The sequence below is a fragment of the Carassius carassius genome, chromosome 41 (assembly GCF_963082965.1).
Source record: "Carassius carassius chromosome 41, fCarCar2.1, whole genome shotgun sequence".
Taxonomy (NCBI): Eukaryota; Metazoa; Chordata; class Actinopteri; order Cypriniformes; family Cyprinidae; genus Carassius; species Carassius carassius.
Window position 1 is genome coordinate 3450126 of NC_081795.1, and position 72089 is coordinate 3522214.

At 36.6% G+C, this 72089-nt stretch overlaps 5 protein-coding genes and 1 long non-coding RNA gene across 7 annotated transcripts; 4 read left to right on the plus strand and 2 right to left on the minus strand.

The window, feature by feature from the left end:
• The first annotated feature begins 460 nt into the window (after window positions 1-460).
• Window positions 461-7673, plus strand: LOC132123160 (lysophosphatidic acid receptor 6-like). Of its 2 annotated transcripts, none has more exons than XM_059533720.1 (2): window positions 461-708; window positions 6174-7673. In XM_059533720.1, coding segments are annotated over exons 1-2 (1005 nt in total). In that variant the 5' UTR covers window positions 461-706; the 3' UTR covers window positions 7177-7673. The 2 variants fall into 2 exon arrangements, with proteins under 2 accessions (XP_059389703.1, XP_059389702.1); XM_059533719.1 differs by having other exon boundaries at window positions 6179-7673.
• A 1293-nt stretch (window positions 7674-8966) lies between these two features.
• Window positions 8967-10246, plus strand: LOC132123161 (lysophosphatidic acid receptor 5-like). Its single transcript, XM_059533721.1, has one exon. It carries the CDS (start codon window positions 9063-9065, stop codon window positions 9981-9983), a length of 921 nt encoding a protein of 306 aa, XP_059389704.1. The 5' UTR covers window positions 8967-9062; the 3' UTR covers window positions 9984-10246.
• Window positions 10247-12888: 2642 nt separating this feature from the next.
• LOC132123459 (integral membrane protein 2C-like) lies at window positions 12889-18704 on the minus strand. The gene is made up of 6 exons (XM_059534078.1): window positions 18415-18704; window positions 16334-16477; window positions 15338-15526; window positions 15144-15254; window positions 14911-15061; window positions 12889-14051 (listed from the first exon to the last, which is right to left on the minus strand). Exons 1-6 carry the CDS (start codon window positions 18508-18510, stop codon window positions 13960-13962), a joined length of 783 nt encoding a protein of 260 aa, XP_059390061.1. The 5' UTR covers window positions 18511-18704; the 3' UTR covers window positions 12889-13959.
• Window positions 18705-20879: 2175 nt separating this feature from the next.
• Window positions 20880-32731, minus strand: LOC132123460 (calcium-binding protein 39-like). Its single transcript, XM_059534079.1, has 9 exons — window positions 32591-32731; window positions 29164-29318; window positions 28912-29076; window positions 25807-25925; window positions 22851-23019; window positions 22673-22732; window positions 22213-22278; window positions 21428-21571; window positions 20880-21339 (listed from the first exon to the last, which is right to left on the minus strand). The coding sequence occupies exons 2-9, from the start codon at window positions 29275-29277 to the stop codon at window positions 21151-21153; spliced, it is 1026 nt and encodes a 341-aa protein (XP_059390062.1). The 5' UTR covers window positions 29278-29318; window positions 32591-32731; the 3' UTR covers window positions 20880-21150.
• A 2513-nt stretch (window positions 32732-35244) lies between these two features.
• Window positions 35245-37929, plus strand: LOC132123162 (small ribosomal subunit protein uS7). The gene is made up of 6 exons (XM_059533723.1): window positions 35245-35380; window positions 35979-36086; window positions 36808-37017; window positions 37151-37279; window positions 37577-37675; window positions 37812-37929. Exons 2-6 carry the CDS (start codon window positions 35979-35981, stop codon window positions 37878-37880), a joined length of 615 nt encoding a protein of 204 aa, XP_059389706.1. The 5' UTR covers window positions 35245-35380; the 3' UTR covers window positions 37881-37929.
• Window positions 37930-39892: 1963 nt separating this feature from the next.
• On the plus strand, window positions 39893-41274 carry LOC132123275 (uncharacterized). Its single transcript, XR_009426482.1, has 3 exons — window positions 39893-40009; window positions 40876-41063; window positions 41147-41274. It is a non-coding gene; the product is annotated as an uncharacterized LOC132123275 (long non-coding RNA).
• The last annotated feature ends 30815 nt before the right edge of the window (window positions 41275-72089 follow it).

Here is a 72089-nt window from a genome sequence, read left to right on the forward strand (position 1 = left end):
TCTGTTTGTTCCTTTGGTGCTATTGTGAATGTATGTTACGGTTCTGGTTATGCAATAAAAACGAACACACACACATATTTAGAGATTTTACACTCATAGCGATTGTTGTAGCGGCCAAATTTACATATAGCCTATAGCCTAGTGGTCATTGTCTATCCATGTTTTCTGCGCGCCACTCCACCTGTACGACGGCTAAACAAGTCAACACAGTAAAACCCACACTAAAGAAGATTATTTATCATATTTGTTGATCAAAGGTTGATACTTTTAACTGTTATGAGTTTCATAATTTTTATTGTTTAATTTTTGCTAAAAAGCCTGTCTATTAAGAAGTCTTCTAACCCATATAGTGTAACAAGGTGTCTCATAATCAGTCACACAATGCGTCTGCAGTTTAAAGTGTAATAATTATTTAGCTTCTCGCGTGATCGAGCGCACCGCACGCGCTGCAGAGGCGGACTCTTGTGCGCGTGCTAGTGTCTGTCAGAAAACCCTCACTAGTTTCTGTCTGATTGCAGAGTTCAGCTTGTCTGCAGCGGAAACAGAAAAAACAGAACCCAACCGCCTAACAGTTCAGACGGCACGCGATGCTTAAGCGACATTTTTCACTACACATCCCGTGAGGACCTACAACTCACCTTAAAGTGTGGATAACGACAGTGGGGAATATTCATCCACCGGCTGTGGGAATGAACTCCAGCACACAATGTGAGTAATCCGCGTCTGTTCAGCACAACCACAGTTTCCGACAAAGATACAGCGATATCTACAGTTACGATCTAGACTTCAGACTGTCGGACATGGGTCTTTTGTTTTATTTATTGAAGTTAATATCTAGATGTATCGTTGTAGATATGTGGATTACAGATGTGTTCAGTTCAGCTTAATTCAGTTCAGAAAATATTAACTGAAAATGTTGTCATTTTTACTTCTTGATTTCCAAATTGAATTTCTTCATAACTACACACATTCAAAGTGAACTCTAAAAAATGCTGGGTTAAATACAAATACATACATTATGGACAAACCCTGCAATTGGGTCATTTTGACCCAGCGCTGAGTTATTACCCAGAAGGATGAGTTTAAACCACATAACCCAAATGCTGGGTCGAAACTAGTTGCAGGGTTTGTCCATATATCACCCAGCACTGGGTTGTATTTAACCTAGCATTTTATAAAACAAATTAGGCAGCAATTAAAATGTTAACATTTTAGTGTGGGTACAATAAAATGAAAAAGACAAAAGCAAAGAAAAAAGCCCCTGGGCGACCACATTTCCATTTGCCACCTTCACCCATGATATCATCAGAGAATTTCCAGTGACTGCCATTTGATCTCAGGTCTGACCATACAGATTTAATCTAGGGGTACATTTGACCTCATTATAGCACGGAAAAGCCACCCTCTTGATACTTATATAAAATATCTTATCAATTTGTCTCATTTATAAAGAGAATTTTAAATAGCAAACATGTTTCTCAGTGCTAAAGTAATATTAATAATGATACACGGATGTGGTCAGCTCCAGGCAGCTGTTATTTACATGTATTTTCATATTGCCTATTGTTTGTTTTAGATGACATGATAATATGATAATATGATAAAAGTCTAATCTCTACAAGGGTTGGTATTCAGAACGTAAAGACATTTCACAATAACAATGATAACTATAAAGATAAATTACTTCTACACCAAAAACGATAAAGTTCTGTTTATTATAAGCATGTGCTGCTTGTGTCCTCTGCCACTTTAAAGGGTTAGTTCACTCAAAAATGAAAGTTTGTCAATATTTTACTCATCCTTGAAGCATCCTATTGTTACCACACAAACACGCACACAAAACTGTTAAAATTAATATCAGCGTGATAAATGTGTTAAATATGAGGCAGCACATTTCATCAAGCAGGATGTTCTTTCAACATGAAGCTAGACAAACCTCAAGCATAGTGTGGGTAGACGATCCTCAGAAGTTGGTCAGGGCAGTGACAACAGTTTCGGCAAACCTGAGTAAACTAGAACCATGATGTCACTAGTGTACATAGTGTATACGTTGTTCTTTATGTCAAACAAAAAACTGGTTTCCACATATCTAAATATTTAAGACAGACACTTGTGTTTCCGTGTTTCAGCATTTATAGAAGTCAAACACAAAGTAGTTTCCATATTCTGAAACATAAAAGATCATCCCACAGCCACCTTTGTTCATGAAAACCATTATAATGCTAACTGTAAAATGTGGGTTTATAATGAGTACAATGTGGGTCTATAATTAATTCATAAGGTAAGCTTATCTGATATACAGTCATATATATATTATGCAATATACAATTCTTGCACAAATTTAGACAGGAGGTGTTGATTTTGGATTCATTTTTAGTGCATATGTGCATTTGTATTAATGTAAATATGATCTGTAGGTCTCTGAGAGACTACACTGAATATTGTAGTTAAAAAAAGGCACACCACAAGATTATTAAAGTGAACAGCAAAACTTATATTATAGCTATAACACCTTTGTATAATCTTCCATTTATAGATTGGCAGCGGCAGTGTAAAAAGCTTGCCTTCTTTTAAATAAAAAAGCTGTCCCTTTCTTCATTGCGATCTCACAAAGTTTTTTTACGACCAATGAATCATTGGTCATACATTCAATAACATCAAAATCAGTAAGTAACAGGTTATTTTCTACCCTGGTTTTGAGGCCGGCTCAAGAAATGCTCAGTTTTTATGGGCGTGTCACATTGAAGACTTGAAAATAAAGACCCACTGATAACACTGGATAACAGTTTTGCATAATAAACTATGCATACAAATATGCCCAGCAGCCATATCACCCTGCAGCAGGGTTGAGCTGGTCAGAACCTGGATGGGAGACCACCCTGTGGTCTGTGTGGGTCCTAACTATAGACTGTAAAAACAAACGTGGACGTAGTGTCTGTGATCTCACCTGTAGTTCCTGAAGAGTGTTTTTGAAGCTCAACGTAGGCAGAACGGACTGTCGCTTCCTTGTTGGCTTCATGAGAGAGTGGGAGGTTTCTGCTTGGTCCTAAAGCCCCAGTGTAGTGATGGGACGTTAATCTGAGGTCCTCAACAGTGTTGGGAGTAACGCATTACAAAACATATTAGTTCTATTTCCTGTCAATAGCTGCTTGTGGTGTCCACTTTGGAAATAAAGACTAAAAGACAGCCTCTGATATATATATATATATATATATATATATATATATATATATATATATATATATATATATATATAGCGATTTTTATTTTTATTTTCATTAATCTCTCTCTCACTGGTGGAACTTTTTTATCAACACTTGAATGTAGGTAAGTTTTATAAAAAAAATAAAAAAGCAACATTTTGAGCAAAAAGCTGAGAAAATCTAGTTTTTATCAAATACTACATCTATATTATATTCAGTAGTATGATCAAAGTAAAGATGCTGTGAGTAGATCACATCCATCAACGTCCCTAGAGCTTGCTCGGTCCTTCGCCTTCCTGGCATTTCACTCTGTAACGTGATCGCATATGTTTTTCTTTTTTATATAAATGCATATGAGATCGCTGTTTCTGCATCTTCCTAGTGGGTGTTTTTTAAAGGCACATTCCAGATCCATTCAGTAGATGCATAATAGTGCCCCCAAGTGTATAATAGCGAGAATTGAAAATTCTCTGTTTGGCGGGGAAAGAGTTAATCTCAGTCTCTCTGCAAACCCAGCGTCTACCTGTTTCTTGTGTACAAAGTAGTCCGTGGTGAAATGAAGCAAACAAACACTCAATGTTTTACTCACGTGAACTGTAACTTCAGATTTTCCAACCAGGGCTTACTGCGCATGCGTGCATCAATGTTGCATCTTTTTTTCATGCAGAACAACCATATTTAATGTATCTGCATTACTGTAAGGGTAGGTTTAGGGTTGGGGTCGGTGTAGACTTTAAAACAACACAATCTAATAGGTAGAAAAAATTATTTATGTTGGTTTCCTGTTAATGCATCCATTATAGCTACAATGCAATTATAACACAATTACTGTATTTGCATTACTGTAAGGGTAGATTTAGGGTTGGGGTAGGTGTAGACATTAATAAAACACAATTTCAGGTCTGAAACTTACAGGATATTATTTTGGTATGATGACCTCTTATATATCAAAAGCTCAAATAAAGTTGAAATAGCTCCCTAAGGTAACATTTGATGGTTTGCACTTATTAAAGAGCAGGTCATATGGGTTTTCGAAAAATATATATTTTTTGCAGTTTGTAACATAGCTATCCTTCAACGTAAACAGTCTGAAAAGTAGTTAATCAAAAAAGTGCATGATAAATAAAGATCTCAAAAGAAAGAGTTGACTGTGAACCGTGAAACACGAACACTCTGACCTGCCCACACAGTTCCTACATGTGCACCTCAAATAAGTAACAATGACTGCAATAAAACTGCTGTCACATCATGTGAAGTACCACATAGAAAGTTTAAACTTACCACTGAGAAACGTCCTGATCGAGTCGTGCTTGCAATTGAACTTCCGGTTAAGCGACTGCATCGATGCCATTTTTGTAACCCACCTGCATCAGTTTTTACAAGTAACCCTCCGGAGCAAAAAAAAAAACGTAATTATGCTAATGGACATTTTTTTCTTACACGGATTGTCGACTTGGCCAGGCTTCTTTTGGAAGGGAGGAGTTTACAGTCCTTAAGCTCAGAACTGCTTCGAACGAATCGTTTCAAAATCATTGAAAAATGATTCTAATATTAAATGTTTATTCTGAGAAAATTACAATGTTTTTTGTCCTTAGATGTATTTAAACCTGTTGTAGGGGATTCTAGCAGAATATTAGGACACTTTAAAATATCATATGACCTGCTCTTTAATAATGTACCAAAGTTTCTACAGTGTTTTTTCCCCCTCATGCTCATTTTGCGGTCACCCTCTTTTGAGACAGACATTCCAACACGGAACACACATTCCAATGTAGAAGAACTGGCTGTAACAATGTTTTTTTGGAAAAACACCCATGTGAACTTAAAGAGTAACTAAACCCTAAACCAACTTTTTTTAGTTAATGATCTATAAGAATGGGGCTTTATTAGTGCTGTTCATTGATTCGAGAAACTTTTTTGACATTTGAGTATAAAGTGTTTTAATTCTACAATATATGGTGTAAAAACGTGTGAGTGCTGCCCTCTTCAGGTTGAACGGTGGCTACTGCAGTTGATTTTTCCTATTGGATGTTGCGGTGGCAAGTGACGTAAGCGGTGGCAGGTGACGTAAGCAGTTTCCAGCCCACCACGCCCCTTGGTACGAGCTACCACGCCCTTGGCAGTATAAAACCATCAAAATCACTGTAGTGAGTCAGGAGCTGGAATTGCGAGTATTGGTAAGGACCAGGATATACTAATAAAGCATCTATTAAGCATAGCAATTATATAGTTATTTAGATCTTCAAGTTAGCGTAGATTTATCTGTATTTAGTACAGTGGTCAGGATGGTACGGAGGTGTGTTGCTGGTTGCGACAGCACTGCTGGACTGCATAGTTTACCAGCAGACTTTAAAATTAGGCGCCAGTGGTTGCATGCACTTGGCCTGGAAGACCGCTAGTTCCCGCCTAGAGCTCGAGTGTGCAAAATGCATTTTACACGGATTGCTTCTCCAACGCAATGGAGGTGGAAATGGGCTTCTCCACACAGCTCGCGCTGAAAAGCGACGCGGTGCGGGAGTTAAGACCACAGTTTGAGCCAGCGGCTCGAATTGATATGAACAGACACCTCGACACCCTCCACTTGAGTTAAAAGTGGGGGAGAAAAGTTCTCTACTTCAAATGATCGCTCTGTTGCAAAGCTACTTGCGTCATTACAGTCACTCTCCATTTTAGCGTCTCTGACAGCAGCTGTCAATCAATCCGTCACTGCGAGTCTCAGGATCACGCCGCACTCGCTCAGCCACGCCCTAGGTTCGTCCCCTCTATCTCCGCTGTGATCTGCCCACTTTTCAGTATTTTTCAAATATTGTCAGTGGGTGGAGTCAGGCTCTGAGCAGGGGTTTAGTTACACTTTAACATGTTTCCTAAATATCAGCAAACACATCATGGTATTTTAATGTTTTAAAAATGACATACAGACATTATTAACTATTTCTTCAAATTCACCTCTTTCTTTCTTTCTCTTTCCAGGACAGACAGCTGTGATTGGGTGTGTTGGGTCCAGAGCTGTGTATATATACCCATCCTGGTTTTGGGTTTTCCTCTGATCCTGGCCGCTCTGTGGCAGTTGCTCTTCTGCGTTCGACAGTGGAGTGAATCCACGGTTTACCTCTGCAACCTGATCATCAACGACGGCATGCTGATTCTGTCCCTGCCGTTTAAAATACATGCATACAAGAGGGCCTGGACCCTAGGCAAGACTTTCTGCTCCCTGCTGGAGAGCCTGCTCTATGTCAACATCTACGGCAGCATCATGCTGAGTGTGTGCATCGCGGTCGACCGATTCGTCGCTCTACAGTTTCCATTCGCTGCACGCCGTCTGCGATCTCCGCGCAAGGCAATGGTTGTATGCCTAGCCTTGTGGATACTGATCTTTGCATGCAGCATCCCCATCTTCACACTTCACGATGTTGAACAAGATAACAAAACATTTTCCTGCTTCCAGGACTTCTCCAACGAAACTTGGACGAAAAGTTGGATTCTGGCAACTATGGAGACGGTGTTTTGCAGCAGCGCTGTGGTGATGGTGTTCTGTTCGGTGCGCGTGGTGCAAATCCTGCACAATCTGAGAAAGCGCAACCCTGGAGATTCAAAACTGCGCAATAACAAGAGCATGAAGATTGTTCTCAGCAACCTGGTGGTCTTCCTCACATGCTTCATTCCTTACCACATATCGGCGCCCGTATACTTCCATGCAAAGACAGGCATGTGGCTGAAACACATCGATAATCTACGCTACTTTATTCACATAACCATATGTATTAGCAACGTGAACATCTTAGCAGATGGCGCATGTTACTACTTCATCCTCAAAGAGAACCTGGAATCCGCAAAGCGTGAGAGGAGAATGGCTATACGCATCAGAGAGACACGAATTCGAAGCTCAAAGAGTATAACGTTTGGAGAAATGCATACTGTTATGTCCAAAGCCACTAAAACTATGGAAATATGCGTGGACACTGGTTTTACATAAAGATCTACACCAAAACTAACGGAGACAGAATGCTAGGAGGATTAATCCTGAAGGAACATAGCAAAGGAGGACAGAAGACAGTGAGACATACTCAAGTAGATGAGTATGCAGGTGGATGGGAAGTATATACACACGGGATGTGTGTTTACATGATGTGACGTATGTGAATTTTTGGGTCCCAAACAAAATCGCAGTAACTCGTATACACTGGAACTTTAAAACTGCTTTTTATAAATGTGAAACCACAAAAACCGTTAATGTGCTGGAAGTGTTGTAACAAAATACAGAGGTATTTTTATTGTGTATTTTTTATTAAATCATGTAAAAAAAGAAAATTCGGGTGGGGAGTGTCCAGGTCAGATTCTCCCCAAATATGTAACTGTCCCCATTACTGTAATCCAAAATAAAATCTCATTGTCATTATTGTAACATTAAAATTACTAGAAAAAAATATAGTAGAATAATAAATAATTATTATAGAAACGAATAATAAAAGAGAAAAATAATCAGGTTATTTATATTGATATTTTACTGCCTTTTATTTATTAAAAAATAATTTAATTTCTACAGTAATACAGATGAATAAAAATTGTATTACTGTGAAGAGAATCATCATTTAAGAATAAAAAAGAAAAGACTGATGCATTGCAAGCAGTGGTAAAATTAGCTTAATTATTAAAATAACACCAGAATGAAAAAAAAAGAAAATCCTTAAAGAGTCATAACTGTAGATTTTTTTACCTGATTTAATCAAATAGAATATTTTGAAGCCTGTTTTTGGTGTTAGGAATGAAAATGTTTTCATGATTTGTTTGGTTCCAACACCAGTATTCCTCTTCTCACCAGCAGAGGACGCACTTCCAATTTCACATTTGATTGTGGTAAAGCCTGTCAGTCAACAGGAGTTCGGTGAAAGTGCTCATGTTAAAAGAAATTAACTTTAACCATAGAATAAAGTTGAAGCTTATGTCAAAGGTTGTTGTTCTGAAGCAGATGCATCTATGTGTGAAATGTGTTATGAGAGAGTAAAGGTTAAATGCAGTTGACAGGGTGGGTCTTGTTTTATAGCAGGAAAGAGTGACGGTGTGCTCTATTTCAACTTTGTCAAATGTTGACCTTTTCTGAAACTATTTCGTTTCTGCAACAGATAAATGTTGCTCTGCTTAAGATATATTTCCATGTGTTTTAGAATTTTAAATATAATGCTGCAGTAATGTTGTTTTGAAATTTGATAAAAGTTAACTTGACTCTTATTATCTATTATAAGAGTATTTTATCTTCAGCTACAGTTTTCGAGGTTCCTCACAACGCACTCGCAGATACTTCTGATGCACTGTTGTCTCCATCTCCCTTTGTCTGTGTGATATTCCTGTTATTTATTGCAATAAATAAGACTATTAAAACATGTGTGCACCATTTGAGGCATATTCAGTTCAGCTTTCTCAAGATGATTGCCAGTGCTGCTACATGAAATCAACCTGTAAAATATAAATCACGAGAATACAAATTTTATTAAAATTTTTCTTTAAGCATATGCTATCTGTTTAATGGCAGGTTCCTATGTGACAAATTTCACGCCATAGTGTGACAGCATGTCATAAAAGGTCAAAATGGGGTCAGAGAACCATGCAATTTTCCTGGACACTGAAAGTGGACGGTTTTGTAGTCCATCAAATTTGAATTAAAAAAATCTCCCTAGTGTGAGGAACGGAACAAGATCCGCTGAAGGGGCGGAGAACCCCCTCACCTTAATCTACATCCTTCCGCTTTAGTTTTTCATTACTCGCCGGGTTCCCTCAAAACCACTTTAAAATCTACCCAGAGGTCAATCGGCCAACTTCGACCCAAGCTTTCTGATTTCATAATCAGCGGTTCTCCTCTGAAACATGAACACGTCTGGGAACTTGACTGACCCGTGCACTCCTGTCGGTCCGGACCGGCAAGTGGCGTCGGCAGTGGTGTATGGACTGGTTCTTGTCGTGGGTCTACCGCTCAACACGTTGTCCCTGTGGATCCTGCTGCGCAGTCACGGGTTCCGGTCCCCGTGCGCCGTGCTCATGGTGAACCTCGCCGTGTCCGACCTGCTCCTCGCGCTCTCCCTGCCGCTGCGCGTCTACTTTTACGCAACGCTCAAGTGGCCGTTTGGAGCGGCCACATGCACTGCTGCCATCGTTTTGTTTCGCGTGAACATCAGGACGAGCTCTATCTTCATCACTTTAATCAGCGTGGACCGGATGGTCGCCCTGGTCTTCCCTCTGCGCTCCCGCTCTCTGAGAACCTCCGCGTGCGCGCTGAAGTGCTGCGCGGTCGTGTGGATCCTCATCTCCATCCTTTGCATCCCCGAGATTATAAAACTCTACGGTTCCCTGAAGCAGTGTTCCAGCGAATCGTGTTTTGAGGTTAAAGCGCAAGAAAAAGACTCAGTATTCGCGCTCTCACAAGCGATATTTTTATTAATACTCCTGCTGGTCAATATCGTCTCCACGGTCGTGGTCATAATCACACTGAGGAAGCGTCCCAGCGCTGACGCGGCCAAGGTGAACAACAAAATGAACGTCATACTGATTTTTGTCGTCAACATGTTGGTGTTTATGATATTTTTCCTGCCGTTTACTTTACAACTCTTGTGGTTCAATGAGAAAAAAGACAGAACGAATATACCAGCAGTCGTGTGCCTGGCGAGTGTCAACTGCTGTCTGGATCCGCTCATCTACTACTTCTCTCTGGACTCGTTCTGGCAGGACAAGGGGAAAAAACAAACTGATGCAGGCACTCATTCCCTCAGCAGGACGATGGAAATGTCTTGACAAGCTGAGAACAGATAGGATAACAGATAGATCCCCAATGGGACATGGCGATGGATACAAATGTGAGATGGAAGGAAAATTATATTAGTGTTTTTCGTGTGCTTGAGAAAATTAGCGTTTGCTCGCAAAATTATTCAATTAAAGTGAAATCAGGTAAATTGGGCACTTTTGCCACAGAGATAACTTGGAAAAATGTAAAATAATACTGTATTCACCACTATAGGTTTTCCTCTGACGTTATAATATTAATTCCATCGCAAGAGGTTCTCGGGTATATAGGCAATCGTTTTTTTTTTGCACCATCATTTTTTAGCACACAATATAGTTAGTGTTCAAAACGTATCTGATCACTTTATGATTATCAAATCTTATTGGAACATGTTATTGTGGTAAACTGTTTTTAATCTTCTCGAAAACTTATTTCATGCATCCACTTAAAATGATCCTGAGCAGGTGAAACGGCAAAGTTGATTCGGCATTTTATTTTAAATGTTCCATTTAAATCTCACAATTTGCACTGTGGGTTTTTGTCCCGTTTTGTAAGAGTCACATATTGTGATTAAATTTATTAATCTGTAATGTATTTTTTAAATTACCCAACGCTGTAAAAAATTAGTATAATTTTACCTGTAAAATATTTTAAAACTGATGTTAAAAGTAAGTTCCTGTATATACAGGGGAAAACTGTAAAATATCTAACCAGACATTTAATGTAAATTTACGGTAAAATGCTGTTAATTGTAAAATACTTAGATGTAAAAATAGAACAAATCAACTTTATTTTTATTTTATTTTCTTAATTTGTTTATGTACATGTGGGGTTGTTACATCTCTGTTGTTTAATGTATTATTTAATTGTCATGCATTACCATGATGGTGTTCAGTGTTTGTGTAAATGACTCGGTCTGCCTTCTATATATTAGTAATACTTCAGCTTGTGGAAAAGCTACTTGTGATGAACGGATTCTTCATATTGCTGTCTCATTTACCTCCTGCATTATTATGGTGGTTGTCAATTATGTTAAAGAAACAAAACAGATTTTAGTAGCAGTGTACATTGTGGAATGTACTAGTTTACACTTAAAGTTTCTTGCTTGGACATTATAGTTTTAAACTCTTAAATTTACAGTTTGTTTTGTAATTTATTAATGTTTTTTCTGTATTTTTTACAAAATTATTCTGGCAACCACAGCTGGCATAATTAGTTTGTAAAAACTTTTTTACGGTGTAGGTACTTGAAATTTAATTTTAGACTTTTAGAATATCTAAGAAAAAAAAGTTATATTTTTGCTGATAATGTATAAAATATTTTTTAGTTCTACATTTGCTAATTTATTTTTGTGATTATGGCCAATAAACCAAATGCTTATGCTTTTTACCACTTCCTGTGTCACCAATGTGCAAAAACAAGTTCTCATTCAATGTGTTTTTAAAAGAAAAACAGTTTGCCCTAAAATAACACTTCAGAGGAACTTCTATGTGCATCTGTCTTCAAAGCATGTCAGTCACATCCACAGCAATGTAAATTTACAAAGAGTCTGGTTCTGTCTAACACGAGGTGTTTGATGTCATCTTTGATGATCACACTGTGCATTAAATATAAGGAATGTTGGCTTCATACAACATGAAAATATTTTAGATAAAAAACTAGCATATCCATTTTTTGTCATCATCATTGTTTACAGTTGAGGTGGTTTAGTTATATTGTTTCAGTGGTTTATCCAGTGTTGTGATACATTTTAATAAATCAATGTCAGATGACAGAAATCTGCTTATTTTGTATAGTTGATAGAGATGATTTCAAAGCACTTTTTATGTCATAAATTGACTTCTTTAACACAATAATAAATTTAATAAGTTTGTATTAATACCCTAGGTTTAGGTTTCAACAATTATGGTTAATACAGATTAGATCTGATCGGTTGCCTTGCAGGTGTTATATTTTCATGTTGAGTCAGGTCTCCTTCTTTTTCTCCCCCTGACTTCCTGTGTACTATGTGACAAATACTGTAACTAAATATAACATAGATTCCAATATGCCTTTCAAATGAAGAGCAGAGGTGAAGATTGTAAACATCCTTAATGCAAAAGAGTGTTTCTGTTGTCTAGCATCTACAAACCTAATCTAATCCTAATAAACCTCTTTGATGAAAAATGTTTAGAGTCTCAACGATGAATTAGATGTTAAGAATTCGTTCTATAAACTGTGATTATATTTTGTCAACTAACACTGCTGATGCATAAAACAGGTGCATTTTCTACTCAACAGTAGTGTTTTTCAGACTCAACCAGATTATCAGATTAGATTTTTGTCATATTTGGATCTCATTTAGTTTCATTGCACGGGAAATAAATTCTTGTTCCACAGAAGAATGGCATATGTGTTTGGAACAACAGCTGATAATGTTCTCACCTCATTTGACTAAATTGTTCTTATTCCATTTGCTGTTAGGCACCCATCTAATTATCATGACTCAGATCTTTGCGTACAATCTTACTTTTTAACCTGAAACCTCTGGTGGTGAAGGGTGAGCATAGCTAATGCAAGGGCACAAGATGGTGCAAGATAATTTCAAAGTCATGCATAACAGTTATAGTGGCAGAAAGCTTGTGCATATTTCATTTCACATTTTTTACAGTTTCAGAAAGAATACTGCAGACTTCCTTTGGGCTTTGCAGAAGTTTACTAGCTGATTTAACATCAAAATTAGCTATGATGTGTGTTCTGTTTGCTGTTTACCACCAGGATATTTTTATAGAACCTGCAGAGGGTGTGAAACAAGCAGTTAAGGAACATAAACTGCAATTTTTGTATTGTGCGACTACTTTTGTTAAAAAAAGAAAAGGGTTTGCCCATGCTGTCAATGTTTTATAACAGAAATGACAAAAAAGGATGTAGCATAGCTAGGTCTTATTGGTTTATTTATATGTTTGCTTCACCCAACTAAACAAGGTTTTTAACTTCAACAAACACATAGACACGAAGAGCTATTGAGATTGTATACATTAGTCCAGGGCATGAATCTGGCCTAAGGCTTCACTCATATGATAAGAAAATACTGAAACAATGCATGTTTTGTTTTGAAAAGCATGCAGAGAAAGAAAGAAAAAACGAGGAAGTAGCACAGGAAGAGTGTGGTAGAAGCACTGAAGTGAAACTGGATATCGAGATACATAGTAAACATACACAAGGGGTAAATGTGATGATGGCTGCCATTTTTCATCAAACGATTTAACTGGCATGGTTAGGATATCGATGAGTAGTGATGCACCGAAAGAAAACTGAATATTGTGCTCAAGACATACAAATCAGGGTAAAAAATACTTGTTTTTTTGCAACAGACGACACTTTACCATTCCAAATGTTTTGAGCAAAATAGCCTCAAAACTTTTGCACAAACAAACGTTCTTCATAATAATGTGCTTGACCAACAGTGGAAACAACACTAAAATATTAATTAAGAAAATATATTTTTTTACAGTGTACATTAACTGAACCTGAGTTCAGAGATTGGATGTAAGAGTGATGCTTTCTGATATTTGGGCCTGTTTTCACACCATTTTATGGTATTTATGGTCATAGTGTCGGTGCATCTCTATCCAAGAATAGGTCTAAAAACACACAAATATATAAGAGGGCATGAGCAGTTTGAGGGAGCACAAACAGCCAGTTACACACAGGTACGAGCATGCAAGCATTGTGCAGCTTAATGCCCATGTGATCTTCTCATTTAAAGACTTCAGATGCTACAGTTACAGTTTTAAATGCATCATTTTGAAAATGCTCATTATTGCAAATATGCAGACACAAACTGTTCAGACACCTGACAGAGAAGAGGTACAGACAGAGAAGTACAAAACAGAGAGAAATGGGGTGTAAAGGCGTGAAAAATTGTGTGATTTTCAAAGGGGTGTGGCTACTGAGAACATAGGGTGTGATCTCATCAGAAATAGGCGGGCCAAAGAGACGAACAGCCTAAGGAGACTCGCAAATCACTGTCTCCACCACAAAAGTGTTCTCAAAGTGACGGATTCGGTGACAGTTCTGCGCATCACGCTTGGTGATACCTAACAGGAAAAACACAAAAATATTTTTTATAAATTACTAGGGTTATTATACTGTAGTTAAAACTAAAACAGAAACTCAAATTAAAATCATCGTAAAAAAAATTATTGTATGAAATGAAATAAAGTACAAAGAACTTAAGCCAGTTCCCAAAGCAGCATCTTAATTTAGTTTACCTTTATGTTTTAAAATAACTAAAACTGATATATATATATATATATACTTTCACAAAGAAATTGTTTTAAATTTTACTTATTGCATTAAGTAACAAATTGAACCAAAATTTTGTAGAAAATTTTACATTCTTGGATATATAATGGAATAAAACTATATAAAATAGGAACTAACAACTCCATGCCTCCATGAAACTGTCACTGTTTCCCAAAGTTTGTAGTTGCCATGGATTTTATCATATTATATTCTCACAAAAAGATCTTCGGTAAGCAGGGAGAAGTAGATTGCTTAATACAGGAAGCCATACCGTGGGTGTTACTTAATTGTACCGCTAATTAGCTGCAATGAGCTATTTAGCTGGACTTGAATCAGATTTGTATGGCAGCTGTGAAGCCACAGAGGAAGATGCAGAATTAGTTCTGGATTAATATGGTATTGCTAAACTGGACTTGTAGCTCAGTACTGTGCACTTATTTTTGAGATGAAAGGTTCATACGTCAGTTTTTTTAAAATAGATATTTGTATTTATCTTTCATATTTGGGTGGACTATCCCATTAAATCTGATGTAATGTTCATCTAATTTCAGTCATGTGGTATGCTCTCTACTGAAAACAGCTATTATATGATCCATATTAGTTACCACTACTACTCACACGCAAAAAAAAGACAAAAATGTGTGAACTTACGACGGCGTGAGTTGCGGCGATGGAGCCTGTACGTATCTTTACCGTTACACAGACGGTAAATAAAGCGGCCAAGCTGATGCATGTTATTAACACGGCCAGTCACGACCATCTCTTCCTGAACAATGTACGTCTGGGGAAGGTAAGTCCCTCTCTACAAAAAGACAGAAAGGCAACGTCATCACATAGATATAGTTTACATTTCAACTGAATTTATATTCAAACAATACAAGTACCTTGACATTGATGAGCAGCTCCCAGAGGTTACGTGGTGGCATGACCACAGAGGTGTTGAGCTCGATGACATAACACTTGTCTAAAGCAATGTCATGGTATGCCGTCAGACCCTAAAAACCCAAACACAACACATCAAAACATATTCTGTTGATGCATTAGTATCAGTATATATAATGAGGGCTAAGAGCGCTACCCTGTTGAAATCATGAATGATATCAGCAGGGTCTGTGTTGCTGAAGTCGGGGACAGGTATGCTGATTTGCTCGTAGTTTTCCTTCAGGTAGATCCCAACGCTCTCCTCCAGCTCATGAGACCCTCGCAGAGGAGCAGCCACCGAGTCCTCGTACACGACACGGCAGTGGAACCGACTCTGATCCGGAACCTGAAACACCATCACATACAATACACTGTTTCGATGATTACCATAACCTTAGCCAAAAGAAACCCTGACAAAAAAACATTGATTTTCTAGGTATAGCATTTGAAACATTATGAATCTACATTTTTAACAGTAAAGCATGATATTTAACATATGCAGTCTGAATAAAATGTGATAAGATAAAGACTAAAAGCTAGAAAAAACATTGTTATTTTCTGTTGAGTTGTCCTCGCAGGCTGGTACACAACTGAAGTTCTATTTAGTGAATCCAAACTCTGACAAACACCTTTTGGTGTGAATTGCAAACAAAGCAAAATGACTGTAGTCTATTTTGTGAGCAAATTACCCTATTTTTATATAGCCAATCCTCATGAATCATCCAAAATAACTTGTGAACTCGGTTGCTGTATGAATCATTCTGACACATCATTTACTGACTGAATCAACATATCAGCCACGTACCTGTGTTTGCTCATTTCTGTAAAGCTGACAGATCTTTCAGTTACTCTTTTTAAAGGTTATACCGCAACACCAGTAGGTGATTTATTGAGGCATTTATTCAACTGATTTGTTAAAAAACACTGATTTATTCAGTAATCTCAAACGTCTTTATTAGTGAGTCATTGAATCATTCGCTAAAAACAATTAAAAAACGAATCACATAGCAGACGAATCACAGAAGTGAGCCATAAACAAAACATTTTAGCTCTGGCTGAGTCAAAAACAGAAAACTAGAACTAACTGAAGCTTCAGCTTTTAGCTAAATTTATCATTGTTATTGTGAGTTTTATGCCACTCGTATAACTGTACCTGAGGGATGATGTAGTAACGGTAGATATAAATCGAAGCATATATCAAACTGCAGGTGAAGACAATCAGTGCAGTTGTCAGACAGCAAAGTCCACTCAGAGAGGAACGTTTCCGTCCGACAGGTAAAACCAGCTCCTCTTCCACCTACAAATACAAACACACACACACACACACACACACACACACACACACACACACACACACACACACACACACATATTTTTATAACTTATTGGATTTTTTTAATTTTCTTAAATAAAGAATATTATATCTATTACAACACCTTATTTTGAATGAAGACATTATTTAGGCATTTTTTAAGTTGTTTTCATCATGAGATCCTCCCACAAGCCTCAACAAAGTAGGTCATTTCAGGTTGTACTTTCTGAGCAGGGACATTTGGTCCTTACCAAGATGGCAAACCCAATGCACACACACACACGCACACACACACACACACGCACACACACACACACACACACACAAGGTAGTAACGAAACCGTAATGTCCTCAATATACCATGCCACTTTTAGTATGATCACCCACACACAGGGAGACGTGCTACAATGGGCATGGCATTCACTTGTATCCCATGCAGCCAAAAATTTGATTATTCAGTGATCTCGTAATACAGTAGGAAATTATTAGATGTGAGATGCTGATAGGCGATGACTAATAACGCCCACAGTCTTGCAACCCATCTGCCAACTGCACGCACATGGCCTGATCTGGCCCACATTTGCACACATCATGCACACATTTGGTTTGATAGTATGATGGAGACTTCCTTTTGACTTGACGGCTTATTGTCTTACATCAAGATAATAATATTTAAGATATCTGAAATATGCTAATCCAACACCTACCCCATACAGGCATTCGTACGTTAAAGAAAAACATTATTTATTAAAAGGGAAAGTATTTTTCATGGCTCACACAGCTTTATGGGAAAGTGTCCACTGGCTGCTATAACAAAAATATGTTCTAAGAATAATGTTCTCATTATGTTACGAAACCAGAATGTTCTCTGATTGTCCTTTTTTTTGTTTTTATGCAAACATTATGGAATTTTTTAAAAGTCTTCCAGCAGTCTTTTTTAGAAAAAATATTCCATGAATGATGTATAAATAATGTTTTTGAGCTAACATTTTGAGAATTACCAGATAACGGTGAGTGAACCATCTTCTAGTGATTTTGGTTGAACATTTGAGAGAACCTTTCCAGAGTGTTCTTAAATTTTTTTTTACAAAAAGTTCTTAAAATATTCTGTTAGCTAATATTTCTGTTAGCATACTTATATCAATTTGACATGATTTTTGCATATTTTATAGTCAGGAAGTATGCATCTTACAAAAGTAAGTCAGTGGCCCAGAATTTACACACCTTGTTTTCATCGTTAGGAGCAATTTGGCCCCGAAAGACCGCAAACCACCCCACAAAATGTTATTAAACAGCTAAAGCTCACCGTAGCCATCTGCCATTTTGCCTCTGTTGGATTTGTTGTGTCTGTGTGTGTGTTGCTTATACACATAAACCTGTGCTGCGCCATGTCAAATTGGATCCTGTCATAAGCTCTTGAGAATCAAGGCCTTTCGCTCTGGCAATAACAATCCACGTTTTCATTACAATCAATATATGTTAAAATACAGGACAGGATGTTTTAAGCTATTTTATATTAGTTTAATCGAGGTTGTTTACCCCGTGCACTTTACTAAATTATTAAAGAAGAGCAATTTTATTAAAATATCACAAGTGTGAGTGCATGAGGAGATACAGTGCACATTTTATGGCTGATATAATCATGATGCATGTTTTATGATGTGATGTGATTGGTGCAGGTGGTGCAGCATCCATGTCATCTTGTTATGAAACCAAAGGGCAACAAAATTCCTGTACAAAACAGCTACAGATAAATAAGCACGCATTGATGGAGCATTATCAATTAGTTCGATCATATCACCTCACCAAGTGACGTGATTACATGGTTTACCACGTATGTTCTTTCCTTTCCGGATTTTGGTTCGCTTCAACCGCTGTTTTCCGTGACATTTTAGCTGAGGCACACAAAAAGCGAAACTTACGTGTGGATGCGATATGAATATTTGAGTTTTATCTCCATCACTCTCCTCTTTCTCGGCTTTTTGTCCCGTGATGGGCTGAAAGCTGATCTTCACCATGATGATGAAGGGAAAAAACGCTGTTTTGTATTTTTTTTTCTAAGCCTGGGATGCAGATCCTTTATACCCCTCTTGGCTTTCTGACACAATATTTGCCGTTTGTTGTAGTGGACCGGAAGAATCTATTATATATTTATATATTTGTATATAAAAATCGCTCTTAAAGACACAGCGCCAGCAACACTGGTGATGATGCGCGCACGTCTTGTGTGCATCATATGTGTGTGTGCGCGTGCGAATGTTGCTTTTTAAGATATTTAATTTTATTTATTAATCTGATGGTACTTTCATATGCCATATTAAATATGGCAAATGCAATAAAGCGACCAAGAATGAAAAAGCTTGCGCAAAAAAACACATGCAAGGCTATATCTATCTGCCTGTCTACATAAAATGTGCCATAATGTTGTTATAATATAAATGTAGAACCTTGTTACAAGTTCCACAAATGGTTTTACATTAGTATTTTAGTGAATAATCAAAGAAAAAAGACGGTAGACACAATTATTTTATTCCAAACTTTATTTCCAACCGTTAGTCTGGCTACTACTGACTTTTCAGATGAAACTCCATCACTTCTGTGCCCGAGTCTTATCACTCAGGCCAGATCAACATTATAGGTTAGATTGGACTGTTTAATTGAACAGACAGCAGGCCAATAGGTTTCCAGTCCGCCCATTAGACGTTCATGCTTAATCTAAAAACATGCACTGATATGCCAAGATAAGTTTGCTAATTCTCAGAATCCTTAATGCTTGGGGCCATAATGATGTCAGGCATAGAAGATGACTGTGAACGGCTGTTGTTATGTGCCAACCAATGAAAAAGTCTAGTTAGATGCAGATTAAACCACAGATTAGTCTGCCATATGCAGAGACTGAAATATGAAAAAAAAAACATCTTTACGTAAGGTTTTTTTTTTGTACATTTCACTACAATAAAATACTGTTGTAGACGATCCCTGTTATTCAGACCAGTACTGTAAACATTCGGCAGAACATGTTTTATGAGAGGTCGGGTAAAGTTCTGTATCGAAAATGAGTAAGAGTTAACATTATGAATAACACCTGCTTTCACTCTGGGAAGAAAAGAAGGGTTTTATGGCAGATGGTTGTGGCTGTCTTGTGAGTAAAAGCAGTAATGCAAACTAACACAAAAATGATCAACCAAACCCTCTAAATCACTTTCAATTTTGTGTGGTTTTTCATTATTGCACCCGATTTAACGTATTAAATGAAAACCCCCATCAAGCACTGCACTGTTCTTAAAACAAACCTACATAAAACATTCATTAAGGACGTAGCTGCTCAAATGTTCTCTAGGTGCTAATGTGAGCTTGAGCTGCTTCTCTACATCCAACCATTTCAGATTAGTCTACTGATAAAAACATCTCATACTGGACTCGTTACTTCCCCCTCCTTAAAACTTAAAACCTACAGGAAGGAAGAAGACACAGTATGTAAGCTGGTGCATTCAGTCAAATATCACAAAACCATTAATGAACCTGACCAAGTCACATTTCAACACAAAATTAAAAGATATATGAAATTATAGTTTGTGCATGGTTATATAACTTCAGATTAGTAAAATGACAATTATGCCCCAATTTCTGTAATGCATAATATACTAAAGTCTGTATACAAATATATTTCAGTAAAATATTTTTATATAATATATAATACTATTTATAATTATATTTTAAAAATCTTATATATTTATAAATGTTTTTAAATAATAAATATTAGTACTTGTACAGACTTTCTACCAATATATGTAAAAGTAAAAAAAAAAAAATTCTTTTGATTTTGGGGTGAAATGTAACCTAGCCATGTTTTTGTGAGACTCACCCATGAACATGAACTCATCCAATTATTCAAACAAGGGACAAGTTAACATATAAACTATCTAAAATGTATGAGTGGTAGGGTTAGTTATGCTGAGAACTATCACTAAAAGTAAAAACGAAAAAAAACACTGGAGCTAGGGCACAGATCTTAAAGTCACCGTCACAGAAAGTAGAGAAGTGAAGTTTCCATTACACCCACTCGACACAGTGACTAATAAGAAGAGAAGACATTAAATCAGGGTCAATAGCTCTAACAATAACTAAACCCTCCTCAGTCAACACATTTACTAATTGCGGTCTTTGAAAATGAATCTGATAGCAACCATAAAGGTGAAAAAGCCTATGTACACGTTCACTCACTCACTGTATGCAACCTCAAAATGAGCACCAATGTGCATTTGAATATCTTTCCTGGAATTCATTAATATCCAATTAGCATCAAGAGCCATTTGAGTGTATGTTTGTGCATGAGGTACAGAACCCTCTTTCTTTTATGTGCAAAGCAGCAGCATCTACATCCGCCTTTTCTGTTCATTTTGCTCGATTTTTGAAACATGAGAATAAAACATTGTAGAAGGACAGGTTGAATTTCCAGCAAAGCAAGACTACTTTTCATCCTTTTCGTCATATTTCTCACCCACCGAGCTCAAATGGCATTTAACGGTTCCTGCGAAACACAAAAACATGCCCAGTGCTGCGGCCACTCAACGTCCCAGAGAGCCAAACATCATCCAGACGTTGCCTAAAACACTGTCTAGATGTCCTCTATGCATGTGTATACAGTCGTGATCCTTTCAAGCGTCCTGCGGGGTTGGCCTCTTGAGGTCTCGGATCTGTTTGATGAGATAGGTCTTCTCATCGCCGAACTGCTCGTCCTCGCTGCGGTCATTCTGGAACTTGCCGAGGAATTCGATGAGTTTGGTCTGGTTCTTCAGCAGGATGTCGAGGATGGGCTGGGTCTTGTTCGGATTGGCCACAAACACCTGAATGCACAGAGAAATACGTCATCGCTCAGAATACTGTCCCTCGAGACAAGCTTGACGGAGGGAAGATTCAGCTGACAATTCATACCTTAAATACATGAAAGGCCTCAAACTGGATGTTGCGGCTCTTGTCTCTCAGCAGGTTCATCATGAGCTTGAGGTTCTCTGGTTTGCTTATGTACTTTGTCATTATAGTGAAGTTGTGCCGGTCCAAAAGCAGCTCTCCCAAAAGCTAAGAAGAAGAGGAAAGACATAAAACATCATAAAAATAAAGATCTAGTGGCTACAGTAAACATACACACAACTGAGTTTAAATGCATTATAGAGCTGTTTCACGGCAACTATACGCACACAAATAAATATACACTACCATTTAAAGTTAGGGGTAAATTTACATTTTTATTCATCAAAAGACATTTATAAATTTACAAAAGAGTTAAATTTTCATAAAAAAATGCTGTTCAAACTTTTTATTAATAAAAGAATTTTGAAAAAAAAAATCAATATAAGTAAAAACATCACAACTATTTTCAACAGTGATAAGATTGAGAAATAAACTAGCATTTTAGAATGATTTCTGAAGGATCATGTGACACTGAAGCCTGGAGTAATGATGCTGTAAATTCAGCATTGCATCACAAGAATAAATTACATTTTTATATATGAAAATAGGAAATAGTTATTTTAGATTGTAATAACATTTCACAATATTTACAGTTTTTAATGTATTTTTGATCAAATAATTGCAGCCTCTGTGAGCAGAGGAGACGTCTGCATTTAAAAAACACCAAAAATTTGTTGTGGTCCCAAACTGTTGAGCTTTACTTTAAATAAGCAAAACCATCACAGCACACAACTGAACCCGTTTCTTACCTTTAGAGACTGCCTTTTAGTCACATAGTTTTCTGAGTGAAGAAGTTTCTCATATTCACTAAAGAACTGAAGAACGAAAGTGGAAAAAAGAAGGGAAAAAGATAATATTAAATTAGTAAATCTTAAATTAGGCACACTTGCATTAGATAAAATACTGAACCAAGTGGCATTTATTTAAACAAAGAAAGCACTTTCTATCTAATTAAAAGTCACTGTGCTAATATGATGATGTAAAGTTAGTTTTAGAAAAGCTCTAGCATTATTTTTGGTTTATTTTTCTTATCTATTAAATTTTTAAGTCAGACATAAGTGCCCATATACTCTTTGGACCCCCTTAAAATTCAAATCACTTACAATTGTATTGACTTTCACATTAAATGCAAACAAACAGTTGTGAGAAGAACCCGCAGCAGAATGACTGACAGATCCACTCAGATCCCAAACCAACCCAATGACTCACTCTGTCATAGTGCTTCTCCAGGAACTCAGCGCTGAGCAGTTTGTGTCTCGTCAGCAGATCCTGGAAGAAAACCAAACAAATGGAATTCAGAATACACTTAATCTGAATATGAAGCAATCAAAGATGCCAGTCAGACAAAACAAACACCCAAGGCTTGTACATTTACAAAAACACTCACTTTAAAAGTGGCAAATGCATCCGAGGCGATGTCGAAGGTGGACATCTCCACGTATCTGAAGAAATCGTAGAACTGCTCGGAGCAGAGGGTGATCTTGGCCAGCGGCTCGTGCCGTATGCATTCCCTAAGCATGATCCCACAGTTCAGAGCGATGTCTGGAGACTCGTAACTACAAAAAGGACAGGAACTCAACAGCAGAAAGATTTTGCCAACATGCACGCATTCTCACGTTGATCCAAACATGTTTGACTTTCTTTCATAGACCCAAAAGGAGATGCTAATGTTCATGCCGCTTCGGTTCTTTTCCAGACAATCAAACTAAATGACCCTTGGTCACCATTCACTTCCATTGTATAGAAAAGCATCAGTGTGTCTAAACATCTGCTCTTGTGTTTTACAGAAAGTTTGAATCTACATTAGGGTGAGTAAATAATAACAAAATTAACAATTTGACAGTGAACTGCCAAAAACTGCTGATATGCACACAGCAAACGTTGACTCGAAGTTATCTTAAGAGTATATACTAATCTGTGATCAGATAGTGCCCCTAAAAACTCATATTAGTCACCAAACCAGTTTCCTGGTTGAGATTTGATCGAAACACCCGCCTAGTAGTAGTAGTAGTTTATTTCGAGCAAAATAAATAAATAAATAAATAAAACAATAATACATATTAAGACACATACATAGAAAATTAGAACAGTTTATCTCACATATATACAGTGCCTTGCGAAAGTATTCGGCCCCCTTGAACTTTGCGGCCTTTTGCCACATTTCAGGCTTCAAACATAAAGATATAAAACTGTCATTTTTTGTGAAGAATTAACAACAAGTGGGACACAATCATGAAGTGGAACAAAATTTATTGGATATTTCAAACTTTTTGCAAAATTATTCAGCCCCCTTAAGTTAATACTTTGTAGCACCACCTTTTGCTGCGATTACAGCTGTAAGTCGCTTGGGGTATGTCTCTATCAGTTTTGCACATCGACAGACTGAAATTTTTGCCCATTCGTCCTTGCAAAACAGCTCGAGCTCAGTGAGGTTGGATGGAGAGCATTTGTGAACAGCAGTTTTCAGTTCTTTCCACAGATTCTTGATTGGATTCAGGTCTGGACTTTGACTTGGCCATTCTAACACCTGGATATGTTTATTTGTGAACCACTCCATTGTAGATTTTGCTTTATGTTTTGGATCATTGTCTTTTTGGAAGACAAATCTCCGTCCCAGTCTCAGGTCTTTTGCAGACTCCATCAGGTTTTCTTCCAGAATGGTCCTGTATTTGGCTCCATCCATCTTCCCATCAATTTTAACCATCTTCCCTGTCCCTGCTGAAGAAAAGCAGGCCCAAACCATGATGCTGCCACCACCATGTTTGACAGTGGGGATGGTGTGTTCAGGGTGATGAGCTGTGTTGCTTTTACGCCAAACATAACGTTTTGCATTGTTGCCAAAAAGTTCGATTTTGGTTTCATCTGACCAGAGCACCTTCTTCCACATGTTTGGTGTGTCTCCCAGGTGGCTTGTGGCAAACTTTAAACGACACTTTTTATGGATATCTTTAAGAAATGGCTTTCTTCTTGCCACTCTTCTATAAAGGCCAGATTTGTGCAGTATACGACTGATTGTTGTCCTATGGACAGAGTCTCCCACCTCAGCTGTAGATCTCTGCAGTTCATCCACAGTGATCATGGGCCTCTTGGCTGCATCTCTGATCAGTCTTCTCCTTGTATGAGCTGAAAGTTTAGAGGGACGGCCAGGTCTTTGTAGATTTGCAGTGGTCTGATACTCCTTCCATTTCAATATTATCGCTTGCACAGTGCTCCTTGGGATGTTTAAAGCTTGGGAAATCTTTTTGTATCCAAATCCGGCTTTAAACTTCTCCACAACAGTTTCTCGGACCTGCCTGGTGTGTTCCTTGTTCTTCATGATGCTCTCTCTGCGCTTTAAACGGACCTCTGAGACTATGACAGTGCAGGTGCATTTATACGGAGACTTGATTACACACAGGTGGATTCTATTTATCATCATTAGTCATTTAGGTCAACATTGGATCATTCAGAGATCCTCACTTAACTTCTGGAGAGAGTTTGCTGCACTGAAAGTAAAGGGGCTAAATAATTTTGCCCGCCCAATTTTTCAGTTTTTTATTTGTTAAAAAAGTTTGAAATATCCAGTAAATTTCGTTCCACTTCATGATTGTGTCCCACTTGTTGTTGATTCTTCACAAAAAATTACAGTTTCATATCTTTATGGTTGCACCCCCAATTCATCCCCATATATTACACCATATGGTTACTTCCATTGTCTGTAACTAATAATTTATAACTTTTATATACAAATACCCTATTACAATAGGACCATCTCAAGAATCAAAATAATACAATATAATCTTATAATATGTCCCAGTATTTATAATACTCATGTAATATAACCATATCCTATTATATTGTTAGATCACAGTTTTAAATAACAATAGTAGTACCAATAATAACAATGATAATGATAGTAATAATAATAATGTATTCTACCATCAAAATAGCAATACATCAGTTCCAATACTAATGACTAAATTTTAGTAGTAAATTACAATATTGTGGTCATTTATTTATCTGCTCATGTCATTAGCAGTATTATTATTTTCTTAGCTATAAAACTGTATCCCATTCTATTGTACAAATATCACCATTTATAGTATCACTATTAATAGTAAGAACAATTAAGATCATCCCCACTACCATTTTTATGCAATAACAATCACCCCAAGATCCCTCCCTCAGCCTTATATTTTGTCACCATTATTTCTTTATATCTTGATTTGAACATATAAATATTTGGGCATTGCTTGGCCTCTAAATCTTAAGTCAAGAAAGCTGCAGAATTTCATGTTATATATTATATTAATGAATAAAAATCAAATAAAAGTCTCCAGAATATCTTTGTGTGCGTGTCTCACCCTTTAAGCAGCATGAAGAGTATATTTTGTTGAGTGCACAGGTATTCAACCGTAGGTGTCCGAGTGCCGATCTGACGTCTCAGGATATTGTTAAAGATCTGTGCCACATCTTTCTTGCCCTAGACACAAATAACAAAATCATATATTAAAACTGGTATTATAACTATATCTCGGCTGAACGGATCATAAGTGGCCTTTGGCATTGACATCTGATGAATGCAAACAGTATTAACGTCTCTCAGTTGCATAAGTAGCCACTTTTGATAAGATGGCATTGAGGGGAGCATCTCTTATGAGGATACATCAGGGAAGATGTTACATCTCGTGCATAAGGTTTTTCTTTTTTGTTTTCAATTGAATGGTTGTTTCTTACCTATTAAACAAAGTTGAAGTTGAAATAATTATGTTATGAGAGAGAGTTGAGAAACATTAGGGGGCTTAAGCACAGATGGCTTAAAATGATTTAAAATGAGACTAAACAAACTTTTAAATATATAGTCATGGAAAACCTTTTTTTGTGATTTTTGGACCTGGAAAAAGCATGAGAAAATTATAAATTATAAAAAAAAATTAAAAAAAAGTTTATAATTATTTCTACTTATGTTTCTTTCAAATATATTTTATCAGGTAGAAATAGCCATAAAAAAAGGATAAAAAATGACAAAAAAATAGTACCGAAATTGTGTTTATTGGTAATAAAAAGTGTAAAACCATTTAGTTGTTGAAACTTCTGCAATTACAGAATTGTATTGTAGTAATTACTTATATTTTAATTGAGCTTTATTATTATATTACAAATATAATTTATAAGATTTATAGTAGGGCTGTGCGATTAATCGAAATCGAAATAAAATCGTATTTGAGTGTGCGTGATTTCTAAATCGCTTTATAGCACGATTTTCTGCAGCCCCGACCTCCCGCAGTATGTTATCTGAACCAATCAGGATGCAGCGCGCCTAAGTGGAGCGCGAGAACAGAGCAGACTGGGCATATGCCTAACTCCAGGTTCACACACTCTGTCTGTATGATGCGTAGCCTTTTTTTCAAGCCCATGTTAACAGAACAGAACGTTCACACTGCACGTTGTAAAAAGATGAGAACAGAAAAGGTTATAAATAGAAAGGTGCGAAAAGATTTAATATCTTGCTGTGAGCACAGAGAGAGTTGTGAGTGCACAGGACACAGGTTGAGCAAGAGACACGTTGTACATTATAGTCTGTGATCTGAGCACGCGCATCTGGTTTTGTTAACAGAGCAAAGGAAATCTGCGTGCGAGTCAGTGATGCGTGGGTTGATCCAAAATGAGTGGGTGCCCACGGTCGCCCGCAGTTACCTGCGGTTATGAGTCATTCAAAAATATTTTTGATGATATTCGCGTCGCGGTCGGTCGGGTCCTAGTACTAGACACATTTTTTAAATACATAGGCCTACACTTTATTGGCTGAATAACTGGCATGAAGATGACGCACGAGCTCAGTCTGCAGGTAGAGATGGAGGCGGCAAAGAAGACTGCATGCTGTTTTTGGTAAAACATGATTTTGACGACTTCATGAAGTTTTGTTTTATAGAAAACTCTTTTTAAAGGATTTTCGTTTTGTATAAATTGTATTTTAATTTTGATCAATGTTTTATCAATCAGTTGACCATAGGCTATTTAATAAATAAGAAGCAAATATATATAGCCTAGTAGACAATGTAATAAGGCGCCGGCACGATCACTTGTATTGCATGTGAACTAAACTCAGCGTGTGCCTCACAAGAAAATATTCAAACCTAAATAAACGGGCTAGGCTACTCTGATGATGTAATCCATATGAAATGTGCATTACTCTCTGGCGTTCATGGCGAGTCTGCATCGTCAACTTCATATTTGCAGCGACACAGATAACACCAGTTTATTACTAAACAATAAAATGACTCCTTTCATATTTTCGAACCAGCAGGCAGGCCATTCTGGGTTGAGCGAGTGACCCCACGGAATGAGCGAGCGGATTCTGCTATTCAGGTCTCTGCTCACGAGCTCTGATCGGAAAACAAACCCGAGCCCCAATGTCTGCTGACCTTGCAGAAACATACAAATAGACATAGCCAGACTAGACTATTTTAGTGCAAATTATGAGCTTACTGACGATTTTTTATAATTCTTGACAAAACTATAATATATTAAGTTATGTTGTTTTTTTTGTTTTGTTTTTTTGCCTAGTTAGTTTTGCCTACGTTCCTATGGCCCAATGACGTTACAGTGAAAAATGCGGGTCAGGAAGCGGGTCGGGTACAATATTTAATTTTAATTTTTTTGCCGGCGGGTTAGTTGAAAATGTCGGGCGGGTGCGGGTTATTAATACATTGACCCGCGCATCACTGGTGCGAGTGGATAGATTCGCGCTCGCGCATGATTTTAATGTGCTTTCGCATTACAATAATGCGCTCTCGTTGCTGCTTCTGAACCACGTACACATAACTTACTGTATACGCACTGCAGATTGAGTATGTGTGACCCTTGGGCAATAAGTATATTGGGCAAAACATATAACACCTGAGGCACCGCTACAGTGAGCTCTATGACCAATGCATGGCAAAAAAAAAAAAACACGGTTTGAACACGGTTTTATTTTATTACATTTTTTTCCATATGTCTAGACATTTAGTTTGACATCTTTACTTAGTGATTATTTTGACTTATGTCTGTTCTAGAGACATTTGATAAAGCTCTCATTGGTCTTCTTTTGGAAATATGTTTAAAATTTATACTGAATGCACTCATGACTGTAAAGCATGTCTGTGTGTGTCAAAATCGTGATTAAAAATCGAAATCGCAAAATTGATCAAAAAATCATGATAGTTTTTTTTTGTCCATATTGCACAGCCCTAATTTATAGACATATTTAATTAAACTCATTTAAATTGACACTCTTGGTTTCTGTTTCTGTCTTCAAAGCCTCAGAGCAAGAAAAGTGAAGAACAGCAGAACTAGATGCATATTTAATGTTGTTCGGGATTCGTGGGGTATTTTGCTCTACAAATGTGTCCCTGATGACCTTCACATCACAGTTTGATTCATGTGTCCTACGTAGGTTGTTTTGACTCATTTGACTCATTTGGCACCTCAAAGTCGATGAGCTGCAGATCTGCGACGAGGGTGCTGAGCAGGCCGCTGTTGTAGAGCTCCTGAGCGAGCTGAGCCACGGCTTCTGTCTGCGGCTCCTTCTCATTCGTGCCGTAGAGAATCTCCTTCATGGCCAGCAGAGATTTGGACACTTCTTCAGAGGCCTGAGGACACACACTCCTCTCATTAATGGCTTTTAATGGGTAATAGTCATAGTACAAGCTCAAACACACTGCATATGTCTTTATTACCTTCTCAGCCTTCTTGTCTGAAATGTCCTGCTTCTCCAGAATGGTCATGTTGTCCTTTAGATTCTTCACAATGTCCGCTGGACACTTGTGAGACTTACCGAAAGGGAACGGCATGGCAACACGTTACCAGGGCAAACCAGGTAGAAGAAAGCCAACTTGTGAAAGTGAAAAAAAAAACAGAGAGAATGTCAAAAAAACTGAGAAAGAAAGAACAAACAAACTTTTACAAACAAAAGAATAACCAAACAAATGAACAAATAACAATGTACAACCAATTTCAGGAAAAGGGAAACGTAACTCTCAATGCCGCAGAAAACAAAGCATGAACTAGGAAAATGAGAAAATAATGATCAATGGAAGAAAATGTGAAAGAACAAATTATATAAAAAAAAAGAATGAACCAAATGATGAGCACACAAAGAGAAAAAATTACTTACAAAAAACCCCCCACAAAAGATTGAACATAGGAAGGAATGAATAAATAAACAAATAAACAAAAACCACATGAAAAGATATGAAAGTACAAACCAATAAAAACAAGCAGTTGATTGCACTAAGGATCAAAAAAATGAAAGCACAAATGAATAAATAAACTAAATGAATGAATAAACAAATGGTAAACGTGAGCGAACAAATGAAAAGGAATAAAAGAAGGAACTAAAGAACAAACATGAACAATTTAACAAACAATCAGGAATTCAAATGAAAGAATGAACAAACAAATGGAAAAATAAATGAAGTCATGGACAGATCGAACAAACAAACAGAAAAAAAGAACAAATAAATGAAACAAATGAATGAACTAAAGATCAAAGTGACTTAAACTAAATTTAACGTACACTTTTAAATCAGTACTTGCTTTTTCTAAGAACTGAACCCATTAACTTGTGGTTGACAGCGCCACGCGCTACTGTTTGACTACAGGAAGGTAAATGAAGTAATAAACAGATGAATGAATTAAAGAATAAATGAATAGAAAAACAACTGAGAGAATGAACTGACTAGCAAAAACATGAATGAACAAACAAACAAGTCAACAGTAACAAAAAACTAAATAATAAGCGAAAGATGAGTAACAAACTAGATTAAGAGAAGTGTAGGAAGAAGGAAGTAGATGAGTAGATAAAGTCAAAAACTGGAATTACCACAAACACGAGACTCACACTGAACAAACCAGACCCTGAACACACGGACCAATCAATGTCAGCATCAACCACACCATATATACAACACACACACATCATGCACACTCTGTAGTAGCCATGTGCCACTTACTGAATGACTGCTGGGAGCATAAAGTTCAAACACACACACACACACACACACACACAGGTGTCTCGAACAGAACAAATGCTGCAAAGTCGCCAAAGCAAACAGGAAACGTGCAGCAAAAACATCTTCAATGAACACGGCTGCATGCTGGCTTCCTCCATAAAGATCACAGCAGTAAAACTCAAGCATGCTTTATAACGAACAGGAACTCAATAACTACTGACCTGAATACAAGCCATTCATAAGTGCTGCAGTTTTTTCATAACTCTTCCCCAAAACCAATCAATTACACTTTTATTTATAATAACTATTATTCTGCTGCATAATTAAACACTGTCTGCATGTGGCAGCTCATGGGATCCTTGCATCACAGAACCGTACGTCCAGCCGGTTAATCTCCACAAAGTTTGTGCAAGTTAGCCAAATCCTTGACCTGGTGACCACACTGACCATGTCTGCCCCAATAGATGCCACGGCTTGCTGAGACCGATAATTAGCATGATGAGTTTACATGCAAACAGATGTATCTAAACTCTCACTCCACATTAATGTAATGCCATCACAAATTATTGCTGTTGCACCTGATATGTGCATTGCCAGCAAAAATGGCTGCAAACTGTCAGAAATCCAACAAATAAGATTTAATGCCAAAATCATACCTTATAAAATCATATGCAGAGGAGACAAGGGCTAGTTGTCACATACCACAAGGGCTACATCATAGTATCTTGTTGATGTTTTTTTTTTACTGTGAATTAATTTTTTTTCACGTTTATTTCATTGTGTATCATATGTTGTAATTCTATACTATTTATTTACTACAGTTTATTAAAGTCTATTATATTATTATTAATCCATCAATAAATCTGTTTGATGAAGATCAAATATTACAGTTTTCAATTTAACAATAGCTTGGAAATTATTATAAGAAAACTGAAAAAGTTTAATTGACCAAAAGTAAAACAGACAAAATAAACAGATAAAACAAATCTTTCAAAGTTATTTTTAGATATTTATTCAGGAACTCTCACACTTTTTTTTAATCAAACAAAAACAACAAAATATAAAAGAGTAAAGTACAGAACTTACATTTATTAAGGTAGTCGGATATTGCATTGTATGTTTATTTCTATATTTATTTTAATATAAAACGTTGATTAACAGCAAGTTAACATTGTGACAACTTACCCCATATAGTATGATGTTGTGTTATTCAGTGAAATAATCTTTCATTTAATATTTTTACTTTAACAATTTGAATATATTAAACATAATTTATACACTTAATATTCATAATATCATTATGCATTCTACAATTTATAAATATATTATTATTATTTACTGGAAAAACCTTTAACAAATATTTAATCTCAAAATGACTATACAGGCTATTTCAATTATGTTTAGTATCTAGTAAAAGGTTCAGGAGAGAACTTCTAAAAATGCAGTAACATGCACACTTGTGTCCTGACTGTAAGTCTTTTTATTTAATTCATTACTTTAATTCGAGACTGATCATCATATATATTGGTGGTAATGAAGATAATAGATCAAAACCACAGCAATAGAGGTGCACAGTCAGGTTACCCATGACCAATATTTTATAGCTCTGAACACGTCCAAACTGTTCATATCAACCCACACTGGATACAGCATCAAGATCTATGCAGATCAGCAGAAGTTGTAAAGCTTATCCACCTGCAGACCATGTCTAAATGTAATATAAACCCTTAAACAAAACTCTGCTCATCAATCTGAATGACAGAGGAACTAAAACAGAGTCAGCTGTCAACTTAGAATCATTCTATAATGATGATTCACTGGTTTAAACATGTCTATGATTCCCAAAAATGCCTCCTGTGTAGGTTGATCACATGGTTTGAGACACAGCCTCAGTAATATTACACAGCCAAGGATCATGGTGATGGAAACAGGTAACTGATAAGTCCCATTACTTTTGTTTATATCTAAATGAAGGCTCTGCAAACTGCAAAAGATACGAAGCTACTTTCCTCCATTAGTATCTCACCAGAATCAGGCAATGTGCGAAATTTGTGGTTTGTGCATATGATGGCTGTAATAGGCCTCTGCGTGCTCTTTACAACACTGAGCTTCACAACAAGAACCAAGACAAGAGAAGTAAACAACATCACACCTTGTTTGGGTCTCCTTCGGCCTTCTCTAGTGAACGGCGATGTAAGTCCTGGAATATTATGTTTAGGTGTGTTGTTTCTTAGGCTGTTTTGTGCGGACAACCGTATGTGTGTGTGTGTTCAGCAGCGAGGACTTCCGCAAACCTGCAGCGAGGAGGATTTCAAAATAAAAGCCCCTGACGCTTTCAGGTTAAACGCAAAATACTGTGTACTGTGTACTGTGAGTTACTCTAAGACTTAAATATATATATATTTAATGTATTAATTCACAACGCACAGCATGTGGGCCCTATGATAATTGATTATCAAGATACCTATTTGTATCTTTTTCTTCTTTTAATATTGTTATATTTATCTCAGTATTTAAATGAATGAAGTAGTAACTATAACTTATAAATATAAAATGTGATAACACAAACAGATAAAATACAAAATGAGGTAGTCTATATTTGATGTGTTCAATATCTAAATATTTATGGGAACTTTAAATTGATATTTTATGAAATTAAAATATACCAAAAAAACACAATGACGTACAACATAATTTAAATTAATTCAACTCCATAAAGTCTTAAATGAAATGAAAATTAAATTTATCTGTAAATATTTTCAGAGAAAATCATAAGAAAAAAATCTATAAAATAATAATAATAATAACATTCCAAATAAGTAAAATAAAAGTAATTTATTTATAAAATTTATTTTATATAATTCTGTCTTATTTTAGTAGTTTCCATTTTTTATTTAAGATTATTTTAATATAACTACATTTTAATAATTTTAACCTTTATTGTGACCCCTGGAAGTATCTTGAGGCCCCCTGGAGGGCCTCTGACTGAGAACCTCTGCTCATTTCAAAACAAGGTTCTGCCGCCCTCTAATGGTTAAAATTAAGAGAGACATGCCATCTGGCTATTACATGGCTATTAAAGAGAGACATGCCATCTTAATTTGAATTGTTTCATATTCACAGAGTTGGGAAAATGACTTTCATATTGTAGTCTGTTACTGATTCCAGATGACATGACTAAAATTGTAGTATAACGGAATCCAATATCAATATCACAACAATTTAATAATCTTGTACCAGATATTGTTATAAGAGTAAGAAAATTCTGTTTATTAAATAACAACATGAAGTGTATTACACATTAGTGTAATGAACTGCATGGGTTTGTGAGTTTGATGAAAAGCTAATAATTATTTTGAAATCAATCAAAATAAAACACTTACTAAAAATGTTGTATATTGCATGTGGTTACCTGCACGACCATTAACCAGCCTCAGAGAACCATGAACATGCAAATGGAATATTTGATTATTAAAATGATTATTTTACCCTCTCAGGGAGACATCAAGTAAATATGTTAGTTGAAAAAGTTTCAGCTGACAAATGTTTAATGTCTTAATGCATCCAGTGGACATAGCCCCCTGACAAGTGACTGGTCTTTTTGTGAATCTCCACAAAACTGGAAAATTTACTGAATGTATAAGCAGTAGGGTATTTTAGAAAGGAACATTTAAAAGATGAAGAATTAGGGATAATCAATAAGTTATGAATAATTTATTGTTATTGTGTGAAAAATATGTAATGATGTAATCATTAAAAAAAGTAACTTAATGTAATTTAATTGAATTACAAGTAATTTGGAATCTGATTACGTAATCAGTTACTATTAGCTCTGCATGTTCATCACATAAAATCAGAATAAAATTTTATAAATGTATGGCATAAATGATTTGTGCGTAAACAGCAGCCCCTGTTGTGAGAAAATACTTGGTTGCAAGAAAAAATGGTTGCTTTTTTCATTTATGGGAAATGTAAGTTTAGAGTTTATTGCAAAAATTACAAAAGCACACAAATCATGATATTAAACTTTATTAGACTGCACCACTCAGCCTACATGATGTCTGTTACAGAGTTATACTTGTTAACCTACGTTACCCCTAACTCTAAAACAGCAAACCCCACACAAAATTAATTTTTAAAAGTAGATAATTTAATAATTCAATATTTTGTATAGTTTACATACTATGGCTATTCTTTAAAAAGAAAGTCTTTCATTCTGTAAAGTTTAGGTCAGATTTATTTGTACCCTTCTTCTTCTTATTCTAATGTTTATTGACGGCTGGCAGACCATCTTATTAGTGCATTAACTGTATCCTATTCATAGCAAGTGCCAGGGGGCAAAAATTCCCCGAAAGCATTGATAGGAGAATGCAGAAGAAGAGCTTGACTTGGTACAAAGACCCCACTAACTGGACAAACAGCGGCAGCTATCTATATCCATCTTTCTAAGTATAAAGATGCACAAATAATTATATATAAAATGCAAATGTGGACTTCCAGACACTGTAGAGCATTTAATAATCAATTGTATGGCATATGAAAGGGAAATAAATAAATTAAAATCTATTTAATTTCTTTTGACCTTTCGCAGAATATACGTAACAGTTCTAACAAAAGATATGAAGCTCTTTGTTTTGTCTTGTTTTTTTTTTTGAAAGCAACAACGTTATATAAGAAATATAGAAAGGTAGGGTAGGTGGTAATAAATATATATATATTTTTTTCTTTCTCTTTTGCTGTCTCTTCTGATGTCACTGCCTCGCACTCCATCCCAGTAGGTGGCGGACTATGCATCAAAGCTGGTTTGCCATCCGCCGTTAAACGTCAGAGAAGAAGAGCTGGACTCGGACGCGCATCGAGCGGAAGTGGTTTTGTTCTCGCTCCTCGTGTTGCTCCTCCTTTCCGCCTGCTCGAGTGCGCCATTCACACACACGCTGCGAAGGTAACGATGAAAAAACACGTATTAAAGCGTTTATATCCTTTCCACCCTCATCAAAGTACACACATCTGGTTGTTAACATACTTATATTGATGTTTTAGCCCATATATGTTATATATGGCTTGTCAAAATGATGGATTTGTACGCTGTCCCCGAGTCTACGGGTTCTTTAGAAGCGAGCATGAGTGAATCCACACCTCGGTTCTGTGACACTTTTGTTTCTGTTCCTCATATAATGTTTTAATTGATAGAATCGCTGTTTTTAATGTGTGAATTTTAATGTGTTTGGAGTGTATTTGGGATGTAAATAGTTCGTGGTCGTTTAATGTTTTCAACATGAGGACAGGTCGCGGTAATCCTTTTTATTAAATTGGCAATATCGTTTTCTTTATGTATTTTATTACTTTAAAAATGTTTCTTTTTCAATGATAGAATTATTTTCATATGAAAAATTATTTAGACACTCTTGTTTTTATTTAATATCAGAATTTTCACCCCTATTTGTTTAGTTATTTTGGCCACACATCTGGTTTCATTTATGTTTGTTGGACACTCAAAATTTATGTACATAAACTGATATTCTTCTCATTTGGTTTTGAAGATGGCTGAAGATTGGGAGGCAGTACCAGCTGTAGCTGAAACACCAGAGATCAAACTCTTTGGCAAGTGGAGCACAGATGATGTGCAGATCAACGACATCTCCCTGCAGGTGAGTTCCACATTCATTTACAGCTTTTCTCAAAATTGCTTTTATTTGACCATTAGCCCTGAGATATTAAAGTAAATCATTTTTCAATTATTTCCCCCCCAAATATGAGTTTTTAATCACATTTGATATATTTTAAGTTAATAGAATTAAATATACTTTATTTTTCCATCTCTTGGAGGTTAATTTAGGACAGTACACACCATTAGCACAGTTCATAACATTCAACAAAATTTTTTTATTAAAAAGCAACAGTATACCATTATAGCATTTCATTTTTGAAATTCTCTATTGAATAATTTGACAACAGTTGGCACATAGTTTATATATTATGAAATGGAACAAAAATAATATAGTATGATATGACAATATGGAGCTCATACCCAGAGGAGGAATAATCTTTGTCTCTATATCTATATATTCATGTGCCTGTGCATTTATAAATATTATATAGTTCTATCTTTTTATTGCGGTGAACTGAACTAAAAGAAATAGAATTAAGAAATGTGCAGTAACGTTCATCAAAAGTATCATATTTGATGCGTTTATTGTTTCTAAAGTTGTGAAAGTGTAAATGTTCATATTAAATATTAATAGGAAAGTTGAGTTTGCTTAAAATCAATGAAGATTTCATGCCAAGTCTTTGTAGAAGGTGTTCTTAGAATTATATTAAAAGACCTTTTGCTTACTAAAATTGGAACAACATGTGTCTCTCTTTCCTCAGGATTATATTGCCGTGAAGGAGAAATATGCCAAATACCTCCCTCATTCCAGCGGCAGATACGCAGCCAAGCGTTTCCGTAAGGCTCAGTGTCCCATTGTGGAGCGCGTCACTAACTCCATGATGATGCACGGACGCAACAACGGCAAGAAACTGCTGACCGTCCGCATCGTCAAACACGCCTTTGAGATCATCCACCTGCTCACCGGCGAGGTGAGGCGACAGTTCTCCACAGATTTGGGTCTGGCTTAAATGTATAGTAAAATGTGAATGTTGTATAATAATTTATCAAACTATTTCTAAGATGTCTTTCTAAATCGTAGACAATGTTTTTTTTTGTTTTCAGAATCCTCTGCAGATCCTAGTGAACGCCATCATCAACAGCGGCCCTCGTGAGGACTCCACTCGTATCGGACGTGCTGGAACCGTGAGGAGACAAGCTGTTGATGTGTCACCTCTGCGCAGGGTCAACCAGGTCTGCTAAAAAAAAAAGCCCACATAGTTATTTGTTTATTGGCTAACATTTTATTTTTGGGGGTAAAGAATGCAAATAAGTTCACAGTGAGACCAGAGACATGGCATTAAGAAAGTCCATGTTATAGTCTTCTATGAGGCACTTGTCTTATGTTAGCATGCTTGTAGTATCCCAGGACACTCTCTAAAGCCTCTTCAGACTTGGGTGGCCATTCACAGAAAATATAGAGCATAGACATGGCAGGTGAAGATATGGTCTTATGTGAAATTGGTCACTTACTGTGTGTGTTGATTGTAGGCCATCTGGCTGCTTTGCACTGGAGCAAGAGAAGCTGCTTTCAGGAACATCAAGACTATTGCAGAGTGTCTTGCTGATGAGCTCATCAACGCCGCCAAGGTGAGAGAAACCATCTGATGGGAGTGTTGTACTTGTACTATGTCGTCAGCACTTTCAGGGCATCTATAGTAAATAGTCTTTTATGAATTTTTGTAGTGGATTGCTATTTCAAAGTTTTTTTTTCTTTCTTTTGCAGGGTTCCTCCAACTCCTATGCCATCAAGAAGAAAGATGAGCTGGAGAGAGTGGCCAAGTCTAACCGCTAATCTCCATTTTGTTTCAATTTTGACTACAATAAAGGAAGAGTGAATCCTATTCTTGCCGTGTTAATATTCTTTTAATGATTCATTGCTGATATAACCACTGTGTTTTGCATCAGGTATTGATGGGTAAAGGTTTAAGGGTAAATTGTGGCATTTCTACAAATTAGATTTTCTTTTTGGCTAATCTTCCTCAGAAAAGACACTTTTTTTTTTTTTTTTTTGTCCTAAAGTAATGTTTATATCTAATCAATGCTCAATTTGTTATGCAGGCTATTTCAGCAGTTGTGTGGTCAAAAATGACAACTGTTTCTATGTTTCCTATTTTAAGTGTATTTCTTTGCACTGTTCAGAGAACCATTTGTGCCTTGTTTTTCTTTTAAGCTGCCTTGAGGAATCAGTTAAATCGTGATTTTTTTCTCTTTGGAACGTTTAAAATCTAATTAAGTACGTGCTGCTGGTCTGTAAGCCAGCTTTTTTTTCAGGGTGGAGAAAGCATTTTTAATGTTTTAAGGGGAGGGTTATAGGAAAACTATATAATAGATAATATACTTTTATATCTGATTTGAGGGTCAGATCAGTGATAAATCAATGATCAGTTAATGTACAAACTGGACAGTTCTGAACTGTAAATTAATTGTGCTGATTAATTACTGACTGAATTAATTAAGAAAATCTAAACATGTTTCAAACTTAAATGCATTCTCTCAGTCTGTAACAGATTAGTGTAAATTTCCCTGTGCTTGATTTAATTTCAGGCATCAAGAACTTCAAATATCATGATCATACTTGAAGAGCATAATCTTTAAACATTTATTCAAACCTGTGCGTTACTGAAATGAGCATGAAAGCTTTGTGAAGATAAAATATTGCCAGAACTGATGAATATGCAACTGCGGATACAAGTGATTATTAATGAAAATACAGGAGACTGTATTTTTTAAATTCTGACACAAGACGCTTTCCTCAAAATCAAGAATGCTTTAAGTCTAAATGTACAGTGTTTTTACACAGTGAAATATATCTGAAGACAGTATTTTACAAGAACCAGAAAGAAGAGCTGTGAGTATAAGTGAAGATAAAGAGGATGAGGGAAACCGTGAGGTAAATCAGTATCTTAGGCCTATTACTGTTTTACATCTAAAGTACCTATTGCTTTACTAACACAATAATATTGCCATTGTGTTTAATTGTAGATTGTTCTGAGTGTATTTGTTCAACAAGGACAAATTGGAATAAGTTACTATGACAGTCATGATTATTCTCTGTATTTTATGCTGGACATGATGGACAACAGCGACCTCCACCTGCTGGACAGAGGTACTACACCTCAAGTGTCTCTCAGTCTGTTCTCTAATATCAGACAGTGTACAGTGCATAATGCATTAGGGCAGATTAGGGACACTGTTCGCTCCATGCCCCAGTGCATCCACCTTCAGTGAAATCAGTCAAAACGTCACCGATGATCTTTTCTACATTGCCACGTACATCAGTAGTGGTGAGACTGAATAATCGACTAATGCATGTTTATTTATTTATTTTTTTGTTTGTTGCAATTGATGTTTGTCAAATTATTACAGAATTAATGTAATTGCCTTGGGTTTGTCATTCTCCATTGCAGGTGGAATTTGAAGGAAGCTGAAAACCGATTCACTGTTAGGCCGAATGTTGATCCTGTTATTGATGAGAGTGAGTAGTTCAGATTCATATTGGCATTATACATAAAAAACTAGAAGAATAATAAAGTGCAGTATACGGTAAAACTAAATCCTTGTTCAGACTGTCAGTCTAAATCCAATTTTGAGCATTTCTGATTGGAATCTGTTTGTTCATGATTACAATAATAAAAAAATTAAAACAAACCTTGCACTTTCAAGTTGAAAATTACCAGTAATTTTTTACTGATCAATCCTAGTCCTTTGTTGCATGTGAGTAAAAAATTATGTAATCAGAATAGGCCACAGTTTTCATTTTAATTATATGCATTTTTCGTTTTTGTTTTATTCACTTCTTTACAGAGAAAAGAAGGATGACGGGTCTCCCAGATTTCCCGACGGATGTGGCTCGTGCTGAACTGGAAAACCTGGACCCTTGTTTCTCCACCTGAGCATCATCTACATGCCTCTGGCCAGGAGGTGATTAATGCTACCCTCCATTTATTAAAGTGTGATGTGTTAACTAATTGTTGACACCGAGCTATTAACATGAAGGTTGCAGGTTCAAATCCTTGTTGGAGTGACCCAATAAATGAAGTGTCAGTGAGATGGCCATTGTGCCCCTGAGCGGGTCACTTGACCCCAGCTTGCTCCCTGCAGGATGACTGTTCCTGTAATTAATGCACTGCAGCAAGATAATGGCAAGCAGCTGTAACGACTGTACAGTAACAACTGTGACATCTGGGTTAACAGAAGCAGCAAAGAGCGGTTTCATTTAATAAAGAAAGAGCTTGCAGTTAGTCACAGAATTTCAATTTATTGTGACATTTCTGTGCCACCAAACAGAACTCGAAAAATAATGATTGATAATAAAATGATAATTTTAGTCTTATGTGTCCTTTTTTATTTTGAATTCCTGCTAACTTGTTTAAGATTATAGTTTAAAAAATCTAACCTTTATTGCATATGGATCAAAGTGCTTCCTTTCAAGAGAAAAGCATGGTCATGGTACTGTAACTAATATTAATCAAATTAAAATGTGCACATGTGGAGTACATATTTTAGGTCTCTTTGTCTTAGACTCATTAATGTTTGAGGGGTTGATAAGAGCTGATTTTTGCATTTCATTTATGGATTATTTCAGTTCCTATCAAAGGACCAACTGCTTTACTGTAGCACTCGAACCAAAGAGCTGGACAGCATGCTGTGAGACCTGCAATGTGACACCATAAGTCCTTTCTTTCTTTCTTTCTTTCTTTCTTTCTTTCTTTTGAATAATGAATTAATTGCACAGAACCCTTACCATGTCTTTTAAAACTGTCTGTAATCATGTTATTTTTTTCCAGATCTGGAGATGGCGGTAATGAGGAAGCTCCAGTCCTCAGTGCTTCAGCGAAGCGACTGTTTGTATAAGGTCATGTCTCTGTGTGCAGAGCTGGACTGTCTCATTGCTTTAGCTCAGGCTTCTCTGGATCACTGCTGCTGCTGTCCAACCCTGACACCAAAACCACTGACTGGCCCTGATTGAGTCACGGTACAAATCATCTCTTCTAATGAGATGAATTTTCTGATTTCTCTATTCTTCTGTTTATATGTTTATCTTTCTCTGTCTTTCAGACATCCGTTGCTGGAGCTGTGTACTCCAGTATTTGTGTCAAACACCTACATCAGCTCCGAAACTGATGGCAAAGTGAAAGTTATTACAGGACAAAATTCCTCCGGCAAGAGCATCTATCTAATACAGGCAAACTCAGCAATAAATATCACAGATCTTACATCCACGTAGCACTGTACATAAGCTTATTTCTTAATAAATAATAAAACATTTCATAGGAATAATAAAAAAGACACTATAAATGTACCAAGACAATGCACTTATATTACTATGAATGGGAGAAAGTGCAACATGCAATATAGTGGAATAAATCCCTTCATTAAGTTCCAGTTTCCAGTCAGTGTCCTGAGATGCATGCTTTGGACTGCACGTGCACATCTTAAATGAAATAAGATTTAAAGAAAAGAAACATCATTCATGGGTCAGTAAATGTCAGATTTTTATTGCTGAATTGAAATGTTTTTCAAATGTGAGTTTGGCAAGCTGTTTTTGAGATTTTGGTATTTTCCCGTTCAAGTTGATAGAAATTAGTCTTGTGTGCCAGAAAAAGATTCACGGAGGCATTACAACTATGTACAATGAGTGAACTGACTTTACTTGAAATGGACTTTACTTAAAATGGACTAAAGACAGGGTTCCATGACACTTGTTTGGTAATAATCCTAAATGTAGGCATTTCATCATTTTACTGGTTACTGGTGGCTTTACTGGTGCCACAAACATGCTATGACCAGAAAATAACATTTTCATCAACCATTTTCCGTCACTGTAATTTCAAGGTTTTTGAGTCTCTAGAGACAGCTATAGAGGGAGAAGAGTTGGTGTTTTTGTAACAAGTAAAAAACAGTATCTTCCAGTCGAGTTGTGCAGCTAAAATCGCGACTCTGGCTGGCATTCCTGATGACCTGGTCAAGAGAGGAGTGGAGGTATGATACAGTCATTTTATATATTGAATTCATTGATTTATATTGTTTTCTACAGAATGCCTTTTTTAGCACAAATTTTTTTTCTTTAGATTTAAAACCAGTTTTTTTTTTGTTGTCTTGTTGTGCGATTCAGTTGAGTTAAGAGTCATAATCAGTTTTTAATAATCCTTTGTTCATGATTTGAACACACTAGTCATGCTACACTAGTCATAGTTTGCTTGTTGTTGCAGCGAGTAAAGATATTTTAATAGAAAGGCATGTTCTCCGGTGCTGGGATGTGTCTCATTAATTTACTGTAAACAGGATTTGTATTTCATCACCTTTAGTTCACATGAGCACCACCACCGAATGGTAGTGCAGAAAACACAGCAATTATTAACTCTCTAGGGGGCTGACTTGATTTCAGAGGACCGTTAATGAGTTTCCTCAAGTAATCAGTTGTCAACAGCATTAGAAAGAAACAACAACTTGCTACGAGTTTATCGAATCAATTAAGTTCTCGTGCCATCTGTCGCAAGAGAACCAAAAAAAGATCTGTTCCTGTAGGATTAGCTTCTGCGTAGGAAACTGAGCAGATAGAGAACGCCCACCACAAGAACCTGAAATAACATCCACGTCATTTATTACAGAATCAAAAACACTCCGTAGAGTGAACCAGAGGTTTGTCAAAGGTCAACTATTAAGAAATAGTTGCTAGATTATTATTTATTTACTATTGTAGTATTTATTAATGTTTTTTATTATTTGGAATTTCATTTATATTTATACTTTTCTTTTAAATTTTAGCATTCAGTAATTTTGCTATCTGATTTTGTAATTTGTATTATTCTTTTTAAATATTTGAACATAAAGCTTTAATAGAGTCCATCCAATGTGAGCCAAAATTTCTTTTTAAATTGCTTTCAATTATTTTTGGTTACAACAGACCTGAGAAGTGGGAATTTAACCAATCTAACGAGTGCAAATGCCAGATTTGGCTACAAAAGAAGTGTAAGAGAGTCTACAGTGTGTTTGTGACGTACAGTCCTAGATAATTTGTACAAATGAATTCAAGCCATCTATTTAGCTTTCTGAGTGCTGTTGAGATGATCTATGTGCTGAGCTTAGTGAAATGCATCTACATCCTCAAGTAACAGTTGTTATTCTGTAATGAATGAATATATGTCCGCTTGTGTCGTTAACTGTGTTGAAGAAACAAATGTTTGCAATGGTTGTGCTCGGATAGAGGCTTCATTATAGCTGCAATAAGTTCTGTTATTTTGCCTTAATGACAAAGCATGTGCATCGGCTAAGTCAGCAAAACTGACACCATTCATTTAAATTGCTAAACAAATCTGTGATGATGTAGCACATTTTAAACAAGAGCTGATTGGGCTCTCTTAGATACTTCATTGAATTGAAAACAATACCAAAAACTAAATCTATAATGAATAACAACTTATTTGTGTTTATAGTGTAAAAATTGAGAAACACTCATCAATGCACTATGTCCACAGTGTTTTGGCATATTGATGCACTGTTAAATGGTCTGTCAGGTCTTTTGTATGCTGACATTTAATTTTTTTTTAAATTATAGTCAAAAGTATAATTTAATGTGACTGAATAACATAAGTTATACCAGCAGAAGTATTAATGGAGGTAAGATCAGGTAGAAGTATAGCATGCTAAGATATGAATGTTTTTTTCTTCTGCAGTTATTAAGAATGCAAAACTTTAAGTAGGCTATAGCTATTGCAATATATATTATAAAATGACAGACAGAGTTTAGCAACATTTCCTCCTTCCTGCAAAAAGAAAAAGGTTGTAAAAAAACAACAACAACAACATTTTTTAGCTCTGTATCATCAGCTTTTACTGGGAAAAAAGAGGCTGCCTAAAATTGTGTCTTGTCCATCACATCTTGACCCAAAAGTGCAGTTCATTTGATGTTTGGATGACGTTATAAATGCTTCTTATATTTGTGTCAGATTTGCACACAGTAAGCCTCCCCCTTTTCATTTAAAAGGTACTTTTGTTGGCATTAATGGCCCATCACATGATTACTGCTATTCTGGAACCACAATTAAGTGTTTCTGTTGTAATTTAAGGTGGATCCTTGTCAAGTCAGAGCTCTTCATTTTTGCCACCTACTGTCAGTTTGTGAAGGGAGAAAATGACATTTGACATTTGCGGAGGCAGATGATGAAAGGGTCAGTCAGTCGCTCAGGATTTAGTGTCTTGCTGAAGAACACTTGAGTGCCGGCGGTTTGACAGAATAAGATAAAGTCAGCATTTAATGTTTTTTTTATGCTTCCTGCTTTCTTAATAGATTATTTTCTCACCAAAACACATTTTAATATAATGATCAGATTTATTTGCTGGCAAAAATGAAAGCTATGAAATTGTTCATGAAAACAATCTTATGTTATTGACATAATTAGACAGTAATGCTAATTAACTTCATCCTATCCATGGTTGTGTTGTGCAGTTGCTTAAATTATTATTATGCAGTATGTGTTACATTGACGAGAGTAAATCATAATGGAAATCATTCTAAATGAGTTTTATAAGATCAGTGTCAGACACCATAATCCCTCAGATCTCTTTTTGGACTCAACAAGCAATTGTTTGGCATGCATCGCACCTTTTAATGAAGCCCCATCAGATAAGCTCTCAGTCCATCACTTTACATGCATCAATCCTGACACCATTTTGTCCATATGCATTAATCTCTCCATTACACGAGGTATAAAAACCACCGCTGTGATGTGGCAAGCAACAGGAGAGTTTGACTCTTGCAGTCAAATCTGGCCCTCACAGGGACAATCATGTCTGCTTTGGCTTCAGTATCACTACAGATCTGAACTGCTACTTCATCCTTGGACCAATGTGATGTGCTTTTTAAGGTTTTGTGATGACACTGGGTTGTGAGTGATTGAAGTTGGTTGCTGCAACCCTTTTATATGTAAAAAACCATCTCAAATTACTATCCAGCCATGTCTCCTGTTGATTTTCAACGGTGGTTTATGGCCATAGCTTGTTTTACTGCACAATTTTTAGTTTTAAACTCCTTCATTTTATCTGGTTAATGTGTAAGTGGGCTCAAGAACTTAAAGGTGTAATTTGGCCTAGTGGTTAAAGTTTTGGACTAGTCATCGAAAATATCTTCAAACAAGATGCTCTACCTCATGCTGCCCCAGAAATGTCCCTGTGCTTTGGTTACTTTGGATAAAAAGCATCTGCTAAATGACTGCTTGCTTGAAGGAAAAATGAAAATTTGCTCTTTACATGGCTTGACAGGCCACATCACAGCAGCAAGAACATGTTGCAGGTCCATAATTTTATAAATTTTGATTGCTGTCACCACAAGAAAAAAGATTTACAGGTTTACAGATTACAGGGAGTTATTGTGTAGTATTGACAACAGATTGGCTTCTTGCCTCCCTCTAGTGGTAAGTCTTTCAAAGTGTTTACATGATGTGCATTACTTGAGATTTTTGCCAATTTCATTGTTTTACATTTCTTCATTTGAATATGATATTCTGTGACAATCACGTGTCCATGTTGTTTTGAACAGAAATGCCACTTTGGGTCTGGAATGTGGTGTATGTGGAGAGAGAAAGTGAAGAAGGATGATCTTATCTTCATTTTGAATCATAATGAATCAGCTACAGTGAAATTAAATGGTGTGTTTTTATTGGGCAAAAGACCTTTCACTCTTATGCTGTGTCTAATTCAGTTTTTGTGGCTGGTTTGATCCTAATAGCATGGCTCAGGATTTGGACTCTGGTCCAAAATCAGCATGAGCAACTTTGATTGGAAGAAGAGCCAGATGATACATGCAGCCAAACGCCTCCTCCTGCATCCTCTCTATCTGTTTCACTCTCACTCTTCCTTTCTCTGAGTCACTCTGCTGTTTGTTTAAAAATACAGTGTAAAATGTGTACATTTCCTTGTTACCTTTAAAAGCTAATATATGATATAAATGATTTACATCACAGTTAAGCACAATTCTGTTACTATTATTACTGTAATGAGATGCATCCAAATCTCATTCACATTACAGTAATGCAAAACACAGACAGTGATATGCTATTGAAATGGGAAATGTCATGACAGTATTTGTTCTGTCTTTGATTTGTGCTGAAATACAGTAAATATTTTCTGTATGAGAAGCAATGAAAATCTCTATTTAAATACTCAAGTTAAACAGTGACAATTTAGGAGAACGCATTTTTAATTGTCATCAAAACAGTGTTTTAAAGTAATTATGTTTTTGCTAGGGTCTGAATTTGTTTCCATTCACATATCAACCTTGCAGATTATACCAATTTTCTCTTCATTGGAAAGATGCAAATATTCATTAGATAGAGTACATCCATATTCATTCCTTGTCTTTTGCTTTTACATTTCTCTTTCCAGCTTCTCTCTGTTTTTTCTCGGTTTAGCACATTCCCCTTGCAGTTGTCTTCTAATCGATAAGGTTTCTCTGCCTTGTATGTTCCTCTGTGTGTGTGAGAGAAGGAGAGAAAGAGCGAGTGTACATGTATGTATTGATATTTCAGGTAAATTGCATCGCTCACTTACAACCCACTGAATTTTCCAAGACAGCTTGATGCTCATTGGAGACTGTAATACATGTTCTAATTACATGAATGCAGGAGACTGTGAGCCTTGACACATCACGTCTTATAGACAGACAAAAGACGAGACAATGCAAAGTTATTTCTTCTAATCGTGGTATTTAAAACACAGACAGTGCTCTGTCGGCATGCTTGCCTATCACTATAATGTAGTCACTATCGTTTTGATGCTGTGAAAAGAGCTTTCCCAGACTGACTGTGCACTATATATAACATGCATTAGAAAACAGATTGTTTGCATGAGCTATTCAGAGCTATCTAGTTCAGAGAGTATCTACATTGCTTGGCAACCATAAACAGCCTACAGTTACACTGTATTACTGTATTAATTAGTAGAAGATTCGATAACAATGTACTTGAAGCCTTGACATTGGTATTTGTACTTGACATTGACATTGGTGGCCTATTTGAAATCTTTCTTTGTCTTTGCAGAGGCACTGAAGATCTTGAAGACTATAACGGGTGCATGACAGAGTGGACATGAGACAGAGAATGGAGTATGCAGCCCATTTTGGGTTCGGTTAATGAGAGGTAGGTGGTCTTTCAGAGAGGAGGAGGTGCCATCATGGCCTTTAGCGTCTGGCAAAAAATACTCTCATGTTTATTCATGTGGGCTTCTTGTGGAGCCCAGAGGAATAGGTGTATTGCGCCATAATGAAACCAAGCTACAGGCACGCACGATATGCTCGAGTACAACTTTAATTGCATTTGGCTTCCACTAATTTATCATTTCTAGATGAGCTTTTAGTTTTTTTTGTCCCTGTATAATCATTCTCAAGTTGACTTCTGAGATTTTTTTTTATTGTCTGATGTTTGGATCAATTAAAATGAGTCTTTTTTTGTGGTTAAATTATTGCATTGTTTCATGGCAACAAGCTACAAACATGGTACTCGCTATTCATAGCCATGATGTGAGTCAGGTTGACATCCAGAGGTAATGTAAACATTGATTCATGAGGTGAGATTTGAAATTCAGATTTTTAGACGATGAGACACAGGGCTGTAAATATACATTGGAATAACCACCTCTGCATGTGTGCGACGTCTATATAGAGTCTGTGATAATAGGATTCATGTAGATGATGGGGTTTGTATGAGCTTTGCGCTGTGGGGGTTGGTCCTCTTTGGATGAATCTGATGTCTTTGGCATCGTCTTGGAATCTCTTTGGTGCAGTGGGACAGCGGGACAGCTGTTACCAATGACCAGAGGAAAAACATTGATTCCTTTTCTTTCTGTCGGGCTTTTGTCTGAGAAGGAATGGGAGGTTGCCAAAATCACTTTTAATTGGCTGAAGGTGCATATAAAGATTTCTTTGTCTAGATTAGGACAATACTCAGTGTAATCATCTCTGATAATATCCCAAAATTAATATCTGGCTTATATATGTTATTGTATGTTTGCCATTACAAAATAAATATGAATTCTTCATTTTTATAATATAAATGTGTGTGTGTGTATATGTGTAGTAAAGTATACAGTTCCTGTGTCCCAGTATTTAATCCCTACATATTATTCCTAGTCAATAATTAATCACTAGTGGAAATAGTTTCATTTGGGGTTTTCCTTATTGTATTTAATTTAATTTAATTATTTTTTTCACTGCAAATAATATTACCAGCATAACAATTGGAGTTGAATTGAAATGTGCATGTATAATATTACATTAATAAATATAAAGGAATATATTAGATTGATTAAATGCAGTTGTAAATTAACGTTCAGGGGGAGCATGTTCATCTATTCCTGTCAATCACAATGCAATATAAACTGCAGTTTATATCATTCTTCTGCTACCCCTCCACCAACCAAAATCCACTTTTATTTCTAATCATTTCTGTTATATATTCAGTAATTATGTAGTCAGGGGGATTTGCAATGTGAATGAGCATTTGGTATAATACATACATGTTGCTTGCATATAGATGTAGTTTAGGTAAGAAAAAAAGAGAGCAGATTATTAGTGGTGATGTTTTTTAATATATGTGTTTTATTTGTGTTTTTCCTAAATTTAAGATTATATATAAATTATATTTAAGATTGTTAAATATAATATATAAGTAATACACACACACACACCGTATTTTCCGGACTATAAGTCGCACTTTTTTTTCATAGTTTGGCTGGTCCTGCGACTTATAGTCAGGTGCGACTTATCAAAATTAATTTGACATGAACCGTGAGAAATGAAACAATAGAGACATTACCGTCTACAGCCGCGAGAGGGCGCTCTATGCTGCTCAGTGCTCCTGTAGTCTACACTGAAAACATAGAGCGCCCTCTGGCGGCTGTAGACGGTAATGTTTTCTCTTGGTTCTTGGTTCTAAATAAATGCGACTTATAGTCCAGTGTGACTTATATATGTTTTTTTCCTCATCATGACGTATTTTTAACTCAGGTGCGACTTATATACCGAAAAATACGAATATATATATATTTGTTTTTTTTAATCCGTGGGAAAGGTGTAATGTTTAAGATCAGCAGCACTTCTCATCTTCTCAACAGAGTCAGGGACCCTCGTCTTTCATTAGCTAAAATCAAGCCCTCACACTCAATGCATGAGCTCATGCCTCAGAGGACTACACTCTCTATTTGTGTCAGTCACTCTTCAGAAAGGACAATTGAGAGCAGAAGACTTTTTGTGCCACTGAGTTTCTGTAGGATTACCAATCACAAGCAAATCTCACAGTGACAAGTAGAAGCCAAACGTCATCTTCAAAGTGTCTGTCTTTGCTCCAATTAGCTCTCCGTCATACTTTCCCAGCATCCACTGCATGTCCAAAAGGTTCCACTGACTGTTTTTTTTCTCTGAAAATAATTGGTACCAACAGAGATCATTTTAAATGTATTTTTAAAGAAAAGAGACTCACAGAAGAACACTCGCAAATTTGAGGTCTGTCCCACAAGCTGTCATGTTACCAGTCACATTTTCCTTTTTAAGTTACAATTTTCAGTAAGTCTGCAAGAACAATTCATCTTGCTGGAATTATCAAGCCAGAACTGGTGGAAGGCTACATTTGCATTCCTTCCAACAATTATTTCACTGTTGTTTTGCTCCTAAAACTCCTGCACCAGTGAGAAATATCAGTTTGCCACGGGTCTGTCACGGCGGTTTAGGCGGCCAGTGTTGCATCATGGGATAAACTAATGAAGTGACCATCTGGTTCGAGGAGGTTCTGGAACACCAGCAGTCATGAACTGGAAGAAAAGCTTGTTTCAACAAACACATTTTAGTTTCAGTTAAGCCACCCAGATTATACTGAAACACTTTATGATCAGACAGCATAAAGAAACTATCTTTAAATACGTTACCAGATTGTCTCTGTCCATCTCCAGCTGGTGACCTTTAACACTTATTAAAATGCATAGTCAGTTGTGTACATTCGTTTCTTAAAAAGGCGTTTGGTTTCATGATGGATTGCTCACTTCAACATCAACTGCTGACAAAAAGGTCAGTGGAATCCAATGTTACAGCAAATTTTTAAAGAAATAAACAATTTACGTCTAAAGCTTTTTGATTTGATTAAGAATTGAAGATAAAACAATCACTTTTTACATGTCCAGGTGACAGCTTCCATTACCTAACTTGTAGACTAAAGATTACTAGTAATTAAAAACATGTATGTAAAGCTATTAATGCAGTGAATATTTCATGACTTACTTTCAGTTTAAATCCTGGAGCCTGTAGCCTCTAGAGACCAGAGTCCTTGTCGAGTAATTGAACCATTTCTTTGCTCTACAATGTAAAAGCCGTTTGAATCTCATCATGATGTCACGTTTCTTTGAATTTACGAGCGGTTGTGATAATTGAATGCAGATTTTAATAATAGTGTTATGACTGGCATTGTATAACATTCTGATGAATTAAATTAAATAGACCTTTTGTATATGCTAAAAACAATGCAAATTCTAGATTTTTTTTTTTACTGACTCTTTATTTATTTTTATAGATATGTGAGATGAAAGGAACCAAAGATGACTTCTTAGTACAGAAATGCATTTGACATGGATTCAAAAATGGATCTGAGCCACTGACTAATGATTAGCATTTCCACCTCGGGATTACAGGACACTCCTGCATAGCATTATAGGTAAATTATTTGATTAGATTACAGTTAAATTTATCTGAAGTGATTGTTCTCCTTATACAATCTGCAGTTAAAGATGTGCACTGTTTACATTGTGTATACATTTTTCTAAGTTCATTGGTCAATCATTAATTATTCCTTATATAAAGGGAAGTAATGCAGCATTAAAACATTTTCTACGCAGACCATCTAATCTGAGCAAGATTATCTTCAAACAGGTTTTTCTGCAATAACACGGCATTATAAAACCCATGAAGGATATCACACAGTGATTTTGAGCTGAATGGAGAAGCGTTAGAAGTGCCACCTGTGCCCAGTTCCAAAGGTCAATGCAGGGGGACAACCTTGTCAATCAAACCCCAGGACCACCCCTATTAAACATGTATATTTTAACATGCGCATTAAGGATGTGACATGTGACATGATCACAGTTTTTTTGGGATCCAAAGACTGATGTGTGCTTATCAGGCCTGAGATCATATTTAGCTACCCGACGTTTAGATATCAGGGACAACATTATTAAAATGCTAATAGAGATCTCTGGTATTTGACATGCCATTAATAACAGGCATGGTGTGACCTTTTCAAATTCGGCTCGTTCCTACTGCGTCATATGCACCGACTTGGACCACTGGAGCATTTAAAAGCAGCAGTGTTGTTATAGATGTGTGAATAACAATATATGAGGTCTCAAAATTGTTTTTAGATGTCCAACTGAGCAAAGTGAGAAAATTGCCTTACTCTTTAGTTACCAGCTGACCACTCCTGCTGTTTTAAAGTTGGGCAAAATTCAGAAAATTCTCTCTGTTTCAATTTATGAGATCCATCCATTAATACATCATTCTAATGTTCTATTGTCCATCTATGCATCCATCAGGCCTTCAAACCATTTTCTAAAGGCATCACACCCATATTTGTACGTTGTATCTGTATATTTTCAGTACCGGCCTTTGTACAGACCAGTAAATTACTTCTACACCAGACTCAGTAAATATTTTCTTTGCAGACATACCTTTGTGTATAGGAATAGAACAAGACCCTCCCCAGACACTGGCAACAGAGATAAATTCACACTATTTTCTAGTAGCATTACAATTTGTCTTCACTGGTTTATTAGATTAATATGTCCACATATTTTTAGTCATGTGATGTTATATGGGGGAATGTTTAATATTTATGTTATTAATGTTATTCCTGTTGTTTTGGCCCCATGAATAGATGATAAACTCTGCAGTGGAATATGGTTAATCAGGCAAAAGATATGTTGTGGAGGGGCGCTAAAAAGTGAGTTTCACAAAGTCATTTATTTCAAAATCATTTATTTTTTTCATTCAAAACATATTTTGTAAATTTCCACATCAAAGATGCCTGAAAGTATCTGTATACTCTCAAAAGACAGTATTAATGAAATGTAGTGCCTGGAAGTCAGAAGCATCAGATTTATCAGATCAGATGCAACTCTTGCAAATAATTGTTTTTTGATAATTGTTATTGTGTCAGAATTAAAATGCCTTTTTATATATATAAAAATGCATGTTGATCACTGACTGCTGTTAGTTGCAGTTTTTTAATTTATTTTAAAAACAATACATATTGGGTTGGGTTTTTAATTTGGGTGCCTTTGCATGATTAATACTTTAGTAATGTATGTCATGTCTTATCTCATCTAGGGCATCAGATGTGCCAGGATTGCCATGGATGCCCACCTGAAAAAAGAAGGTAAATAACAATGATATCCAAGTGCTAGTTGAATACTAAAGACACTCAAAATACCAGTGGATCTCTATGGCAATGCAGCACTTAGCTATGGAAATTGCATGATACTTTCTCATTAAATACCGCTTCATTCATTACTTGAATATGACTAGGAAATAATCATATATTGGGAATAAATAAAATGACAATTAGGCTGCAATAGACCTCTCCCCCCAAATTAAGGATTTATAGCCTATTGAACTAGAAGACATTTGATGGAGTCTGGTGTGATGGCTCAGTGTTGCCCTAAACAAGGTCAGTTAGCTGTACTGAAAATGCAAGGGATCATTAAGTTTTAACAAGTGGCTATCATCATTAAACCCATGAAATTCATTAAAGAGAGCGAAGCTTCGATCTGGCCTCCCCTAGTCCGGCACAACAACATCAGAGCCATTTTCAGGGAGAGCATGGTGGTTGCCATGCATCCTTGAATCTTATGCCCCTTTTAAGGCCATTTTCTCAATTAACTTTAATGGTCAATTATGTCTGTTCGTGCTTGTCTCCCCCACAATCCATCTCGCACATTGTCTTTGCTCACTTTCTCCCACATCTCAAGCGTCAGATGTTTAAACGGATTGCCCATCCAGCCAGTTAACCGTCCTCGGCGATGAAAGCTATAATTGGTTTACTATAGAAATGGAAAGGGATAATCCTTCTGTTTGATTAATGCCTGTCTAATAAATTGGTGTCTAGCAAAACTGCCCCTCTGGTCAAATTTAGGAACAGCTTGATTTTCAAAAAGTCAGACTGATGCAGGGCAGAATGTATCACCCAGAATGATAGATGGAGCAGCAGAGGTCAAACCACTCTGATTTGTAAGAGGATTTTGGCACATTTGCTGTTTTTGACCCCTTTCACATTTCTGGGTGGGTTTTTTGCCACCCAATATTAAGCAGTATTCATAACAAGCACTCCTGCCATACATGGTGCAATTCAAATAATTTTCTTAATACTTTAGTATTTGAAGGTATTTATATAGGTTTTCTACAACCACGCCACCGGTTCCTTTTGTGCATTTTCCAAGACTTATAAGACCAACGGGCAATGGAATTTGTGTCATGCGACCAATTGTCTGCTTGTATGCTAATGATCATTGATGTAACCCCTTCCTTGCCCTGACCTTTGTCCAGTGGTGTATCCCACATATTGACTTGCAGTCTCATAAATTTGTCTTTGTTTTAAAAGCAAACGAGCAGTTTCTTTCAGATTCATATCTCAGGCATTTATCTCTTTCATTTTTTACTCTTAAAGAAAGAGTGGCCCTCAAGCACAAATCACCCACCATTTTTCAAGTCTTTTCATCTATCTTTCTAGAGCTTCTTATTGTTGGTGTGTAAATCAAAAGGGGCATCCATTTAAGAAATACGACCACAGTCATTCTTCTTACACAATGCGAGAACAAACATGAAATATATCGTCCGTTTTTATAGATCTTGGAGAAAATCCTCAGCGAACCGTTCCTCATTTCACCCTTGGGTGATCAGCCGTGATGTGAAACATTACATTTTTTTATTGATTGTTTATTGATTACGATCCTTTAAACCTAGTGCAGTGCTGCAGATGCTAAAGTTCTTTTAAATCCTGGATTAGTCTTAGCCTGTGTTATATGAGCTGGCTTTTGATATTACCCAGAGGATATTGACAACCTACTTACAGCTACAAATAATCAACCATTGAGCACCCAAACAATGCTAAGCGTAGCTCATTATTAAAATACAAGCATTCAGCTTCAGATGTGAATTCACCCTACACAATTCCCCAACAATAGCTCTCTATCCTCTTACTATCCATACTGGATTAATATCAGATTCAGGAAAAGGCTACAGTGTGATCTGTTCAGTTTCTATCCTAACACAACATTGCTCGTATCTTGGTGCTCTGCATTGAACCTCAGTCTGTTTTCCAGCAGGAGAAGGGCTTAGACTTCAGGAATTAAAGCAATTTTTTTTTTACTGTTGTACAAAAACCATAAATAACTCATACTTTCTGACCAAAGACTATATCTACAGTTGTATTATTTTTTAATAATTCCATACGTCATTCACAGCTACCTATTTCACACCCAGCACTTTTAATTCTGTTCATAAATTGATTCACTGGATCAAAAGCCGCTGTGAATCTTTCAGTTATTTGGATTGAAACGCTACAGTAAAGCAGCTACAGGTTGGTAAATGCAGCTTGGCAGCTTTATTCTGCACAATCAATTTTCTCTTGACCAGGCATGAGGAATATATGACTTTTCAATAATTCATTATGTTATGCAGCTTGAAAGCAGGAGAGCAAAGATTCGGCCAAGTGTGTATACAGAACAAGATGTGAGGCAAGCAATTAATATCAATTACAGTAAGCAAGGTCACTAGAATGAACAGTTAATGTGAAATAAACTCACTTCACACTTCAGTGAGACTTACCGGCTCTAATGATAGAAATTAATGAATACATTTGACGTGTCCGGTGCGGTAAAGGGATATTTCACCCCAAAACGAAAATTTTACTCATTTGTGTTATTTTAAAACTGGTACACCTTGAGCAAAATCAATCAAAAGACATATAGCCTACATACATTATGGACAATTTTTATTACACTTTAATGGAATCATTCACCCAAAAATGAAATTTTCAGAAATTTTACTCTTCCCCCAGGCCATCCCAGATGTACAGTAGATTTGTAGAAACCGAATTGAAGACATTCAGCATTACATCACTTGCTCATCAATGGATCCTCTGCTGTGAATGGGTGCCGTCAGAATGAGAGTCCCAACAGCTGATATAAACACCACAATCCACCTTATTTTTCCTGTAAGAATGGGTGCAGCCATTTGTAAATGTAATGGGTCTGTCTTCCGATGTCATTCACGTATTTTAGCCAGAAGCAATGGTTTAAGTTAAGATGCCATAATGATAAATTTGTTTCTTGCAAACATGCAGTTTTTCCGCTTCACTAGATGTTAATAGATGGACAGGAGTGTGTGTGGATTACTTATGGATTATTGTAATGTTTTTATCAGTTGTTTGGACTCTTATTCTGACGGCACCCATTCACATGTGAGCAAGTAATGTAGTGCTAAATTTCTCAAGATCTGTTCTGATGAAGAAAAACAATATAAGGGTCAGTAAATAAAATTTCATTTTAAATATATATTTTATTTCAAATAAACAAGGTGACACTACATATCTTATGAATGAAACCTCATTTAGTCAGATATGCACCAAGGAAAAAAACTTTATTCTTAGATTCCTTGGGAATAATTGGCTTATATATATATTGAATTGGGCTCCAAATACAAAGATATTTTTAAATTTAATAGAAAGAACCAAAGAAGCCTCATGTCACTGAGTTTTTTCAAACGTGGACTCCACCTTCTCAGGGACAGTAAACAGTAAATGAATCTGCTTTGTGCACCTCGTTTGATAAGCGTGTACAATAGAAGGGCAGTGGAGTGGACCACGCAGTGTTATGTAATCAATATCATTGGTCATTTGGAACTAAATGGGCTGCCAAGCTGCTGACTGAAGCACTGTTTACACTTTTCCTTCCCCCCTACCTCAGGATGCCGCCACCAGAGAAGAAAGAAATGACGGAACAAATAAAGGACTAATCTTTGTGGGCCAATGGTGCGGTTTAATCCAAGCCAGTCTGAGTTGATTGAGGATGCTTGCAAAAGCACGTAAGCCTGTGACCCATGTCACAGCCAGCCAAGGTCACGGCAAAGTTGCTTATCTCTGTAAATCAAAACTGTCGGCGTGAACAATAGGGGACAATTTCAATTAAAGCGTGTTCAGGGACCACAGAAACACTGGAGAACAAACTAAACGACTTTGAGCTCAGAGTATTGCAGTTCAGGAGTCCAGACCAGGCCAATTAAAGATTCAAGTGAAGTTTTGATTCACAAATGTGGCACTGGAAGACAAAACCTATAAGCCAGGGTTGGTGATTTGGTTTAAAAAGATTTTTTGTTATACTGGATGAAAGTCTCTTCACATTCCAATAGCAATCTATTTGCTAGGCTCTCCAAAATTGATTACCATCCATTTAATTGATACACTACTGATACTTCAAGTGTACACTGTAATGTGTATGTATGTATGTATTTATTTTTGAAGTTGTAAATTACACAATGATTATTTGTTCAGTACATTTTTCAATTTTATTGGAGCATGTTTATTGGATTAATGTGCGATTTGCCATTTCTTTGTAACTATATGTTAATGTACTATATCGGTTTCTAAGTATAAATTGCTAGTATTAAAAAATATGACAAAGAAACAGCAGGTAACACATTTAATTAAATGTTACATTTATAAGTAGAAAGCCTGAAAAAAAATCTATTTTGATTCAAAACATTTTTTTTTTACAGTTCATGTTTAAAATGGTAAAGTCATTTCTCAAGTCCAGATTTTATTCCTTCTCATAGTGTTATCAGTTTGCCACACCACGTATCCAAATGCCCACGCCAGGATGGCATTCTAATAATGCCAATGTATCTGGCAACATCGCAAATCATTAGCATCATGGCTGTGGGTTTTACACCAGAAAATTAAAAAAATGTAGATAATTATCAGCTGTCACTATAACTTGCCAGATTTGTGTTTTGTGAAACTAGCAATTATTTACGACTAGCATGTTCTACTGGCAAAATGAACATTCATTTTGATATTTCGAGCAAGAAAACATTCCTTATGTTCAAATTATTTGGCTCAGAGGATTCAAACCTTTGTTGTTTGTTCAAAGGTTTCACCTCAGGCGGAGTGATGCGTTCCAGTTTACTAGAGGGGAACGTCAGCGTTTTCGCACTTATCTTTTAATCATGTTTGCCTTAAACCTAATTGGAAAAATTATAGGGTCTCAATTTATTTAATGTAGATCTCAGCATAACTTGCAGAGGTAACAATCTGTATTTGACCCATATTGTGGAACTGATTCAAATGAGAATGGTATGCAAATTAGATTTGCCTCCAAATGATCAAATTGTGCATGCTAAAATACAGAAATAATTCATTTTAATTTCGAATAGAACTTGAAAAAGACAAGAAAACAAGACACCTGTTGTGTGACTCGCACTTAAATGTTTTGCTGGTCACCTCCTGTGTCACAGGATTTTTGTGTTGAGAATTTGCTTGATCTAAATGGCAAGTGCTTGTATTTAATTTGATTTCTTTGCAAATGCGTGAATTATCTCTGTTTGAGCTCTGTTGAATGCCTGCCTGGAGACGGATGGAAAGAACAATTTGAAAGCTCAAAGAAACAGAATAATTAGTGTTTGCAAGCCAATAGAGCATTGATTTTTCTCAAACATTTTAGTTTGGGTTTGTTATAAACATCCAGCTGCAAATATTACAATTCATAGACCCATGGACTGCTTTCATAGTACTTTTATTACCTTTTTAGAGCTTAACAAATCGATCTAATGTCATAGTTTTTAACTCTATAGATTAACTTCCACAGAAAATGAAGAGAATGGCATGAAGGTGAATAAATAATGACAGGATTTTTATTGTTAGGTGTGAGTATTCATTTAATGTTTTAAAATTCCAACTGACTTTTATTTAATAGAATGTTCAGCATTCAAAAAGTACCTGAAAGAAATTACATGTCTGTAATATTTGCATATTTATTCTGATTGGCCTTTTTGGATTATTGGTTTAGGTTTTGCTCGTTATGCATTGATTCCCATGCATTCAACAAAACAACAAAAACAAGAAAATGTGTGCTGATTGTCATGACAAAAGCAAATTGTTTTATGCATTTCCTTTACACCGAATAAAAGCCTAAAATCTTAGCTTAGGTAAAATCGTAACAGTATATCTTTGGTATTGGTATTTCCTTTAGGCAGTGAAAATCTTATTTCCTCTAGAAAGTTGTATTATTAAACAAAGTTTCTGCATCTTAAAAAGTTGTCTATACATTTTCAATTTCAAAGCTATTGGAACATTTATTAATAATGAAAGGTGCATTTAGTGTTTATAAATTTTTTTCAATTATTGAGCACTTTACCTTGAGTTAGTCCTTGTGACATCCGATCCTGATACTTTTAGTCAAGTTAAATCATTCTACTCGTCTGTGTTCTGAAAAGTACATTAAATCTCACACCTATTGAAGTGTATTAAACAATGGATTTCATCACCCACCAGCCACTTTTTTACTTAAGTTCTTTCTTTTTCTCGAATGGGTTCTTGCGATCGGAAACCCAGACTCAGGGGTGTCAAGCAAGCCTCTGAACCTCAGTTGGTGAGAGCAGTGGATGGGTCATGGGACGAAGGATTAAAAGACTCTTCCTGACTAGAGGAACTCTCACGTAGACCGGCACACGACAAGTCAGTCGTAGCCTCAGGCAGCTGCTCGTTTGTGGTTTGGCTGATTGAAGAGGAAAGACACAAACTAATAACTGATCTGAAATCCATCAGTAGTTCCAACCGCATCTTTCCAAAGTTTAGATGGGTCTTGATGGTGAAGTTTCTGACCTTCACATGACAGCTGCGTAATGCACTGTCTACAGTCATAGCCAAAAGTTTGAGAATTACATAAATATTGGAAATTGGAAAAGTTGCTGCTTAAGTTTTTATAATAGCAATTTGCATATACTCCAGAATGTTATGAAGAGTGATCAGATGAATTGCATAGTCCTTCTTTGCCATGAAAATTAACTTAATCCCAAAAAAACCTTTCCACTGCATTTCATTGCTGTCATTAAAGGACCTGCTGAGATCATTTCAGTAATCGTCTTGTTAACTCAGGTGAGAATGTTGACAAGCACAAGGCTGGAGATCATTATGTCAGGCTGATTGGGTTAGAATGGCAGACTTGACATGTTAAAAGGAGGGTGATGCTTGAAATCATTGTTCTTCCATTGTTAACCATGGTGACCTGCAAAGAAACGCGTGCAGCCATCATTGCGTTGCATAAAAATGGCTTCACAGGCAAGGATATTGTGGCTACTAAGATTGCACCTAAATCAACAATTTATAGGATCATCAAGAACTTCAAGGAAAGAGGTTAAATTCTTGTAAAGAAGGCTTCAGGGCGTCCAAGAAAGTCCAGCAAGCGCCAGGATCGTCTCCTAAAGAGGATTCAGCTGCGGGATCGGAGTGCCACCAGTGCAGAGCTTGCTCAGGAATGGCAGCAGGCAGGTGTGAGCGCATCTGCACGCACAGTGAGGCCAAGACTTTTGGAAGATGGCCTGGTGTCAAGAAGGGCAGCAAAGAAGCCACTTCTCTCCAAAAAAAACATAAGGGACAGATTGATCTTCTGCAGAAAGTATAGTGAATGGACTGCTGAGGACTGGGGCAAAGTCATATTCTCCGATGAAGCCCCTTTCCGATTGTTTGGGGCATCTGGAAAAAGGCTTGTCCGGAGAAGAAAAGGTGAGCGCTACCATCAGTCCTGTGTCATGCCAACAGTAAAGCATCCTGACACCATTCATGTGTGGGGTTGCTTCTCATCCAAGCGAGTGGGCTCACTCACAATTCTGCCCAAAAACACAGCCATGAATAAAGAATGGTACCAAAACACCCTCCAACATCAACTTCTTCCAACAATCCAACAACAGTTTGGTGAAGAACAATGCATTTTCCAGCACGATGGAGCACCGTACCATAAGGCAAAAGTGAGAACTAAGTGGCTCAGGGACCAGAATGTTGAAATTTTGGGTCCATGGATTTGAAACTCCCCAGATCTTAATGCCATTGAGAACTTGTGGTCAATCCTCAAGAGGCGGGTGGACAAACAAAAACCCACTAATTCTGACAAACTCCAAGAAGTGATTATGAAAGAATGGGTTGCTATCAGTCAGGATTTGGCCCAGAAGTTGATTGAGAGCATGCCCAGTCGAATTGCAGAGGTCCTGAAAAAGAAGGGCCAACACTGCAAATACTGACTCTTGATTGATTGCATAAATGTCATGTAATTGTCGATAAAAGCCTTTGAAACGTATGAAGTGCTTGTAATTATATTTCAGTACATCACAGAAACAACTGAAATGAAGATCTAAAAGCAGTTTAGCAGCAAACCTTTTGAAAACTAATATTTATGTAATTCTCAAAACTTTTGGCCATGACTGTAGACTTAAAGTAAACTTACATTTGAGTCCTTAGCAATAAAGATTCAAAATTTTAATGTGCAATTAATAATTTCTAAAATTTAATTTAATTTTACAAATTAAAATCTATTTACTATGATGTACTGTTTTTCTTTTCCCATTGACCACAAAAGTGAAGGACTACATGGGTAATCTAGCTAAAATGCTAAAAAGAACTAGTTTGTATGGAAACCTGTTTCTGCCACAGTATTAAAACATTTAATGAAACAATAATAATAAAAGTACTTGTGACTTTATCTCACAATTCAGACTTTTTACTCTTAATTATAATATGGAAGCTTGTTTTTTTTAAAGATTTTTATTTAAGATTTTTATCACACCATTTTTTATCACAAAAAAAAATGTATCAAACAATTCTGACTTTTTTTAAATTGCGAGATTTAAATTTGCAATTCCGAGTTATACATTTGGAATTGCAGGATATAATCTCGTAATTGTGAGGGGAAAAAAGAATCAGATAAATTCAGATAAAACTCTAACTCTAATTCTAACTTTTATCTCACAGTTCTAAATTTTTCTCAACATTCTGACATTATATTTCATAAATTTATTTTTTCTCCATCTTGGAATTAAATTTTTTCTCACAGTTGATAGATTATTTCTCACATTTCTGACTTTTCTTCTTATAGTTTATAACCCACAATTATGAGTATATGTTATGAGTTTTTATCTTGCAAGTCTGACTTTTTTTCCCCTCCAGTTTCTATAGTTTCTATTTCAAATTTCTTATTTTAAATAATAAAATAGATATAAACTGGAAACTTGTGAGATATGAAAACAGGATTCCATACTGTACATATAACTCATGTGCTATTTGTTTTGGTAATCTTAATTTGATTAATTTATTTTTTGAAAATCATCAATTCTGCTATTGATTTAATTTGCACTTCAGTTTGTCACTCTGTGGTCATTTATGAAATACGGTTTTCAGTCTGTATATTTTGATATAATATAATCATTTTTTTTTCAAGAACTGTACGATTTTGTAGAATATTTGTCAAAATAAACAATTATATTGAATAGAAACCACCAGAAGGCCATTCACACTTTGTGAAATCAATGCTGCAACACAATAAATGTATTGTGGTGACTAATTCCTTTGATTTGTGTTTGGCTAACAGGTTTTTTAGCCCGTGGGGACAGACGTCTTAATTGGAGAGGATATGGAATTGTAGAGCTGTGAAGATGATGACATGGGCCTCTTCCTCTCCGGTTTGCCTGCAGGGGTCTAGATGATTTAATTCATTTGCAAGTTGGCTGCTGCATTCATGCAGTCCTCCTGTGATGTTTCATTATGTTTTCAAACAGAAGAGCTCTTTGGTATGGAAATAACTTTTCATGGGAAAAATCTCTCTCTTTATGCCTTCAACACACACTATGGAAATGAAACATGAAACCTAAAAAGCAACATTTTAGTTATATTTTTAGAGAAGCTTTCAGAAGCCATGCTCAGGTGAAAGTAAGACGCAGGAGACTCTCTCTCAAGCTGCAACTCTGAAGGATTTTCCCAAGAAAACTAATTAAAGGTATCAGGTCAGCAAGACACATCTGACCCGCAGTTTGAAGACACAATTAAAAAAATAAAAATTATATATATATATATATTCAGGAGTTTGTATTAAGTAAACCATACCATACTGTTTTTCATGAGCATAACACATTGTGTGGCTTAAATTCTTAAATTAATCAAATAATAACAATTTAAAACTAGTACTGTAAAGTAACCGCATAGAACACCAAATTGAAAAAATATAAAAATACAAAAATATTTAATTCATTTTAATTTCCAATTTTAATTTAATTCTGACAGTTTTGCCCTGAGACGTATCTATTAAAATTAAAATAACTTGTTTAATCTTTTATGGACACATTTCAATAATGAATTGGGTTTTCGATTTCATTTGTATCTTTTGATTATTGTATTTACAATTGGAAATATATGGAAACATATTTTTCACATGTCAAGTGCTTGCTCTGTGATATAATTCCACGTTTGATGAACGAAGATGAAACGGTGCCGTTTATCATTACAGTTTCTTTCCCAGCATGCCTTCAAATCTCACACTTTCAGCGTACATTACAGACAGAGCCCATCTGCTGAGGTCAAACCTAGAGTCACAGAGCAGAAAGCTGATGAGAGAATAAATTTATCCCAGTGGGAAAAAGCAGAACTGCATGTGTGTGTGTGTGTGTGTGTGTGTGCATGAGTATATACAGACCCTGAGGTGGGAATGCAGGTACACGATACTGCCGAGAGTCAGGACACCCAGGAGTGAACCCAGCTCCAAAGCGGTCTTATTGATGCTGTTGCCACAGAAACCAGGGTCGAAGGGCTCAAGTACACACACACAAAAGCACATCTGTGTTCACCTGTGCACACACACACACACGGTAATTGTTATTCTCAGGCACTCTCAAATGTCTGCAAATGGGTTAGTGCTTTTAAACAAGAAGCAGGTTTTTGAAGAATCCATTTAGATTTTAAAAGAAGAAGCCACTGTTTGCAACAAAAACCTGAAAGTGACCTGAAATGAGGGGTCAGCTTTTTGTGCCCAGCGAATACGTTTATAGTACTTGTGATTGTGAGATTGAGATATCTCCCCGCAGTCTAAACAGAGGGCTGTATGTAACGCCGGGCTGAACATGAAAGTCCTGGTGGAGAGCTCTGTAGGACTCATCCCGCCCGAAGCTGAAACCTGTCTCAGATATTTCAGCTTTGAGTCCCCCATGAGCCCCTTTTCATGTTGGTGCAGTTAAGAGCCTCATAACCCACAGAAGAAAGCATTAAGCTTCCAGCGCGAGAGAGGCTGGGAAAGAAACACCTTATCAATCACGTCACCGCTCTACCGGCTCTGGGTGTAATTCTCTATCAGGGGTTTAAAACTTTACAGGTCGTCCAGAAACTAGAATCACTGGCTGGAAGCTTGAGGATTGTTTGGTGTTATATTGGGCAGGATTTTTCTCCCAGTGTCCTTGGTTCATATAAAAGAACTCCCAAATGCAAAATAAAATAATTCGATTTTTACAGATTTTTATTTTAATCTTAGCAGTCTTTCCCTGAGACGAGAGAACATGAAATATAAAAAAAATCTGCTGCATTTTATTTTTCGCTGTACACAATGTTTTGAAAATCAAATTATTTAATTTTAATTTTAATTTTGACGTACTTTGTGGTCCTTTTCAGTAATCAAATAATCAGGTTTTAATTTTTAGCATGTAATTATTTTATTTTACAGTTGGCAGAAATACTAAATTAAAGCTCTAAGGTATGAGGGCTGTTTCTTCTCTAGCTAATTAGAAATATTCCCTTAAATCTTAGCTTTACACTTAGGCTTTTGATACATAAGTATTAAAATGAGCTAAAAAAAAATAAATAAAATGAATAAATATATTGAGTGAGGTCTGATTTGTGACCTAGAAATTATTATTAATTGTATGCAATTTTTGCCCCCTAATAAAATAATAAAATAATGTAAGTGAGGGTCTGAAATTTGATTTGATCTGAAAATCCAAAATTGTGCAGAATATCTTAATAATTTTATGAAATAGCTCCCCCTCCCCCAAATCAATTTGACTTATATTTAAAACAAAACAAAATAAATGTATTTATTTATTTACTATTATTATTTATTTATTATGTATGAAGGTCTAAGATAAAACTGAGACAAGGTCTGAGAATTTTTTTTTTTTTTTTACAAATCGTTGTTTATTTACAGTTAAAATATAAAGACAAAAATCCTGGAGGTCTCTGACTTTTAGACGGCACTACTTGTGCTTCGTCACACACTCCTCCTCATATGAAGTGCAAAATGTTGGAGGTTATATTAGCATGCAAAAAAAAGCATGGGTGTGCAGGAAAATCCTTGGCATACTATATTCACCATGGTATGATTTGGGACGCTCTATTTCTATCCTTTTCAAGCATGAAGGATGAATTAGTATGCAGCGCCAATCCAGATATCTTTTACTGTTTAATAATACACCAATAATGATTGTGAATGTGTTCTATTGTGTCCAGGTGCGGTCCTTTGGCCAGGTGGCGGGATGCGTATCTCATGCATATGAATGAGTCTGTTAAAATGGATTTAATATTTTTACCACGTCATTGCGGGCCTTACGGCATGCAGCTTGGATTTATTGTGACGGAATTCTGTCTCCCCGAAAAAAAACAACCAACAACAATGCCAGAGAAAAGATGCCAGTCACAGGTCTATTCGAGTCCAACTTTTCGGCGCAAGGATAAAATTGGATCTTATTTGAATACGGTCACTGGGAAGCACAAGCCGACGTTTGCTCAGGTGTTTCATGAATTTAATTTAGTGTTTTAGTAAACATCCAACTGTGCGGAGGAGATGGCAGCCCCAGCTTAGCATGCTGGCGCTGAGGAACTGGCACCACGTCTAAATGACACGGAAGTCTTGAATGATAAACAGGAGGCGAGCTTTGTATCACTGCAAAACTCTAGTGTTTGGCAGCTCGGATCTGGCAGAGCCAAATTCCAATATGTTTCTCATCTGTCTCATCTCATCTGAGTGGAGAGAAAAAGGGGACGGGCTGGGAGAGGGAGAGATGAGGTGCAGGTGTTACGGAATAAGATCTGAGATGAAATTCTCAAAGGTCACAACCTGTATATCAACTCCACTCGCAGAAACATTGAGACACCAAGCTAAGACTCTCACCTCAACTGCCCTTCTCTATCCGCTGGAATCCACCACTCAGAGCGAGCGAAATGAGAATGGGAGAGTGAAATCGAGTGTGTGTGTGTGTTTGTGTGTGTTTGTGTGTGTGTGTGTGTGTGTGTGGCAAGCAGTGGTCTTCTGAAATGAGAAGGCAAAATCCCCTCTCTTTAGTCCAATGGAAATTCATTTTTCATTTCATTTTTACACAGTTTACACAAAAGCACACAAAGCATTATTTTACATTGCACATGAGACTCAGCGAGCAACCAGTGCCATATTTATTATTTAATAAATTATATTATGAAAATATTATTTATTAAAACCAGTTTACCAGTCTTAAATATTGCTTGAAAAAATATTAGTTACTAGAATACAGTGCCAACAACCAGCAAACCACAGGTTTTTATGTACGTATTATTTATATTCAACTTCTTTTTGCATCATTAGTCATCAAATCCTCTGTAAACACCACAAGGGTAAAGAGGGTCACGGCTATGGACATGTAGCTTTAATTTAGCTGAGAACCTTTTAAAATCAGTCACAGTTCATTTTGATTCAAAAGCAACCAAAAGTGGTTTATTTTAACCAGTTTCAACCAATCTGGGACTGACCAGTTGCAAATGTGGTTGATAGGAATTTTAGGCTAAATTGTAATTTTTTTTAGACTGTGATTGTGTGTCATGCAGAATTAATATCGGATTCGGAATATCGGAATATCAGATATTTATATGACTGTTGAATTATTATGTTCAATGAAAAATAATATTTATTTATAATGGAAATCATTATAATTTATATTGTAAATATTTATGATGAAAATAATAATTAAATCAGGAAAAATGCACTTTATAATAGAAGTTTGACATAAATAAAATTAAAATGTTTTTCTTTACAGGGTTATTGCAGTTATGTAAAAGCAAACCAAAAAAAAAAAAAAAGTGTTACTTAAGATAAAAATGAAATATAGAAAAACTAAATCATATTTTATTAAATTGAACATTTATTCAATCATTATTTTGATGTAATGATATAACTAAAACTGAAACAGAAATAAATGTTAATAAAACAATGTACAGATAAATTTCTGTTTTATTCCATAAAAATTTATTTCACCTAATTAGTCAGAATGATTGATGTAATTATTTACGATTGCATTGGCATATGAATGTCTTTAAACTGCAATTCACTTTTCAGTGTTTTTTGCAGTTCTTTCCTCTTCCTGTGGCCAGTCTGTCAGCTCATTGAGATCACAGCCACATCTCATATTCAGAATGTTCCTCAAGCCTGCGATGTGCCTCTGCCTTGTGTGTACATGCTAAGAGTTCATGTCAACATCAATACTACATACATATATCATGAGTTGACATTTACACAGCATACGTGAGTAGGCAGAATCATCAGTGTTTCATGGCTGGGGGAAATATGAGGCATCAGACTGCTTTGTACCGCTTATTATGACCTTTGGAGGCTGGGTTCAGACTTCTATTGCTCCAGACGACAGGTTTAGACCTGACCTTTAACCAACTGCTGCCTCCCATCACAAATATCGTCTGGAGCATCATCTGTTTGTTGTCCACTGGTTGTCATGATGTGCCGTTATCATGTTGTTGTAAAGAATGTTCCATTGATATTTCTGAGTAATTTACATTTATGCATTTGATCCAAAGCAACATAAACTGCATTCAAGATTTATATTTTTATTAAATTCATGCATTCCCTGGAAATCCAACTTGCTATTTTTGGTTAAATGAAACAGGTAAGATTTCTGTAATAGTACTAAACTGAATGTTTTGATGTATTTATTTATTTATTTATTTTGTAAAATACAATAGGCAGGTTTATACATTTATCATCAATAAATACAACTTGATTCAATCTCTATATATCACTTGTTTCACAGATAGCCATATTAAATCATATTCTTACTTTTTTTTCTGCTTGTCATGATCTATCATTTTGCAGTTTCTTTGGCTTCTGGATATGATTTTGGTTAGCATTTTGAATAGCATCTGTAGAAGGACACTTTTCGACTAGATGGTGTAGTTCTGCCTCAGCGGGGGATAAACAGGGCTTTGACCCCTTGCTTGTGTCCTTGTATTGTTATCCTCCCTAGTTGTGCCTCTAGTTCTGTTTTGTTCATCTGTTAGTGGGTTTATAAGTGTTATAAGTGTCAAAACAGATAAATACAGTATTTTTACAGCAGGATGCTAAAATGTTGTCACATGACCTGCTACTGTATGTGGAATTCTACGAGTTGCATCCAATTATGAAAAATAAAAATAGCTTTTCATTTTAATCAAATTTTGTGTTAAAAACTCTTCAGTTTTGGTAGCTCAACTGAATGAGTTATCCACATTACATTGTGTGTAATTCATATACAATGTTACTCAGACCTCAAACTATAGTGTATAACCTGCTTAAACTGTATGGAAAAGTTGGCTGGCCAGAATGGTCTTTCTGATGAAGTTTGCTGAGCAGAATCTTGCTGCCTAAGCTAATGAAGCAGCAGGATGGGGTCCCGAACACAACATATGCTGATCTTATCAGCAGGGAGAACCTCGAAATTAGCTTGATTACACACGACTACACCTGCACAACAAAGAACAGTGCTGGTATGGATCTCACAAGTCTTTTAACAAAGACTGTGTTGTGGTGGCACAGGGGTTTGTTTTATTTTCACTCACACACACACACATATAATGGGAAAGAGACTCGTGCTTACTCTGAGACTCTGACCTTGACAAAGAAAAAGAGCTCACTTCAGCAGTTCTCTCCCCGAGTCTCTCATGATCATCTCTACAGCTCTGCTCTCTTTCTCTCCCTCCCTCCACATCTGTCTGTTGTTCTCCTCATCCTCCTGATGCACCAGCACAAAAGCTCTGCCGTGCCCGTGTGTATTTACTCTCTGCACTGCATTTTGCATCTCTGTGTAAATATGTGATTTGCCTTTACACCACTGCATTATGAAACACCACGTTACCATGCTTGGCATGTTTCCATGAGCATCACTATATGGAATAATTACTAACCATTGTTTGTTCAGTACTAAAATAATTATTAAAGAACCTTCAAGCTGCATTTTTACATAGGAAAACAAACAAAACTTGTGCACAATATTGCCTTTATTCTTCACTGGAAATCTGCCTCTGTGCTATAGCTCTCAAATCCAAATATGGCATCAGGTGTTATGGCATTATTATTATTTTATTATACTAAATTTATATTGTTTTATTATTATTTTACAATTCTGTTTTATTTTGCCATTCTATGTCATATTTTAAGTCATATTTTATTTTATTACAATTATTCTATTATGTCATATATATATATATATTTTTTATTTTTTATTTTATTATATTACATTGTATGTTATTTTGCCATTCTATGATGTCACATTTTAATGGAATATTTATTTTATTAAAAATGTTATTTAATATTAGCCTATATTAAATTTATATTTTACGGATTTTTTATTTAAAACATGTTTTTATTTAATTTATTTTAATTTATTGGTCTATTCAAAAAAAAAAAAAGTGACTTCCATAGACTTAAATAGAGCATATTTGTGGAGACTACTTCTACTTTTTTGTTTTTGAAGCTTGCAATGAACACCGCAATGGTCACTAACTATGAACTGTCATTGTATGAAAAAAGAGCAGCTGAAAATACATCAAATTCTTTAAAAAGTGTAGCATCCGGGTTAAAAACAATGTGAAGGTGTGTTCATTTTGACAGAAGTTTTATCTTCTGTGAGAACACATCTATTAAACTATTAAAAGTAGCTCAAGCCTTGAGCACTTGCGTGAACGAGAACACATACAAATCAACAAAAACGCCCTCGCACCCACACTCACTCACCCAAAAGCACTTCCGGGAGACCAAAGTAATATTTCACTTCCTAAAAAGACTAAAATGAGCAACAAATACTGCATGCCGCCATGAGCACTTCTAGAGAACGCAGTCAAGGGTTCGCCGGCAGTGGATTATGAACGGTGGAAAGGTTTAGTGAGTTGTAATTAAGAGCAGTCTAGGTGGTGACTTGCAGAGCTGAGATAAGAGGGTTTCTGAAGCGCACCGGGTGTAATTAAGTCTATTTGCTGCAGCAGTTAAAGCCTCCAGCCTGTAAACACAACGAATTACACACTCAACTTCCCCTGTGCTACTAGAATGTGGAACCAACACGACCAAACTTAAGATTAGCAATAATCAACAAATATTTGGATTTCATATCAGAGAGATATCTTAGAGTAGCCTACTATGTAAATATCAATCTGCATTAATGCTATAATGATTCAACATCAAAGTGTACCTGACATTTTCAGACCCTGTTTCCAACTGCTGTTTTTCATAACAAATACTGTAATTTAATTTAGTTAGATTTGATCTAATCATGGTAAATAACTATTTATGCTTTTACCTGTGATATTACTGTGGAAAAAACTTCCATAAAGGCAATCTGTATGTGAAATCTGAGTGATGTGGCATTGATTCATTTCTACTTTATACTGACACTACTTTATATTGAAACACCTGACATGCAGGAGCTCTTGTGATTGTCAGGCAGACTTTTAATGAAAATGATCGGTATTCACATAAACACAAATGCACAAATCACCAGTCGAGGCAGACAGCCTTTAAACTCATGCCAATTTGCCTTTTACACACCAGAGATTTATTGAATCTGCAAGACTGGGGGAAAAAAACACCCAGGAAGAAAAGACCCAGCAGGGGTTAAAATCAATCCGCAGATTAGAGTGAGCCGTAAACAGAAAGTGCGAGTGGGAAAAAAGTTTTCCTCAAGTAAGTTTAACTCCATATAATATAACTGGAAAGTCTCCAGCTCTCAGCAGAGGCCTTTAACTCGCCGGTGACTCTGCATCTTATATCTGTAGCGATGATAAATTAGCTCTCATTCAGCATTTCACCCCAGCAGCTCTAATTCATTAGTCTACTTTCTTGTTCCACATCAATACCCACAGTTCATTATCTTCCTCTGGCTGGTCTACATTAGGCAATAGCACACTAAGGATCTCAAGCACAGGATGGAGGAAATTGATGCTACACATATACAGACTTTAAACAGAACAAGCTGTACTTGTGTTGAACACCTCAAGAAATTACCCATCGTGCTTTGGAAGGACTCGATCAGATCGTAATTTTATCCAAATTTTATCTTTTTATTTTATCAGGGACTCGTGCACATGAATTGCTTATGGACAGATTAAAAAAGATGAAAACCTGTCACCCAGCCCTGCATTATCATATAAATAACCAAGAAGACACAAGTGAATATGATCAATATAGAGTGCATGTTTGGGAGGAAAGAAAGACTTACACGCAGGGAGAATTGCAGATTGATTCTCAGTAATCATTTATAATCATATTAAATCTTCATGCAAGCAACGGGATGAACTGTTAGGGCATTTGCACAGAAATTGTCGATTTGCATACACCATCACCATTTCTCAAACATGCACAGATAGACTGGACTGTGGACTGTGAGCGGCTCCTTGTTTCAGTCGCATCAGTGGATGCATTCAATCATTCTGAAAAGGTGTTTTAACTAGGTGATTGGATGGCCTTTCCAAGTTGTAGTGCAGGTCTGCAGAGCATGTTTACAGGGGCTGGATGCTCCTCCTCGACAGACCCTCATAAAAACCATAATCCTTTATACTGACAAGGCATTTCGCTGCAGGCCTGACAAATATCTCCCCAATCCGTAAAATGCCTATGTAGGTTCTCTTACGAGAGCTCTCTCGTACTGCGTCTTAGCTAAGACGCTACGGGAAAAGTCTCTTTTCACGAAATACTGAAGCAAAAAATTATCCTTAATTTTGTATTTTTGTAAAGTGCATTTGCAGCAGTACACAGCCATAGGCGAGACGGCTCGTTCGCTCATTGGCTTGTTCTGCGGCAACTGCACAGCCTGTCGAGCGCAGGCTGATGCAACATCAGACCAATAAGGGCGCTTCGCGCCCTTCTTGCCACTTCCCGCCGAAACGGGTGTGGCCCAACCTATAAAAGGAGCTCGAAAAGGCTGACTCACCTGATTTTTCATCTCTTCAGCGAAGCTCACGCATCGCTGGATCACGAGGAAGCAAGCGCCGTCTGGAAGAGCATATCAGCAGGACGAGCCATCCTGAAGCCGCTGGCATCGCCGCCTTCCACTGCCGTTCCTGCTGCGCTATCCGGCGCCCATATCCTTTACATCCTTGTTCTGTTATATCCTGTGTGTGTGTTCGCCCTGCGACGCACATTCACAAAAGAGCTGCGTCTTTTTAAAGATGCCCTCGTGCGGCTCGTGCAGAGCCCCGCTCAGCGAAGGTGATCGTCACATCATCTGCGTCTCCTGTCTGGGTGAGGACCATGCAGCGCTCGCGCTCGCTGACGGCGGATGCCCTCATTGCGAGTTAATGCCTATGGTGACTCTGAGGACTCGCCTGGCATCCTTCTCGAAGCCTGCATCATCCGCTGCGCCGCAGTGCCGTAACAAGCGCCGCTCGCAGCGCCTACCAGAACCGCCTCCAGCTCGGCCGAGCTCGCCGGTTCCCTCCGCTTCCCTCCGCTTCGCCGACCTCCCCTGCATCGCTTCCCGATGCTCAGCGTCCGCTGCTTGCCGACGCGTCATCTGAGGAAGTGGATCTCAGGCCCGCGTCGGAGGAAGAAGACACGTGCTCTCTGCTTGCTTCGGGCAGTGAGGGTTGGGCGAGCTCCGTGGATCTCGCGCCCGCTGCTCAGAGGCCCAGCAGACGGGGGGATATCGATAAGGAGCTGATGTGTG

Excerpts from the sequence above, each read along its gene's own strand:
- LOC132123161 (XM_059533721.1), top strand. The coding sequence starts at position 9,063 with ATGAACACGTCTGGGAACTTGACTGACCCGTGCACTCCTGTCGGTCCG.
- LOC132123459 (XM_059534078.1), bottom strand. The coding sequence starts at position 18,510 with ATGGTGAAGATCAGCTTTCAGCCCATCACGGGACAAAAAGCCGAGAAA. Across the intron at positions 15,255-15,337 it reads TCATTCATGATTTCAACAGG|GGTCTGACGGCATACCATGA; the intron begins GTAGCGCTCTTA and ends TTGGGTTTTTAG. Across the intron at positions 15,062-15,143 it reads AGCTGCTCATCAATGTCAAG|AGAGGGACTTACCTTCCCCA; the intron begins GTACTTGTATTG and ends GTCTTTTTGTAG.
- LOC132123460 (XM_059534079.1), bottom strand. The coding sequence starts at position 29,277 with ATGCCGTTCCCTTTCGGTAAGTCTCACAAGTGTCCAGCGGACATTGTG. Across the intron at positions 25,926-28,911 it reads TGCAGCTCATCGACTTTGAG|GGCAAGAAAGATGTGGCACA; the intron begins GTGCCAAATGAG and ends ATTTGTGTCTAG. Across the intron at positions 22,279-22,672 it reads TGGAGAAGCACTATGACAGA|TTCTTTAGTGAATATGAGAA; the intron begins GTGAGTCATTGG and ends TTCGTTCTTCAG.
- LOC132123162 (XM_059533723.1), top strand. The coding sequence starts at position 35,979 with ATGGCTGAAGATTGGGAGGCAGTACCAGCTGTAGCTGAAACACCAGAG. Across the intron at positions 37,018-37,150 it reads TCCACCTGCTCACCGGCGAG|AATCCTCTGCAGATCCTAGT; the intron begins GTGAGGCGACAG and ends TTTTGTTTTCAG. Across the intron at positions 37,280-37,576 it reads CTCTGCGCAGGGTCAACCAG|GCCATCTGGCTGCTTTGCAC; the intron begins GTCTGCTAAAAA and ends TGTTGATTGTAG.